The following is a 72089-nucleotide window of genomic DNA, read 5'->3' as shown; positions in this document are numbered from 1 at the left end:
TAGATTTTATTTTTGAAATTCGGATTTATTTTTAATAGGTTAATCAAAGATGTTAGATTTATTTTTTTGAATATGTGAAGGAATTTGATTTGTTTTGAATAGTTTAGATTTTATTTTTGAAATTCGGATTTATTTTTAATAGGTTAATGAAAGATGTTAGATTTATTTTTTTGAATATGTGAAGTAATTTGATTTGTTTTGAATAGGTTAGATTTTATTTTTGAAATTCGGATTTATTTTTAATAGGTTAATCAAAGATGTTAGATTTATTTTTTTGAATATGTGAAGTAATTTGATTTGTTTTGAATAGTTTAGATTTTATTTTTGAAATTCGGATTTATTTTTAATAGGTTAATGAAAGATGTTAGATTTATTTTTTTGAATATGTGAAGTAATTTGATTTGTTTTGAATAGTTTAGATTTTATTTTTGAAATTCGGATTTTATTTTAAATTATTCATTTTAACGAAAAATTACTAACAAAAAAAAAGTTAGAACTCTGCTTATGTTATTTACTTATTTTACATAGCCGGTCCCAAACCCGAAATAAAAGAGGAGGGTAACTTTTATTTTTTAATCTATTATTTTAAAATAAGAGCTTAATTATTTTTAAAATAATTGATTTAAGAAATTTTTTATTTATATTTTATTATAACAAAAATTATTGAGTTCAAATATACAACCATGTCAAATGAGTTTAAATTGGTATGAATTTGAATTTATAATTTATTGGTTTAAAAAAAAAACAGAAAAAAACAGCAAAATAAAACAGCAAAATAAAACAGAAAAAAAAACAGCAAAAAAAAACAGCAAAAAAAACAGAACAAAAAAAACAGAACAAAAAAACAACAGAACAAAAAAACAGAACAAAAAAACGAAAAAAAAACAGAACAAAAAAAACAGAACCGAAAAACCCAACAGAAAAACCAAAAAAAACCAGAAACAAAAAACAGAAAAAAAAAAACAGAAAAAAAAACAGAACCAAAAAAACAGAACCAAAAAAACAGAACAAAAAAACAGAACAAAAAAACCGAAAAAAAAACCAGAAGAAAAAAAACAGAACAGAAAAACAGAAACAAAAAACAGAAAAAAAAAAAAAAAAAACCGGTCCGGACCCGGACCGGACCGGACCACCCGGCCCCCGGTACCCGGACCGTCCTACCCCCGAACCCGTGACGGGCACGGGTATTAAACGGGCAGGGCAGGATTTTTGAAAAAAAAACCCGTGACGCCCGGCCCGTTGTACCCGTGTGCCCGTGACGCCCGTGACCGTGGCTACCCGTGCCCGGGTTTTGCCCGGACCGCCCGGCCCGGCCCGTTTACCAATCACTAGCCACGGGCGCCTCACTGTGTGTTTTGGGCCGCCCTGGGCCCAGGCGGTCAGGGCATATTTGATAAAAATTTGGAAAGAGGGACATTTTTAAAATTTTCTTTGTTTTTAGGGATATTAATAAAAATGGCCGCATTCCTGATTTCCCTTGAATCTGCCCATTTCTATGGCCTCTATATGTAAAAGAGAAGCAATTAATAAAGATAGTAACCAGACTTCATATCTGGTGCCAGAATTATGTTGATCTGGTAGTATTATTGTATATCGTACTATTTGATTAAACTCGACCAATGCGGATCCAAAAATAAGTCTGTTTCTTTTTAGGTAAGAATCGGAAACTTTTTATCTTTGTTTATTATCAAACCAATATTAGATTTTTTTTTAGGATAAACACCATTATAAAATCTAACAATTATTATTTGTAATCATCACAACGAAATACCAGTCAACCTTTGCCTAGTCAAATTCGTCTCAAATATATATTAATTTCAATTGGGCGTACATGATTTTTAATCCAACAATTTTTTTTTTGTTGGAAAATGACAACTGATCGAAAATTATTTAAGAGAAATCATCCGCTTGTATGCAATTCAACAACAAGAATGTACCCAAAAAAATTCAAACATGAAATTCATTTAGCGGTGTTTAATTTGGGTAAATATTGCCGAATTTTTGATTAATATCCAAATTTAATATTAAATTTCAAAAAATAACCGTATCAGCCATGTTTTTCGAAAATTACCCTTTCCGGAAAATTTTTTTCCGGAAATTCAGTCTCTTTCCGGAAAATTTTTTTACGGAAACTGGCTAAATCCGGAAATTTTTTTTCCGGAAATTTGTTTTCCGGAAATGCAGTTTATAAATTCACAGATTGTCGTCGCTTTCATTTCATCCGCTCTCTCACAGTAAGTTTTAATTTATTTATAATTTAAATTTTATTAATTTATTATTTATAATTTAATTTATTTATATTTTAAATTTAAGTAATATATAATTTTAATTTCATTAATTTATAATTTTAATTTCATTTATTTATAATTTATAATTTTAATTTCATTTATTTATAATTTATAATTTTAATTTCATTTATTTATAATTTAAATTTATTTTATTTATAATTTAAATTTAGAAGTATTTAATTTGTAATTATTTAAATATGTAACTATTTAATTTGAAATTATTTAAATTCTGAATATTGTCATATTAATTGAAAAAAAATTAAAAATGGTGCAGAATAATTTTAAAAGTTTTATTAATTCTAAAATAATTTTATTAATTCTGAAATAATTTTGATTAATTCTGAAATGATTTAGAATTGTTCTAGGAACTTTTTGCTTTTCGGATTCCTTACGGAGCTCTGACAGTCAGATCGACCGGTTTTCGATTGAGGTAATTTTATTTTCTTTATGTTATTTTTAATTTAATTTAATTTATAATTAATTACTTCATTCCAAAATATTTTTTATTTTTTATAATATTGTCCAGAAAATTTAGAATTGTTTACAACCTTCCAAAATGGTTTATAATAATTTTAAAAATTCCAATATAGTTTAGAATGTTGCCCTATTAATTTATGAAATTCCAAAATAGTGTAGAATAATTATTGAAAATTGTCCAGAATATTTTTACCAATGGCAACACAATTTTTAATTAATTATATGTTGTTATTTTTGAAATTGTCAGACCAATCGAAATTAAAAATGACAACTATTTGTGCGAAAATTTATACTGGAGGGGAAATTCAATATAATGATGAGGGGGTCTATTACAGTACCCGAGCTAAATACTCATTACCGATAACTGTGAACCACAATTTTGATTATCTTCAGAATGAGATTTATAAATTTGTTGGGTACAATGCTAGTCAAGCAAATCTGGAAATTCAAGCCAGGTTTAATATGTCCACCGATGGACAACGTGACTATCAATTAGTACCGGTAATGGACCAACAATCATTCGAAATGATTTTAGGAATTGTGTCGTCTTTTTCACAAAGGATCCAGATTATGGAGTTATATGTAGAATTGGAACCGAACTGTACTAGTCAGATTCCTGAACCTCGATCCCGACCCAGTACGAGTCAGAATCCTATGGAACCCGACCCAATACCAGTTAGATCCCGACCTAGCACCGGTCGGTACTCTGTGGATGTAAGAATGAGACCCGGACTCAGTATCGGTAGCAACTCTGTGGATCAACCAGTTATATCCCGACCCAGTAGCAGTCAGAATCATGTGGATCAAGACCCAATACCTGTTGTTCGTACAATAATCTTTTACGTCTATTTGACTAATTTGCAAAAACATACAATTATTGAATTTTACGATTTCTTCTATTTTTGAGAATATGTAGGTCCAAGAAGAGTAAGAACTGCTGTATAATATGCTTGGACTGAAGAAATCAGGAAGACTTTTATCAAGAATACTAATTGTAAAATCAAAAGCTTGGTAAAGTATATATGAGGTTGATTAAATTGAGATAAAACGTTATGAACGTTTTCAAAACGTTGGTAACGTTTTATAATGATCAGAAGCTTCAAAAGAATCAAGTTATAACGTTATAACGATTATACAACCGTTGTAACGTTTTTACAAACGTTATAACGGTTCACAAACGTTGTAACGTTTAACAGATACAGAACAACTGAAGAACTGCTGTTCAGTTCAAGTTATAACGTTATAACGATTATACAACCGTTGTAACGTTTAACAGATACAGAACAATTGAAGAACTGCTGTTCAGTACAAACTATAAACGTTGTAACGTTTATAAATCGTTATAACGTTTTGGAAACGTTGTAACGATTATAAAACGTTATGTAACGTTTTACTAAGCTGTCAGAGAATTAAAACCCTAAAACGCATTTGAATAAAACGTTAGTAACGTTTTACAAAACGTTGGTAACATTTTATATCAAACAGCTCATTTGAATAAAACGTTGGTAACGTTTTACAAAACGTTGGTAACGTTTTATATCAAACAACTCATTTTTGAGCTGCCACTATAAATAGACTGAGGGGATCACTTTTCAAACCAACTCAGCCGACCCTAATTAATTCAAAAGTGATTTTCTGAGAGCTTAGCATACTCCATTGTTGTGAGAGCCTAAAACTTCAAAATCTCTCAAGCAACCTCAAACCTACTTCACTAATCTTGATATAGATTAGGTTAGAGTGATCTATTGAGTGTTTCTCTTGTGTTCCTAGACAATCGAGACCTTGTTCTCACCTTTTTGAGTTGGCCGTTTGATTTCCCGCTTGGTGTGTAAGGGCTCAACGGTTCACAAGTTGTAATCCTTTCGTATTGGGTAATAGGAAGGCGCACCTCACAAGGTTGCGAAGCCCCGGAGACGTAGGCCTTTGTTTTGCCGAACTCCGTTATCACCCCGCGTGTCAAATTTCTCTAAACTCATCTCTTTACTTTCAATTGCAATTTAATTTCAGTTTTTGAGCAATTAAAGGTGCCCCTAAGTGCAACAAAGTGGTATCAGAGCAAGTTACTCGAATTAAGACACACTTAATTGGAGATTAGATCAACTTGACAAATGGCACCTTATAGATCCGTGAAAGAACCCCTAATTTTTGGTACTACTACCAAAAATTTCATGCATTGGAAGAAAACCATGATTAATTACTTGAATATCCTTGAGGTATGGTATGTGGTTGAAAAAAGGTATACACCAACATACTCAAGTGTAGCTACCGATAGTTCAACCGATGTCAAAATTGAGACCGTTGATTCCAAACAAACCAAGAAAGACAATGACCTAGCAACCAATGCCATATTCAATTTGGTTAGTGAATCGGTAGCCTCACTCTTTGGTAGTGCATCAAGTGCGAAAGAAATGTGGGATGCTCTTGTAAACCGGTATGAAGGCAATACCCAAATCAAACGAACCAAAATAACCGGTTTAGAAGCAAAATTTGAAACCTTTAAGGTTGAAGATGGTGAAAGCATTGAGGATATGTATAATAGACTTATGCATATCCAAAATGAGTTTACCGAATTGGGAGAACCACTTTCTAACAATAAACTTGTAGGAAAGCTATTGAGGGTGATGCTCATGAGGGATAAATGGTCCGGGTTGGTGAGTGCTCTAGAGGCAATCCAAGGCACGCACGACACATTCACACCGGATGATTTGAAGCAAAACTCAAAGTCCAAAACCGTAGCTTTTCCGGCACAAAACCGAAACTTTCCAAGCTCCTCAAACACCCGTCTTTCAAATGATCAATTTATCAACAAAATTGATCATGAAACATCCAAGGATGCCCTTCTCTTATCCAAAATGTTTCAAAGAATGCTTAACTTTGAAAGAAAATACAACAAAGAACGAGAAGAGAAGAACAAAAGGCTAATGTGTTTCGCTTGCCATAGAGAGGGGCATTCCATTCAAACATGCTTCAAGCTATTTCCACAATTGAAGAACACGGATGGGGAAGCACAACAAGATCGAAAACCAAGACAAAAGTATGATGGGTACAAGAAGAAGAAAGCCAAAGCTATGCAAGCTTTGTTCTCGGATAGTGAGACGGAACAATCCGATACGGAATCGGAGAATGAAGAGGAGATCAACCTTGCATTGATGGCAAGTGTAGATGAAGGTCCCTCGAAAATTGACATAGACTCAATTATAGCTAGCAAAAACATCACCGATGAAACAACCATCAACTTTCTCATGGAGCTTGTTAAATCAAGGAATGCCAATGAGAGAGATGATGGAATCAACACCTCAACAAACTTCGCTAGTGAGGTACACTCAACACTTAGTCTTGATGGTTATGAGACCGAACTTGAATGTATAAATGAAGGTGGTGAAGAATATAGTGGTGAAATTGATATTGAAAATTGCATAATCACAAATGAGACCAACAATGATTTGTGTACCAATAGATTAGACACCAATGATGCAAGCACTTTCAAAAATGAAATTCTAACGCATGATGATCATGAATCTAGGTTGAAATCACTCCTTGATGAGTCCAATAGAACCTTGGTTGAGAAGGAAGGTATCATTCAAAAATTAATTGCTAAAAATGACATGTTAGAACTTGAAAATAAAAAGGTAAAAGCATCACACTTAGGTGAAATAGGCATTTTAAAAGTTAAAGTTCAAACCTTAGAAACCGAAATTCGGGCATTGAGATCTCCTAGTGAATTATCAAAAGTCACTAGTCTAGATCCCTATTATGTGAGCAAGTTGATACACGATCAATCCTATTATAAAAATGATAGAGTTGGTCTTGGATTTGAGAAGGGTAAATCCTCACTTAAATCTAATCACATGCAAGGCCCTAAAGGAAAAGGGGAACATTCTCAAACTTCAAGTATTCCAAATGCCAAACTAAAGTTTAATTGTGAACAATATTCAACTTATCAATTTTTTACTAAAAAGGGTTTAACTCCTTTGAACAAGGAGTCATCTAAATTGAAGTCTTCTCATGTTTCAAATGCTAAACAAGATCAAAAGTCACCAAATTATGCATTTAGGTATAAGTACAATAAAAGAATATCTAAGAACAAAAATGCTTCTAAAGATAGTGATAGGAACACTCTTAATCCAAAAGGGTCAAACAAAATATATTTTAAAGGACCCGATGGATGGTTTTATGAATTCAAAAATAAAATTGCTTTACAAAACCAAACTCAAAGAAATGGTTTAGCTAGAGATGTTCCCCAACATCACAATAGATTTGATTCTAATAAAACCAAGAGCATTGCATCTAAAGTTGCAAATAGGTCACATGGTAGTCATAAGAGGAGTTTGCATGAAGTGAAGTACCAACCCATTCTCAAACAAGGCTCTACTACTCAAAAGCAATCAACTACAATATGCAACTATTGTTGCAAACTTGGCCACACTTCCTTAGAATGTAGCTTTAGGAATGTAAACAACAAACATAATGTTGTTTGGGTTCCTAAAGCTATACTAGCTTAGGTTCACACTTAATCTCCCCTAAAAAGAATTATAATTGCCAAACATAAAGGGGGAGATTAAAGACAAGGTATATGTTAGTTACTAACTCAATAATAACTAATATATACTTTGTAGGTATGTTTGATTTCATCTCAAAAGGAAAGTGCTTGGATCATTGATAGTGGATGCTCACACCATATGACCGGTGACAAATCTAATTTCAAACTCTTAGAACCATATGATGGAGGTACGGTTACCTTTGGAAATAATCAAAGAAAGAGCTATATTATTGGTATAGGCTCAATTGGTAACCAACACTTGACCATATCTAATGTATATCTTGTTGATGGATTGGATTATAACTTACTTAGTGTGAGTAAGCTATGTGATTCGGGATATTATACCAAATTTGATACTAATGCTTGTCACATAGTTAGGTCTTCGGATGATGCTCTAATTTATTCGGGTAAACGAAAGAAAAATGTTTATTACTTATATTTTACTCACTTTGATTCCGGTGAAACATGCCTAAGTGCCATATCTAATGGATCATGGTTATGGCATCGTAGATTAGGTCATGTTTCAATTGATACCATTAGGAAATTAGTGAAATTAGATCTTGTGCGTGGTTTACCAACACATAAACTAGAACTTGACGGATTATGTGAGGCATGTGTTCAAGGTAAACAAACCAAAAGTTGTTTTAAATCCAAGGATATGGTTTCAACCGATCAACCTTTGCAATTATTACATATGGACTTATTTGGACCAATAAGTGTACCAAGTTTAGCAAAGAAGAAATATGCATATGTAATTGTAGATGACTATAGTCGCTTTACTTGGGTTTTGTTCCTACAACACAAGGATGAAGCAATTAGCAACTTCATTGAATTTTGCAAACGTGTTGAAAATGAAAAGGGATCAAAAATCATTAGGATTAGAAGCGACCATGGGGGAGAATTTGAAAATGCAAAATTTGACCAACTATGCTCTAAAAGGGGATATAAACATGAGTATTCGGCTCCTCGCACACCTCAACAAAATGGGGTGGTTGAGAGAAAGAACCGAACCTTAGTTGAGCTTGCCCGAACCATGCTAAATGAATACTCCTTACCCAAACACTTGTGGGCCGAGGCGGTAAATACGGCATGCTACGTGGTAAATCGCGTAAGCATAAAGACCATATTGAATAAAACACCATATGAGCTATGGAAAGGGTACAAGCTTAAGATATCTCATTTTAAAGTATTTGGTTCAAAATGCTTTGTTCTTGATGAATCTCCCAAAGTAACCAAATTTGATTCTAAATCAATTGAGGGAATGTTTGTAGGATACTCAAACTCAAGTAAAGCCTATAGAATTTATATTCCATCTCAAAGAATCGTAATTGAATCCGTACATGTTAAATTTGATGAAAATGCTAATCAAAAGATCGAGAAAGGTATTGAAATTGTAGGTGTTGAAGTGCCAATTCTCGATCAAGATGAAGTTGAGACAAGAACCGACATAATTGAGAATCAACCCGAGCAAACTCAACCCGAAATGGATACAATCAAAAATATTGAGACGGATCAACAAATTGAAGATGAAACCAATAAGGAGATGGATCCAATAGTTGAAGGAATGCAAACCGAAGAGATACAACCTACAAGAATTGAGTACCAAATCCCTCAAGACCTAAGGGAAGTACCATCTCATCCTCTTTCTAATGTTATTGGTGATCCTAGGGAAAGAGTTAAAACAAGATCCAAATTAACTCAAATGATAGGTCATTGTGCGTTTGTATCTCATATCGAACCTAAAAATTGTTGGGGTTTTCACGGGGTGCTAACCGGAAACCGTTTAGGCTTAAGGTGCGGAATGACCGTAGAACAAAAATTTCTACGGCCAACTTAAGCTCAGGATTAAACGGGGTATGTCAGGAAACTTTCCAAGGCGGTCCACCTTCAGTATTCCTTTGGCATCAAAACCCAATTTAATCCTTTTACAGATCTACTCCATGATTGATTTCTAAAACTTTAATCTACTTACAAATTAAATAGATTAATATAACATATTTATACCTTGTTTCCAAATCACAGTTGGAATGCAGACCGAGCGAGTAGAGCCTCACCAGGGAAGGAATCGACTCGGAGTATCACACGTGTGATACCTCTATCGGTTATCCACCAGGACTAACCAGAGAGCGGTTTATTTCTTCTGCCAGAAATACCGTAAACCGCGGAATTCTGCAAAAACACTATTCACAGGAAAAAGACGAAAACCCGTAAACGCGAATTTTCGGTTGCTCAGTTTCATCAATATGCAAAACTGACATACCGCTAAATTCGGTAAAACACTATTCATCAATCCCGTAAATATACTCCACAACAACCCGCAAGATTATACGTCAAGTACGTATAACTTTCTTTTCTCAACCGAAACACTATTTGGGAGAGAAACCGAGAAAGAGATAAAATACCGATCCGTTTCGACACGAAACCGGTACGAATCAATTAGTTATTTAATCCTTTCATGCACCCCTCTATTTATAGCCTCTAAAATGGTGTGAAAAGACCAAAATACCCCTATGACAAGGCATGCCACCTAGGGGGTGAGGTGTCATGTGGATAAGATCGATGACGTGTCATCTGGATAGGATCGATGACATGTCATGCGGATAAGCACGAATCTGAAAAGACCCGAATGCCCTCGGCCCGAATACAAATAATATTCGTATAATTATTCTGAACAATTATATATATTTTTCTTCGGTAGTTTGTTTCGGTATCGATGACGTGTCATCTGGATAGGATCGATGACGTGTCATGCGGATAAGGACGAATCTGAAAAGACCCGAATGCCCTCGGCCCGAACACAAATAATATTCGTATAATTATTCTGAACAATTATATATATTTTTCTTGCGGTTGTTGTTTCGATAATTTATACAATGTGTCATGCACATTTATAAATTAACCGGTTAACTTTTATACAACGTGTCACACACGTTTATAAATTAACCAATGTTTTTGCTTGTTATTTTTACATAACATTTATAATTATAACACGTATAATTAATTATAACCATCTTATCATTGATCATAATCAATTTATAATCAATCAAAATAAGATTCTCCGATTAACTCCTATATGGTGTGACCCAATAGGATCTGTGTTATGTTGGTAAACAGAGTTAAAACTGTTTTAACTTCTGTTAGTCATGGGTGGCATCTGGCAACACATCATGACCATCCAATTACACAGATGATGCTGTACTGTACAATATCACGATCCAGTAAACAATTTACTTGTGTCTGTTCTTCTGTCTCATAGCTATCAGATTAGTTTCAAGGTAGATGTGTGTCATCCTTGCTAACTGAATCTTTTCTTGATCTTGAGCAGATTATCAAATATAATTACTCTTGTAATTATACCGCTAGCAGATAGTCTTACTCTATCAAGGGGCCCAGTGATGCTATTGCTCGTATAGAGATACGAGGGACAAATAGTATTCTTGGTAAACTATCACTTCCTCAGCTAAGCTATACATATGGAAAAGCTACCGTTATGACTGCTTTTTACGGACAGCGGTAGATAGCAATCACACATACATATTTCTTAGTGGGAACGATAAATACCTCATACTTTAGAACGTGACACTGAATGAAAAACATTAATGACACGAACACAATTCTATTTAATGTTTCATTCGGGGTCTGTCAAATACCATGTTCCTAGAACATGTATCTATGTGATTAAAATGACATCTCGTGTCAGGTGGTTTGTAAAACTTAACCATCTTTTAATCCACATACTAACCTTATAGCGGTAATTAGTGTTCCTGCTAATTACCTTGGTTAGTGACCTTTTAAGATTAAGAGTATATATCATCTATATTATGGAGTTTCACAATTTCAGTCATGAACTCGAAATGATCCATAAATTCAATAATACTCAAGGCAACAAAATGATATTAATCATCCAATTCATGAACAAAGCTTTATGATAAATTATCGTATTATTGACTTCTAGATTATTACAAACTAACAATCTCCCACTTAAGCTAGGAGTCAATCATCGTAGACCCTACTTATATACAAAACTCTATATTCTCTAAGATCTCGTAGATCCTGAGAAAATCTCACAGCCAATCTTCTATGCGTTCCAAACTCATAGAAGCATTAAGCATCTAGTGTTGGCTTGAGGAAGAGATTTTGTGAGTGGATCAGCTGTGTTGCTGACTGTGTCAACTCTACTTATCTTTACATCACCTTTATATTAATTATATCTTTTATAATCAATTATAAACATCTTATGATGTTTATGATCTTTCGTATTAGGTGATAACGTTGTAGATCGACGAGAAACATATCCTTAGTTCTCCTCAAGAACTTAAGGATATTCTTTACAGCATTCCAGTGCTTTATGCCTGGATTAGCCTGATATCTACTCGTCACACTCAAAGCGTACGAGACATCAGGGCGAGTGCACAACATGGCGTTTATGATAGAGCCAATAGCCGAAGCGTATGGTACTCTACTCATAGTGCTTTGCTCATCAGTTGTCGAAAGACACTGAGTCTTGCTAAGCTGTGTACCATGATTCATTGGCAGGAATTCTCTCTTAGAATCCTGCATGCTGAACCGATTCAGCACTTTGTCAATGTGCGTGCTTTGACTTAATCCTATAAGTCTCTTTGATCTACCTCAGTAGATCTCTATGCCTAGTATATATAGACATCCTCGCCCAAGTCCTTCATCGAGAAAAATTTTCTTTAATGAAGACTTGGCTAATTGCAATAGAGGAATATCGTTTCCTATTAAGAGTATGTTATCTACATATAAGATTTAAGAAAGGCGATGACACTCCCACTAGTTTTTCTGTACACATAAGATTCTTCTTCGCATCTGACGAAGTCAAGCTTTTGACTTCTTCGCCAAATCGAAGATTCCAACTCCGTGATGCATGCTTCAATCCATAAATGGATTCAAGAAGTTTGCATACCTTCCCAGCATTCTCTGGATCTTCAAAACCCGTAGGCTGTGTCATGTACACATCCTCTTCTTAAATTTCCATTTAAGAATGCGGTTTTGACATCCATTTGCCATATTTCATCATCATGAAATGCGGCAATTGCTAGGAGTATCCGAATTGACTTAAACATAGCCACGGGTGAAAAAGTTTCATCAATTCCCAGAATTTGTTTGAAACCTTTTCGCTACTAGCCGTGCTTTGTAAATAGTCATATTGTTATCCATGTCTGTTTTCCTTTTGAAAACCCACTTGTTAGCTATGGGTTTCACCCCATCAAGTGGTACAACTAGGTTCCAGACCGTGTTGTCATACATGGACTGTATTTCGGATCTCATGGCCTCCAGCCATTTATCAGAGTCAGGCCTATCCATTGCTTCCGCATAGGTCAGAGGATCTTCAGTGTCAAAAACTGAGACCTCGTGCAGTCCCAAGTACCTCTCGGGTGCATGGACTGTTCTTGTTGACCTACGTAGCACTTGTTCTTCGGGCTGTCGAACTTGATCCGCAACAGTGTGCGGATTTAGTTCTTCTTCAACTTGCGTTGAAGCACTTGAGCTCGGAACTAGAACCTCTTCCACAGCTACTTGTGGATTTGGTTCTTCCAGATGCTCATCAGCCGAAAAATCAAGAGGTGGGTTAATCTGATCTAGTTCAGATATTGTATTGTGTAATGCATCTTGAATTTCTTCAAGTATTACATTACTCCCACTACTTCCTTTTGCAAGAAACTCGTTCTCCAAAAGTATACCATGACGAGCAACAACTAATTTGTTCTCAGACTGGTAATAGAAGTAATATCCTTTCGTTTCCTTAGGATATTCTACGAAGAAGCACTTGTCAGATTTGGGACCAAGTTTGTCAGACGTCAGGCGTTTGACAAATACTTCGCAACCCCATTTTTAAGATAAGACATATTTGGGATTTCCCAAATCATAACTCGTATGGAGTCTTTTCAACTGACTTGGATAGAACCATATTTATCGTTAGTGCGGCAGTATCTAGTGCGTGTCCCCAAAATGATTTTGGAAGGGTGGCGTCACTCATCATGGAACGAATCATGTCCAGCATGGTTTGTTTCATTTTCTTGGCAACACTGTAACATTACGGTGTTCCTAGAGGTGTGAGTTGTGAGACTATCTCACATTCCTTTAAGTACGTTTTGAAAACCATAACTCAAGTATTCGCCTCCACGGTCCTACCGTAATGCCTTAATACTTTTGTTCAGTTGATTTTCTACTTTAGTCTTAAATTCCTTGAACTCGTCAAAGGATTCAGACTTATGTCTCATGTAAGTCAATACTTTCATGAAACGTTTTGAGTCTTTTGTTATTGATGTTAAACACGTGGTTTTCCATTTCTAGCATATAAAGATCATTTAACAAGTAAGATGATCCATAATATGTCTCATTTTATAAATAGAACATCTATTGTCCTTTATAACAAACGAGAAACCATTCATCTCTAAACACGAGATTGATATGATATTTCTAGAAATGGTAGGAACAAAATAAACATTTTCTAGTTCCAGAATAAACCCGCTAGGCAAGTACAATTTTATCCTACCGACTGTAACGGCTGCAACTTGTGCTTCGTTTCCAACTCGGAGTTGTACTTCCTTATTGCGTAACTTTCTTTTAGTGCGTGCATATTCGTGCAAATATGAGCACATGATCCGGTATCCAGTACCGAATCATTAAGAGAGGTCGCAACATTAATTTCAATAACATAAATACTTGAGACTGAGATTTTTGAGACATTCTCAAACTTCATATCTCCAAGATATTCCAGGCAGTTTCTCTTCCAGTGACCTTTGCTATTGCTAAAATAGCAGTCAAAGTTAGCAGAAACATTTATCTTGGGAGAGTTCGTTCCTGGAACCAACTTCCCTTTGCCTTTGTACTTAATGGCCATTTTTCCCTTTTGCTTTCTTGATCTTCCTCCCACCTTCTTGGATCATGAGGACATGAGAGCTATTCTCGATGTCTTTATCAGTGATCCTCAGCATCCCTTGGGGGCTCCTGCAAGCTCTTATCCAACTCTTGCTTATGGGAGTTCACAATGAACTCCGAATAGCTGAGAGGAAATGAGTTCAGGATAACTTCCGTGGCCAACTCGTGGCTCCACGGACAGTTAAGCTTCTCCAGTTTCTCATCATCGCTTGTCATACGAAGCGTGTGAGTACTGACAGAACTGCTCTCTACTATTTCAGCAGGGACCGGTGTATTTAGGGTATATTCCTTTTCTCTCACGTATGTCTACCTTTTCGAGTAGGGAGCGTAAAGAGAAAGACGTTTATTTAGCCATATTTCTACAACGTTTAATGTAAAGATTTTAGCTTTGTTCATGTAATGTTTTATTCCAATAATAAAACTCCCACTGCAAATTTGTTCTATTCCCGTTTGCAGTAGGACCAAGATCCATATTTTCACTAATAACCAAGGCAGTGTATGCATATCATGGCTATCAGTTATCTTAGGTAAGCAAACATGCTAATCACAACTCTTTGTGATTCTTAGTTTCGTTAAAACATCACGTGTATTTAACGAAGACTTTGCCCCGAGCCCAAAACTGTTTTGGAAATCATCGATAAGTAACCTCACTCTATTTGGTTTGATATGTCGGACATAACCCTCGACCACCAAAGGTAAAAGGCGATGTCTACTGAGTAGTTTACCCATCAACCAATGAACAATGGTTTGAGGAGGATAGAGTGGGAAGGGCATACTACTTAATATTTAATGGGTTGGTGTTTATGCTTAACCGTGCCAGCAATCTCCAAAGGGGTATGTGAGAAAGAACGACTAATGTGATTCTATTCGTATCTTTATAGCGACTTCTTTCATATGCTTCATTAAGCAATTATGGAAAGGAAGTCTTGAATACGGAATGTGATCTCCATTTCTTTTCTTATCTTATGTCAGAAAGAACGATTAATGTGATTCTATTCGTATCTTTATAGCGACCTCTTTCATATGCTTCATTAAGCAGTCGTGGAAAGGAAGTCTAAAATATCGAATGTGATCCCCATTACTTTCTTTTCTCAGCATATGTAAGAATGACTAAATGTGATTCTATTCGTATCTTTATAACGACCTCTTTCATATGCTTCATTAAGCAGTCGTGGAAAGGAAGTCTTGAATACGAAATGTGATCTCCATTAGTTTATGTTCTTATCAGTACCTCTTTGATACGCTTAGCTTTGTTAAGCAGTCAGTTCTTGTAACTGACTTTAGCTATTCTTTCGGACACGTGAAAGTCGTCTGCCAGAAAGACAAAGGTGAGTTCCTTCACAAATCTTTCTTTGACATCACGTTCTTTCACGGTTCCTTTTAAAGCAATAAATCTAATTTATTCAGTTCACATCAAAGCAGTAAATCTAATTTACTTATATGCTGTAAATCTAATTTACTTATATACAGGACCAAGTCGGGTATATAATCTATCAGTTACCAATTCTTTATTTTGCAGCTATGCTCAATTCTTATTTATACCATTTAAAGCACATAAACAATTTATATGTTTTAAAATCAGATATTCTTTTCGGTCCATAAAGCAATTTGGTAACGTGACAAAGTTCCTTTTGGGCCAGCCATTAGGACACGTGAAAGGGGCTCCCAGGAAAGATTGGGGTCACGAGGACCGCTTAGACTCAATCTTTCCTAGACAGAACCATCTCTTTCTTGTGTGGAAATGACAGCTCTTACTCAGGTACTTTATTGCTTCATCACATTCTTCGATGAACTTTACTTATCCGAAGGTTTTCGAAAAGGCAAAAACTTACACTAAATTTTGCCATTTCAAAAGCGTTAAAGCAATTTGGTAACGTGACAAAGTCCCCTTTGGGCCAGCTATCAGGACACGTAAAAGAGGGTTAGACGAAAAACCGAGACTTTTCTTGTCATTAACCTTGTCTTTTACGGGTGGAGATTAACAGCTCTTACTCAGGTACTTTATTGCTTCATCACATTCTTAGATGAACTTTAACGCAATCAAAAGTTTTGAAAACGAAAACATAAAGAAAGCATAAAATCCTATTTTATCTTTCTCGGTCGGAAAACCGATCCAAGAAATGTAAAAGTTTACATTTCATAAGAAAGCATAAAGAAAGCTTAAATCTAATTTAACTTTCTTAGTCGGTAGAACCGATCCAAGAAAATCTCATTTCTAATCGGTTTTGGACTTAAGCTGCAAATGTAAGAATTAAACTGATATGCGGTATATGCACCTAATTTGCATAAGTTATAACTTTTAGAAAATCAATCAGCGGGAGAGCCTTGTGCTCTGATACCACTGTTGGGTTTTGCGCGGGGTGCTAACCGGAAACCGTTTAGGCTTAAGGTGCGGAATGACCGTAGAACAAAAATTTCTACGGCCAACTTAAGCTCAGGATTAAACGGGGTATGTCAGGAAACTTTCCAAGGCGGTCCACCTTCAGTATTCCTTTGGCATCAAAACCCAATTTAATCCTTTTACAGATCTACTCCATGATTGATTTCTAAAACTTTAATCTACTTACAAATTAAATAGATTAATATAACATATTTATACCTTGTTTCCAAATCACAGTTGGAATGCAGACCGAGCGAGTAGAGCCTCACCAGGGAAGGAATCGACTCGGAGTATCACACGTGTGATACCTCTATCGGTTATCCACCAGGACTAACCAGAGAGCGGTTTATTTCTTCTGCCAGAAATACCGTAAACCGCGGAATTCTGCAAAAACACTATTCACAGGAAAAAGACGAAAACCCGTAAACGCGAATTTTCGGTTGCTCAGTTTCATCAATATGCAAAACTGACATACCGCTAAATTCGGTAAAACACTATTCATCAATCCCGTAAATATACTCCACAACAACCCGCAAGATTATACGTCAAGTACGTATAACTTTCTTTTCTCAACCGAAACACTATTTGGGAGAGAAACCGAGAAAGAGATAAAATACCGATCCGTTTCGACACGAAACCGGTACGAATCAATTAGTTATTTAATCCTTTCATGCACCCCTCTATTTATAGCCTCTAAAATGGTGTGAAAAGACCAAAATACCCCTATGACAAGGCATGCCACCTAGGGGGTGAGGTGTCATGTGGATAAGATCGATGACGTGTCATCTGGATAGGATCGATGACATGTCATGCGGATAAGCACGAATCTGAAAAGACCCGAATGCCCTCGGCCCGAATACAAATAATATTCGTATAATTATTCTGAACAATTATATATATTTTTCTTCGGTAGTTTGTTTCGGTATCGATGACGTGTCATCTGGATAGGATCGATGACGTGTCATGCGGATAAGGACGAATCTGAAAAGACCCGAATGCCCTCGGCCCGAACACAAATAATATTCGTATAATTATTCTGAACAATTATATATATTTTTCTTGCGGTTGTTGTTTCGATAATTTATACAATGTGTCATGCACATTTATAAATTAACCGGTTAACTTTTATACAACGTGTCACACACGTTTATAAATTAACCAATGTTTTTGCTTGTTATTTTTACATAACATTTATAATTATAACACGTATAATTAATTATAACCATCTTATCATTGATCATAATCAATTTATAATCAATCAAAATAAGATTCTCCGATTAACTCCTATATGGTGTGACCCAATAGGATCTGTGTTATGTTGGTAAACAGAGTTAAAACTGTTTTAACTTCTGTTAGTCATGGGTGGCATCTGGCAACACATCATGACCATCCAATTACACAGATGATGCTGTACTGTACAATATCACGATCCAGTAAACAATTTACTTGTGTCTGTTCTTCTGTCTCATAGCTATCAGATTAGTTTCAAGGTAGATGTGTGTCATCCTTGCTAACTGAATCTTTTCTTGATCTTGAGCAGATTATCAAATATAATTACTCTTGTAATTATACCGCTAGCAGATAGTCTTACTCTATCAAGGGGCCCAGTGATGCTATTGCTCGTATAGAGATACGAGGGACAAATAGTATTCTTGGTAAACTATCACTTCCTCAGCTAAGCTATACATATGGAAAAGCTACCGTTATGACTGCTTTTTACGGACAGCGGTAGATAGCAATCACACATACATATTTCTTAGTGGGAACGATAAATACCTCATACTTTAGAACGTGACACTGAATGAAAAACATTAATGACACGAACACAATTCTATTTAATGTTTCATTCGGGGTCTGTCAAATACCATGTTCCTAGAACATGTATCTATGTGATTAAAATGACATCTCGTGTCAGGTGGTTTGTAAAACTTAACCATCTTTTAATCCACATACTAACCTTATAGCGGTAATTAGTGTTCCTGCTAATTACCTTGGTTAGTGACCTTTTAAGATTAAGAGTATATATCATCTATATTATGGAGTTTCACAATTTCAGTCATGAACTCGAAATGATCCATAAATTCAATAATACTCAAGGCAACAAAATGATATTAATCATCCAATTCATGAACAAAGCTTTATGATAAATTATCGTATTATTGACTTCTAGATTATTACAAACTAACAAAAATTTCAAAGATGCAAATGTAGATCCTAATTGGATTTGTGCCATGCAAGAAGAACTTGCTCAATTTGAAAGGAACAAAGTTTGGGAACTCGTACCTAAGCCAAATGATAGAATGATTATTGGAACCAAATGGGTCTTTAGAAATAAAAAGGATGAAGTTGGAAATGTAATTCGCAACAAAGCTAGGTTGGTAGCTCAAGGGTACAAACAACAAGAAGGTATTGACTTTGAAGAAACCTTTGCACCCGTAGCTCATCTTGAATCCATTATAATGCTTTTAGCATATGCCTCAAACAAAAATTTCAAATTATTTCAAATGGATGTTAAAAGTGCATTTTTGAATGGATTCATAGATGAGGAGGTGTATGTCAATCAACCTCAAGGCTTTGTTGATCCAACATTTCCTAATCATGTGTATAGACTCACCAAAGCACTCTATGGACTCAAACAAGCCCCTAGGGCATGGTATGGTAGATTAAGTTCATTTCTAATTGACAATGAATTCATTAGAGGCAATAATGATACAACTCTTTTCACCAAGAAGAGAGATGGATCACTTTTGGTGGTGCAAATTTATGTAGATGATATAATTTTTGGTTCACCTAATGCGGCACTTGCCGAAGAATTTTCTTCTCTTATGAGTAGTGAATTCGAGATGAGCATGATGGGTGAATTGAATTTCTTCTTGGGACTCCAAATCAAGCAACTCATGGATGGCACCTTCGTTAGTCAAACCAAGTATGCGAAGGAGTTGATCAAGAAATTTGGAATGACCGAAAGCAATACAAGCAAGACACCAATGGCTACGAATGCAAATCTTGACTCAGATCCAAATGGCACATCGGTGGACATCACTCAATACCGAGCTATGATAGGTAGCCTACTCTATTTAACTGCTAGTAGACCCAATATAATGTTTGCGGTATGTCTATGTGCTAGGTATCAAGCAAATCCCAAAGAATTGCACTTGAAAGCCGTTAAAAGAATTCTTAAATATGTCAAGGGTAGTTTAAATTTGGGATTATGGTATGGCAAACAATCGGATTTAGACTTGATAGGATATGCCGATGCCGATTTTGCCGGAGACCGTATGGATAGAAAAAGCACAAGTGGTACATGCCAATTTCTTGGTGGTTCACTTGTATCTTGGTCAAGTCGCAAACAAACCTCGGTTGCCCTTTCCACAACGGAAGCCGAGTATGTAGCGGCCGGTAGTTGTTGCACACAAATTCTTTGGATGATTCAATCCCTAAATGATTATGAAATTCGCTTCCGCAACGTACCAATTATGTGTGACAATACTAGTGCCATTATGATATCCAAAAATCCGGTTCTTCATTCTAGAACCAAGCACATAGAGATAAGGCATCATTTTATTAGGGATCATATAGAAAAAGGTGAAATTGAGCTCATACATATCGATACCAAAGAACAAATTGCCGATATATTCACAAAACCCCTAAATACTCAACAACACAATGAATTGAGATTTAAATTAGGCATGCTTGTACTTAGAGAATAAACATATTCATAACTCATTTCAAAATAAACCTTTGCAATCAAAATAATTCATTCAATGAGTGTTTTACAGAAATAAAACGTTATAACGTTTTTGAAAACGTTGGTAACGTTTTAGGAAACTTCAAAAAGTCCGAAAGGAGAATTAAAACGTTGGACAAACGTTATAAAAACGTCATAACGTTTGAGAAACGTCACAACATTTTTACAAACGTTGCAACGCTTGTCTGACAAGGGGCTAACATTGTAAAAGTTCCATTCAAAACGTTGGTAACGTTTGTAAAGCGTTATAACGGTTACCTGACAAGGGACCAAAACTGCAAAAATTACCTGTGAAAACGTTGTAACGTTTTCCAAACGTTGGTAACGCTTTGTGAGATTTCAAAAGTCCGAAAGGAGAATTAAAACGTTGGACAAACGTTACAAAAACGTCATAACGTTTTAAGTAAAAACCATGTATTTTTAACAAACGTTGGTAACGTTTATAAATCGTTGGTAACGGTTTATAGCGAAAAGGTGTTATATTGGCTCTAAACCCGTCCCTTCCTCTTACCTTCTTCATTCTCTCTTCATTTCTTTTCCTTCTTCCTCTATTCCGCCTCTTTCTCTCTCTCTCTCTCTCTCTACCCATTCTAGTCATTTTCTTCACCAAATCAAGAGATTCTTCTTGATTTCTCTTCTCCTCTCCTCTCTACTCTATTCACCTCTCCAAATCTCATTTCTCTCTCTCTATCTCTCTCTCTCAAAACCCTAGCCAAAACCCTAGGCGCAAATCCGGCGATCCGACTGTTAGATTGACGATCCGTCTTCACCACTGCACTTCTACGATCCTCCTCTTCTCGGTTTAGCGCTTCACTTCTTAATCGGTAAACTTTCTCTCTAAACCTAATCTAATGGCTCCAAAGAAAGATGCGGTGGCTAAGGGTAGTAAGAAAAGACGTATGGAATCGGAAACTGGTCAAGGAAGTGGGGTGAATCTAGAACCAAATTGGACCATTCACTGGTCAAATAGATACCTATTCCGGGATATTGTGGCCTATGAGAACTATGTGGGTTCTTTCATGAATAGGAAGATAACCGAATGCTACCGGTTTGACAAATCCGTAGTCACCTTCTCACAACCCGAGGATGACAAGGTAATTGCTTATGTGAATCATTGGGGTTGGGAACCTATTATGACATGTTTTGAACCCTACACTCAACTTCTTACCCGCACGTTTTATGCAAACATCAAAACTAGTGATGAACCATTCATGATTACCTCTTGGGTTGGCGGGAAAGAAATCGTGCTTTCTCTGAATAATGTGGCTCAATGGCTTGGGGTTGAGAATGACGGGGAGGAAACCTACCCCTTGAGGAGTTGGCATCTTTATGCCGATGGAACCTCAAATGATTATAAGAAATGGTTTGACCGAAATTACATATCCGGGTCTTCAATCTATGTTTCTCACCTTCCGTCTCTACATCGGTTGCTTTTTCTTTTCATCAACAACATCCTCATGCCCAAAGCCACAATCAAAACCAATCTTGAGTGGGGACCCATGTACTTTCTTCGTCATCTCATTCAAATGGATGGAAAAAGGATCAACATACCCTACTTCTTCCTTCGACACATTAATGGTGCATTTTCAACCACAAACCACTCTCTACCTTATGCCCATCTCATTCACAAAATCATCCGCCTCAACGGTATCCAATTACCTGAAGATGCAGAAGTAACCTTCCCGACCAATTTGGTTGACCACTTGACAAGGATAGGGTGGGTTTATGGTCATTCAGACTCGGGTCTGAGGCGCTACGTACCCGATGCAAGACCCATCAACCAATGGATAAACTATCAAGAGGCCCTACCCAATCAATATTGGGATCCGGAAGAAGAAGTGGCACCGGCTCAACCTCAACCACAACCTCAACCACAATACGTGCCACAAGCGGGTGAGTTTGTTCCTCCTCAAGGCCAAGAAGCGCAAATGATGTGGCTTTGTCAACAAATGTATGCTCAAAGTCTTGAGATTCAACGGAATCATCAAGCCACGCAAAAGAGGTTCGATAATTTGGAAAATGGGCAAATGAGTATAAGGAAACAAATGCGAGCACATGCTCGAGCTCTCAATGTGCTTGATGAAGCACAATCCAGTCTCTCAAATCGCTTCATTAAGCAATATGGTCCCTCGGGAAGCCCGGCACGAGCACGTGAGAATCTGGTTGAGGAAGAGGATCTAGATGATGTGGAAGAGGAGCTTGAAGGTAATGGAGGAGAAGAAGTGCCCGACGCACCAAACGACCCCATGAATGACGAATAGACTGCACTAGTTTCAAAATTAAAAACTTGCTAATTTAAAATTGTGTGTTAATTGCATGAATTGTTTGTTGATTACATGTTTAATTTTAATTGTTTGAATTGGTTCTAATTTAGTTGTATTAGTTGAATTGTTGCTTTGAAATGGTTTAAAATTGTTTTGAATTGTTAAATTGGTGAATTTCAACTAGTTTAATTTGTTTGAATTGCATGACTTGATTGAATTGTGTTATTTGGAATTTGGTGTGGATATGTATGAGATGTAGATGTTCTTAATTGTGATATATGAATTGCTAACTTGTTAGGGGGTATATTGCAAAATTGCAAAATTGGTTGAATATGTCCAATTGGATATATTGGAGCCTTGACAAGTTGTATTAAATTGCTTGGATTGTATGAATCGAAATGTCTTATATGCATGGTTTATGCATATTGATATATATAAGTTGATATGGTGAATTGAAATTGAATTGTATTGCATGTTAAAGCTATGCCCTCAACTTTATTTTTTATTTTTTATTTTCTAAATTATTGTTGCTATATTACTAAATTAAGGGGGAGTGCATAATTTGAGGGGGAGCACTTAAAATTAGTGCTAATTTTTCACCCTTTCGTCGATTTCCAAAAGGGGGAGAAATTGGTACAAATGGATTGAAATGCAAAATCAAAATTGGATTAACTAATCTTTGAAAATTTTCGATTTATGCACTTACTCACATTGTATGTTTTTGCAAATCGCCAAAAGGGGGAGATTGTTGTTCGTACAATAATCTTTTACGTCTATTTGACTAATTTGCAAAAACATACAATTATTGAATTTTACGATTTCTTCTATTTTTGAGAATATGTAGGTCCAAGAAGAGTAAGAACTGCTGTATAATATGCTTGGACTGAAGAAATCAGGAAGACTTTTATCAAGAATACTAATTGTAAAATCAAAAGCTTGGTAAAGTATATATGAGGTTGATTAAATTGAGATAAAACGTTATGAACGTTTTCAAAACGTTGGTAACGTTTTATAATGATCAGAAGCTTCAAAAGAATCAAGTTATAACGTTATAACGATTATACAACCGTTGTAACGTTTTTACAAACGTTATAACGGTTCACAAACGTTGTAACGTTTAACAGATACAGAACAACTGAAGAACTGCTGTTCAGTTCAAGTTATAACGTTATAACGATTATACAACCGTTGTAACGTTTTAAAAACGTTATAACGGTTCACAAACGTTGTAACGTTTAACAGATACAGAACAACTGAAGAACTGCTGTTCAGTACAAACTATAAACATTGTAACGTTTATAAATCGTTATAACGTTTTGGAAACGTTGTAACGATTATAAAACGTTATGTAACGTTTTACTAAGCTGTCAGAGAATTAAAACCCTAAAACGCATTTGAATAAAACGTTAGTAACGTTTTACAAAACGTTGGTAACGTTTTATATCAAACAGCTCATTTGAATAAAACGTTGGTAACGTTTTACAAAACGTTGGTAACGTTTTATATCAAACAACTCATTTTTGAGCTGCCACTATAAATAGACTGAGGGGATCACTTTTCAAACCAACTCAGCCGACCCTAATTAATTCAAAAGTGATTTTCTGAGAGCTTAGCATACTCCATTGTTGTGAGAGCCTAAAACTTCAAAATCTCTCAAGCAACCTCAAACCTACTTCACTAATCTTGATATAGATTAGGTTAGAGTGATCTATTGAGTGTTTCTCTTGTGTTCCTAGACAATCGAGACCTTGTTCTCACCTTTTTGAGTTGGCCGTTTGATTTCCCGCTTGGTGAGTAAGGGCTCAACGGTTCACAAGTTGTAATCCTTTCGTATTGGGTAATAGGAAGGCGCACCTCACAAGGTTGCGAAGCCCCGGAGACGTAGGCCTTTGTTTTGCCGAACTCCATTATCACCCCGCGTGTCAAATTTCTCTAAACTCATCTCTTTACTTTCAATTGCAATTTAATTTCAGTTTTTGAGCAATTAAAGGTGCCCCTAAGTGCAACAATACCAGTTAGATCCCGACCTAGTACCGGTCGGCACTCTGTGGATATACCAATGAGATCCCGACGCAGTTCCAGTGCGGTCCGCAGACATGTACGCGATTATTCGCATGTACCTGTGGGTGCAATTGATTCTGATAGTTTGGCGAGTGGAGATGAGATGCTCTCCGGTGAGCCGTGGGGTTCCAATGATGATATCGGACAGCCCAATCAGTCACAACCACAGTCCCGTCAATCACAGTACCCGATTACTGGTCGGGAAAATATGACACATCCGGTTGACAGTTTCAATGACATATCTGGTTTTCGGCCTGCGGATGTCGATTTTTTCGGCAGCTAAAAAAAATGACAGATAATCCATTAGCTAAAGGTGTATTTTTTGAGTCGAAAACGGCTCTAAAGATAGCAATCAATGAGTTTCATCTTGAAAATAATTGTGAGTGCAGGGTTATTAGGAGCGAACCTAGACGTTACGAAGTGGGGTGCAGAGATGTTTTTTTGTAAATTTAAGGTGTCCGCAAAGCAGAACGGTCTTTCAGAATCTTGGATTATTACCAAACAAGCACTTCCCCATACGTGCACAGTATCGGCAACACGTACTGATCATTGTCAGCTTACAGCAAAGATGGTTGCCCTTGCGATTGATAAGACCATTAGAAGGGACGTGTGTTCTTCTATAAATCATATTCGAGATATCGTCATGATGAAATATGATAAGGTAACCCCCAAGTACAACAAATTATGGAGAGGTCGTGAGCTTGCTATTGCAAATCTATTTGGGAGTTGGGAGAACTCGTACAACTTGCTTATTCCACTATTGGAAGCCATCAAGAGAAACAATCCAGGAACTAAGTATTGTGTGATCTCGAAACCGATTGAGAAAGAAATTGATAGGCACTTCCACAGAGCGGCATGGACATTTGGAGCGTGTATTGCAGCGATACCGTTCCTCAGACCAGTGATTAGTATCGATGCATGTTTCATGTCGGGACGGTACCAAGGTAGGCTGCTAATGGCATGTATGTACGATGCTAAAAACCAATAGCTTCCAGTGGCTTTTGCAATTGTGGAGAAAGAAAGCGCTGACAACTGGGGTTTTTTATGAGATGGTTAAGGTTGGAAGTAATTGGAGATAATCGATTCTTTTGTGTTATATCGGATAGACATTTGGGAATTAAAGCCGTGTTTCAGGATCCAAATCTCGGATGGGATGAGTCTACCGATCAATGTGTGCATCGGTACTGCTCCCAACATGTTGCCGAAAATCTCTACAAGCACGTGGGCCGTAAGAGAGAGGTTAGTGACAGGTTCATAGCTGGAGTGAACAAATGCAAACCTAGGAGGTTGCAGGAGATGTTACAAGACTTTGAAATTGGTTGTCCGAAGGCTATCGACTACCTTAACAAGGTGGGTAAGAGGGACCCTAACGATGAAGACGAGTTTCCATGTCCAGAGAAGTTGTATAAAGCTTTGGACGGAGGCCACCGATGGGGGATAATGACAACAAATGGGTCAGAGTCACTGAACGCCGTGTTCAAAATTAGTCGGGGATTACCGGTTGTAGCGGTCGTGGAGGATACGTTCTATAAATTAAATAAATAGTTTTTTGAACGATCGAACAAAGCTCAAATGGCATTTCAGCATGGTCAGGTGTGGTCCGACAGGGTAACTAAGTTATTGCAAAAGCGTATTGGAAAAGGAAGGGACATGACTGTGATTCCTTATCGTGGAAGTCATGGGCTTTTTGAGGTCCTAGTTAAGGGTGAAAAAATTCCAGCAAGGCGTAATCAGCCGAGACTTGAGTATACTCGTAGGGATTTCGGGTATAGGGTTGTTGTTAAGGACAACAATGTTGGGTTTCGTGGAACGGTTCAAACCCATTTAATTAGCTTAAGCTGAGGAAAGAGTAAAACAAAAATTTTTACATCTAACTTAAGCTACGGATTAAATGAATCAAGAAGATTCGTTTAATCCTATTTACAGATCTACTCCATAATTGATTTCCTAAAGCATTAAATCTATTTACAAATTAAATAGATTAATATAACAATTTATACCTTGATTCCAAATCTCAGTTGGAATGCAGACCGAGCGAGTAGAGCCTCACCAGGGATGGAATCGACTCGCAGTATCACACGTGTGATACCTCTATTGGTTATCCACCAGGACTAACCGGAGAGCAATTTACTTCTTCTGCCAGAAATACCGTAAACCGCGGAATTCTGCAGAAACACTATTCACCAAAATAGGGACAGATTAAATATATTTAAGACTCCAAGTTATTCAGTTTCACTTAAAAAGCAAAACACGAAATACCGCAGAGTTTGCAAAAATATATTTTTCCGAATCTCGTAATAACCGAAATCAGGGAAGAGAGAAAAACCGATTAACAAAGTAATCAGATTAACATGTGAATTAGCGAATTTTCTCTCTACCCTCACCCCTCTATTTATAGTGTTTTGAGGAGGTTCGCAAAAGACCAAAATACCCCTCAAAACAAATCTATTTACCAAAAGCCCTTGACACCTCATCCTTTAATATGTGAAAAGACCAAAATACCCCTTCCACACTCTTCTCCATGTTTCTACACCCCTAAGGTGTCATGCAAGGTGGCATAGGTGTGAAATGACCATTTTGCCCTTGGCCCATTAAGGCATGAATAGTAAAAGGCTTTGATTTTGGGCTTTGACTTTGGGCCTTTAATTTTAATTAAGGCTTTGATTATTTTGGGCTTTTAAACCCATAATTCAAATCCATAATTAACAATTAAAATTCCAAATCATATATATATAATTGTCATGTACAATTATATTTCTTTTCGGTTATTGTTCGGTAACTTTTATACAACGTAACGTGTACGTTTATAAATTAACCGTTGTTTCTGCTTGTCATTCTAAATGACATTTATAATTTAATTATATCACGTATAATTAATTATAACCATCTTAATATTAATTATAATCAATTTATAATTAATCAGTAAGATTCTCCGAGTAGCTCCTATATGGTGTGACCCAATAGGATCTGTGTTATGTTGGTAAACAGAGTTAAAACTGTTTTAACTTCTGTTAGTCATGGGTGGCATCTGGCAACACATCATGACCATCCAATTACACAGATGATGCTGTACTGTACAATATCACGATCCAGTAAACAATTTACTTGTGTCAGTTCTTCTGTCTCATAGCTATCAGATCAGTTTTAAGGTAGATATGTGTCATCCTTGTTAACTGTATCTTTTCTTGATCTTGAGTAGATTATCAAATATAATTACTCTTGTAATTATATCGCATGCAGATAATCTAACTCTATCAAGGGGCCCAGTGATGCTATAGCTCGTATAGAGATACGAGGGACAAGTAGTATTCTTGGCAGACTATCACTTCCTCGGCTAAGTTATATATATGGAAATGCTACCGTTATGGCTGCTTTTTACGGACAGCGTTAGATAACACTTACTCACAATCTAATGCATGCTCTACACTACATGTAGAGGAGGCAGCAAGACAGGCTAGCATGCTCTACACTACATCTAATTTTTTTAACTAAATATCTGATGATGATTTTGTAGATAAAAAGCCTGGCTAGCACGTTGTCTGGGGGAGATAAAAAAGTCTGGCTAGCATTTGTATGTGTTGAGACTTATTTTATTTGTATGTGTTGAGAACTATTTTATTATGTATTTGCTGAGAACTATTTTATTAAGTACGTGTCGACAATTATTTTATTTGTATGTGTTGAGAACTATTTTATTTTGTTAGGTTATAGGATATGATTTCGATGCAACACACAAGACAAGATAAATCAAAAATAACAAAATATAACACAAATATATAAATAAAAAATATACGAGGAGTCCTACAAGATAATAAAAATAACAACATATAACGCAAATAACAAGATAAAATCCATAAATCCTATTGGCGACGCTGTGCATGTACATGGTGGTCCGGATACTGTGAATGTGAGAAGCGAGAAGCGTCAACCCTAGCACGCTGTGAACGTCGCGGTGCGTCAGTGGGATCCACTGCATGTGGTGTCTGAGACGGATCCTCTGCAGGAGGTGGATAAGAAGACGACACCCCAGGATCACCTGCATCATAAGAAGACGACACCCCAGGATCACCGAATGCGTGGTCGAAGAATGGAGTCGGAGGCGCCTCCATATGAGCCATCATTGATTCGTGCCTTGCCTGGTCAAATTGTATTTGCTTCATCTCGTTCGCCTGCTCCTGAGACAGTCCTTGATAGTAATAATAACCCGCTTGATCCTGAGACATCTGCATTTCATAAGAAAATTTTTATTACTTGTTGATTGTAAATTAAAAAACAAAATTACCTCAATTAAAGTATTGCATACTGGGTCGCCTTCATCGCCGAATAGTACATTCATCCATTCAGCATGACTCATATCCTGCTCCTGCCCCTGCTCATGCGTCTGCTCATACGCCTGCTCATGAGTCTGCTCCTGAGTATGCTCATGAGTCTGCTCCTGCAATTCATACATAGTTTTTCTTAGCTACAAATTAAATTTTAAATCAGCTTGTAAGTTGAATTCATACCTGGCGCGCATTGGCACGTGATGATAGAGTATGCCCTGCGAACTCTCCCGGACGGATGTAATCCCTCCATTGTGAGCCATCATATAACCAGCCCGTCATTGGATCTGGGCCTTCAAATACAGGGCCTGATGGCATCGGCTCCGTTCCCAAAGGATAAGAATCGTCGGATGGAAGCGGTGGTGCTCGACTGCATCCTGGGGAAGCGGTGGCTCTATCTGTTGCCATCTTCCGAACTGTCGCATGCAGCGATCAGGATTGTGATGCTCAACAATCCAATAAAAAATAAGAGGACCGCGGTACAAGTAGAACGGCTGACAAATTTAGAGTTGCAATGTTAGGTACAAATTATAAATGTGATGACATAAATGAAAGAAATAATATGACTTTACTACAATGTACCTGATCCGCCCGGGTTGTTCTCGAAAGGTTGTGGTAAACAGATGCGTATGGCTGCCAGTTGACCATGTTATCCGTCAGTTTCTGAATCTGGTCGCGAGGGATACTTGGACCGGAGGTTGCACCATGAGACGAGTTTTCCCAATTGTGTGGGCCTTTCCACATGTCAGCAAATGATGGACATGTATCTTCTGTTTCTGCGCCCCAATTCGGTTGAGATCCCGGTAACGGCCGGTGAATTTGAAATCGGGTCCACGACCAGTGTTGCAGAAGCATGGTGGGACCATTCATGCTTTTGCATGAAGGACTGGATGCGAGGCATAGATTTCTATATAAATAAGCGAGAACAGCTCCGCCCCAGTTGTACTTTCTCGGCTCGTCCAAGTTTTCAATCATGCCGAGATACCACAGCGGTATTCCGTCCCCGCTACTGTCAGCAAACATTGTATTCCCTAGCATGTCGAGGAGAAATCCACGGACATACCTAACCGTCAATTTTAAAATGTGAGTACATTATTAAAAAATATCAAATACGAATAAAGTTGTAAATAAAAAAATACTAACCATTTCAATTGTTCTTCGTTCGCATCTGTTGGTAATGTTCTGAAGCGCTCACGGACAGCTTTTTTGGCAATAAGCATGTCGTACGTATCATTTCCCCTCTTCTTCATGAACCCCTTCACTTCATCATCTTTCACCCCCAGCAACTCATACAGTCGGCCTTGAAAACTCGCCGAGTTTGTAAATCCCGTTATCGGCTCCCCCGTAATAGGCAAACCCCAGAGACAACTCACATCCTCCAGAGAAACTGTAATATATTTGACTTGTCAGTAAGGAATAAAAAAAAATATATATTTAAATTAGTTAATACCTGTCATCTCTCCGAAAGGAAGATGAAAAGTGTGCGTCTCCGGACGCCACTGCTCGACAAGTCTATGAATGAGGGCCGCATCGAGGGCGATATCGGGCAATGTCGCGAGCTGATATAAGCCCATTCGAATTAAAAATGGTGCGTACCTCTCATTATACTCGCATTTGTGCCGATAATGTCTCACGTTTAAAATCTCTTTACTCTAAAATAAGAAAAAAAATTAATTACAATATTTATTTGATTACTTACAGAGTTATGAAAAACGAAATAAGTAAATGTTTACCTCCTTAGACGCCTCAGATATCCTGTGATTACCGTGAACTATCCACAACAGGGGGCTAAATCTATGCTTAAGTACTGGGTCTGCCATACTACAAAATTCGAACAATATTGTAAATCACCTTAAATTTTTTCAAATTATTCTACATCATTTTGGTATTTTTGTAAATTATTGTACATCATTTTGGTATTTTCTAAATTAATCAGACAATATTCTAAACCATTAAAATGAACTCATTAATTATATTTTAAATTAAAATAAAAAAAATTCAAATGTAAAAACCTGAATCGCAGATCCGATCGATCAGACAATCAGAGCTCCGAAAGGGACCCGAAAGGAAAAGAGATTCCTAAACAAAATTTAAATTAATCGAACAATTTTCTATATTACTAAGGTAATTTTCTACACCATTTGGTATTTTCTAAATTATTCTAGACTATGTTGGTATTTTTTAAATTATTCTACACCATTTCGGTATTTTCTAAACAATTCTAGACTATTTCGGTATTTTCTAAATTATTCTACACTATTTTGGTATTTCTCAAAATTATTCTACACTATTTGGGTATTTTTCTAAATTATTCTACACCATTTTGGTATTTTTTTTTAAATTATTCTACACCATTTCGGTATTTTCTAAACAATTCTAGACTATTTTGGTATTTTCTAAATTATTCTACACTATTTTGGTATTTCTCAAAATTATTCTACACTATTTGGGTATTTTTCTAAATTATTCTACACCATTTTTGTATTTTTTGAAATTATTCTACAACATTTTGGTAATTTCTAAACAATTCTAGACTATTTCGGTATTTTCTAAATTATTCTAAATCATTTTGGTATTTTCTAAATTTTTCTAGACCATTCGGTATTTCCTAAATTATTTGGACATTATTTTAAACCATTTAAAATTAAATAAATTAAATAAATTAAATAAATAAATAAAAAATACCTTAAAAACGCTGCTGATGGGGTATGATGGGGACGGGTGGAGCCAGCGCCCTTTGTAGTCAGCCGCTGTTTCCGGAAAAAAAATTTTCGGAAAGAGCTTGTTTCCGTAAAATTTTTTTCCGGAAATAGCCCGTTTCCGTAAAAAAATTTTCCGGAAATAGCCCGTTTCCGGAAAAAAAATTTCAGGAAGTAGCCTCTGTTTCCGGAAAAAAAATTTCCGGAAAGGGTATATTTCGATAAACGTGGCTGATGCGGTTATTTTTTGAAATTTATTATTAAATTTGGATATTAATAAAAAATTCGGTAAATATTGTAACAGAGCACTTTTGGTTTCATGCTGCGCAAAGACTACAGAATCAATACAGTACTGTACATAGTTCGTGTTGCATTAAGCTAAAAATGCTCTTTTAATATCTTTACCCTATAATTTCGTATCAATTTATTCCGGCTGTCATCAGTCATGTAATTAATTGGGTTCCTTAGGTAAACAATTTGCCCACAAGATTAGTTAGATAACACAAAATACATTTTATTTCACATGTATGTATGTACTTTAGGAAATGGACAAATGGTAAGCATGTTAAAAATTCAAATTGTGTCAACATCAACTCCATAGCTAAGGTTTCAATTCTCGGAACTAAATCTTCCCTAACGGACAAGTAACAAGTTCCATTAGATATTTCCAAAAAAAAAAAAGTTGACTTCTATTCTGGTTGGATGAATCACAAGTATCATTACTGGCCTATCATAATTTTAGTTAGATGTAATTATATATTGATATGAAGAGTACAACCAGGGTGCTCTTAAGTTTACTAAGTCTCTTTGTAAACTTAATTTTAAAATCTATCGGATTGATTTTAAATGATGACTTCAAAATATTGAAATTTATTTACCTTGCGAGTAATGCATCCACAAGCAAAAAATTTTAACTTTCGAATTAATTTAGTATAAATTCAAGCGGTCAATACTAAAAGGTTTATATATTAATTTTAATGCATTCTTTTCTTTTACGTTTTTTTGACTATTTGACTCTATATAAAATTAATTTAAAAATTAAAAAATTTTGTATGTAGTTGCATTACTCATAAGCTAGATAGGTTTTAACGGTTCGAATTCGTCATTTGAAATCAATTCGATAAATTTTAGAGTTGAGTTTACAAAGATATTTAATGAACTTAGGAACATCCAAGTTCTACTTCGATATGAATTCAAATAGAATAAATTGTAAAATTATATTGTACATGGTATGTTTAGACTTGCTGTGAAACATTTGCTATTATTAGTAATATTCAATTTGGTAATTTAAAATGTATGAAATAGAATTGTAAGTAAAAATATATAATAAAAGGTAAATTTTGACCGAGGTTTATAAACTTTGTTCTTTGTTACGGATCGATTATTCAAGTTTGATTTATTTCTTTATAGTTATTGAAATTTTATTTATTCCAATCAAATTACTCTTTCATTGTATTCATCGAAGGTACTAACATAATAATAACGGAGTAACTTGATAACAAACTAACAACAAATGGAATGTTCGATGACTACAGTAATCGACAGAACAAATTAAATCTGAATGACTAATTTATAATTAAGGGTGCACAAAAAGCTCACGACTCGAAATCCAGTTTGAAATTAAATTGGATTCAACTTACTAATAACTCGAGTTGAAACTGACTCGAGTCAAAATTGACTCGAGTTTGCTGACTCAATTGATGAATTGAATCCAAGTTACCTCCAACTCGGTTGGACTCACACCAAACTCTAATCCATATATTCCTAATTTTTGCGTCTCTAAATCTTATACTAGTTTGTAGTATTTGATAATTTGATAAACTATGTACTATTTCTTTTATTTTGTTAATTTATTACACTCTAAACTGTTTTGTTAGACTTAATCTATTTCCGTAATTTTTACTTATGTATGTCTTTAATTGTGTATTATTTTAGTAAGCTATGTATTATTTTTTCTATTGGAATTATATTAGATTGTCTCACTATGTACTATATTATGAGTCACGAGTCGACACACTTCGACTTGAGCTGCTCGCGAGTTGATTCCAAATTGAAATTTTCTGACTAAAAACTGAATTAGCAACTCGGACTCAATTCGACTCATGAGTCGCAAGTTGAATCCAAGTTATTTTCAACTCAGACTCTACTCGGCTCATAAGCAGTCCTATTTGTGATAGAGGACAAAATTTATTTATTAACATCGGACGAAATTTACTCTGTAACAAATGGTTCGTCATATTTTAATTGACCCTGTTATATTTTTTGTCCCTGGCAAAATTTCATGCACCCCTCCTAAAAGTATACAGATTTCACCTATTTCTTCTTCCGAAATCATTAATAGTATATTTTTCCTTCTAAAACGTGTAAAATCTCACGGTTATTCTTTTTAAACTTCAATACTACATTTCTTTCTCCAAAATTAACAAAATATATTACCCTCTAAATTTGAAGATACTCGCTTTTAACCTTATAAAATCTAAAACTATATATTGTTCCCTTGTAAAAAAAATAATAAACTCCATCTTAATACTTTAAACATAAAATGTTTCATATCAGATTATCTTTTTACTTTCACTCTCATCCTAAATGAAAATAAAAAAAATACCATACCTCTATCCCCTCCCTCGCTCATTCTTTCTCTTTCATTTGACAATGTTATGCACAATAAAACTGCATTAAACCAGGTACAAAATAATACCCCGCCTTCATACTTTTATCAATCTTGAACACAAAATTTGAAAATTAAGCATTGCAAGTTCTATTTTTAATTTATTTACTATTTGGTCTTTACATTTCTTTATTGTTTAGCAATACTAGATGAAAAACAGATGGAAAGTTTTGGAGTAGAAATATATATATATTTTTTTAATTTTTTTTAGAGCATAGTTTATTGGTTTTAAAAGGCTACATACAATATGTTTTATGTTTAAGAAGTATAATCATATTTAAATGTTTGGGGAGAAAATCATGTACTGTCACTGTTTTAGAATGGTACACATTTTTTTTTGGAAGCATTAAGTATGATATTTGTACATTTAGTGTGAGAACTATGTAATTTTGAGATTTTAGAAAGGTCTATACGATTTTCTACCTTTTGTCTATGATGTACAAGTACAATATATGTCCAGTTCTCACTTCTCAAGCATAGAACTAATAGTTCGGTGTAGGGGTGGCAACGAATCGAACCGAACCGAACCGAACTTACCCTAGGTTTGAGTTTCGTTTGAATTAATTTCGAACTGAACCTGGTTTGATTCGTTTCGAACCGAACCCATTTCGAATCGAATTAATTGCGAACTACACATTTTTCGAATCGAACCCGAATCGAATCACGAACTAAATTATTTTTTAGCAGCCCTAGTTATACTGGTAGTTTATACATTAATTTTTTCTCGCGGGACAAAATTCACATAGCTTCCTTTTACCGATATGAACTATAAAATGAGTGTTTTTAAGTTGAAAAATTGTTCATGAAAAAATACATCAGAGACGGCTTTCCTGGTATGAACTATGAGAGACGACCGGAGGAGAGACATCTAGGCCGGAGAGAGGAGTGACAGCCAGTCGCCGAGAGCGTCGGCTAGATTTTAGAGTTAGAGGGAGTTAGAGAGAGGTGGAGAGAGAACTAGGTTATTGAGATTTGAGAGCGAGGAAGTGTCGGCTAAGTTAAATTATGACTCTCTATCTTGGATTTTAATTTTATCAGGTAAATGGACGGCCGATGTTATTATGAGATTCGAACCATAAAAGTAACCGAACCCATTTCGATCGAACCAGGCTAGGTTTGAGTTTGGATTGAATTAATTTCGAACCGAACCTGGTTTGGTTCATTTCAATTTGAACCCATTTCGAATCGAATTAAACTCGAATCAAACCCGAATCGAATCACGAACTACGAATTTTTTTGCCAGCCCTAGTTCAGTGTATCTCAATTTTAATTATTAAAACCACAAATTTAAACTTTTCATTATTTAAACACAAAAAAATTAAATATGTTAATTTTTCTTTCTTCTATTTCATTTCCTTCTATATTTCTTCACCTCTCCTCTCTTCCTCCACTCTCCGTCCAAACAAAGTTTTAGTAAATATAATTATTTGTCTAAAAGATAATAAAAAAAATTAATAGCTGGAAAGGTGAGAAATAAGTTTCTAATTCGAACAAAAAAAAATTCCTACGCAAGACCAAATTTTGGACCTTTATAAATTAAATTTCTACACTTGGTTTATTTTTCATTTCTTATTTTATTCAACTAAAAATTCAATCAAATTTTTTTTGCCAAATTTTCGAAATTCATTCAATATTTTTCTGAAAATTAGATTTTAACTTTCTACATTTATTAAATACAAAAAACTAATTAAAGGAAAAATAATAAACTGGTAACGCTTCATCTTTTCACAGCTTCCCAATTCCTTCGGTTCTTCTCCTCTAATCCCTCTCTGTACTATCAATTATGGCCTCCGCCGCCGCAATCACCGGCGGCGCCACCGTTCGACCGCTTCTCCTTGCTCTCTCCTCTAAGGTCAACCGACCTACTCCTCTCTCTTCTCCTTTCGCAAGGATTCCTTCGTTCCTTTCACAATATCCATCTGTTGCTTTGCATTCCTCGAGGACAATTCGCTCTCCTGTCGTCGCTGCCCAATCCAACTTCGTCAAAGGTCTCTCTCTTAACCAATGGCACACCAACTGTTTGATAAATTTCCCCTACTGAGAAAATTATGCTGTGAATTACCTCTAGCAAAGATGATACCTGTTCTTATTTGTGAAATTAAGCTCTAGGAAAAGGTGCCCATCTGAATTAATAGATTGAGCTGAAATATTACTTTATTCTTTGTTTGTTAAATGTAATATCAGTTGTTCAGAAGGCATACACAATTGGAAAGGATGTGATCGAGACAGGAACTAACTTCGTACCAGTATGTGCAGTTCTTTACTATTTCCCTTTCACTGTGCTCATAACCTCTGTTACAGAATTTTTTCTATTAGTAATGCAATGGATGTGGTTGATTTCAGGAATCGGTTCCGAGACCAATTGCCAGAATAGGTGTGGCTGTCCTTGCTGTCTTTTCAACTGTTTTTCTTCTCAAATCCTTCCTTTCCACAGCATTTTTTGTGTTGGTAAGAGACCATATACCTTCTATATTTCTTGACAGCACTTATTAAGAGGCTTTTTACATGAAAATTCACTGTTATTGAAATAATAATGTCATTTCTGCTCCAAGCTTATGATCAGTTGAGCAGTTGAGCCAATTTGCATGATAGTCGTGACATGTACAATTGTTTTTTTCTTTTTTGTGCATGTACCATGTATAAAATAAATTCTCATGAATTGTTCTTTTTGTTTGTTTTGAGCAGGGTATGATGGCGGTAATATATTTCGTATTCATTGCATTTAATTCTGACGATGGCTCAGGAGGCAGCGGCGGTAGCAAAACCGCGTCAAGTGAAGATCCGGCAGAAGAAGCCAGGCGTATAATGGAGAAATACAAATGAAGCTGTCAGTATGATATTTGTGCCTAAGTTTTTGACATAACTGTGATGATAGAATTTGTTTTCTTAAGATTTGAGGAGGTTTAAATTGAGATTAGGTGATAGCCATCTACCTAGATGTGACTTGGGAGTTGGGAATGAGGCCTAAAATGCATTGGCAAAATTGTTTACCTTCTTGATATTTCATTGATTCATACCCTCTGATCGAAATGATTTTGATGAGAATCCAGTACATTTCAGTAGAATGAATTAAAAAATATTTGAAAATTACATTTTCATGATCAGAGAACATTTTTTCTCAATGAGAATTCATCTAAGAAAGATCATAAAAAATCAAATTGTTCTTCTAATTTACAAAACTTTGCCACTTAGAACCCTAATTAGGATTTGATATATTTTGAACTCAAAGATTTGAAATGCCAAAAACAAAATACAGATATTGAAAGCGAACAACCTTTTGCTTTTGTCAGAAGCTAACTATTATAAGGCACAGCTGTTATTTTTTTTAGTTATCTTGCCCGTAGGCGGGTTTTATTTTCTCAGGCGCAGATGAGCAATATAGTAAAAGAGTCATGTTACTGTGGCAATTAAAATCTTGCCAAGCATGTACTATCCATGTGAAATCTGGCGACGCAATTCAACCCCTTGAAATCTCATTATTAATTTACTCTTTTCCTCTCCTTCTCTGCTTCCAATAAGACTTGCGTGTGAATTAACTCTGATCTTATTTCATGGTTGAGGTTTTAAGGAGAGCTTAAGATGAGGCCATGAAGGCGTTACTATCTCATGCCTTTTTATTTCAATTGGTTAATATTATTTATGGTAATAAAGGAAAAAACCTTTCAGTGAGGAATTTGCAATACTGTGAATTCCGTCGTCTGAATCATTTCTTAAGAAAGGTACATGGACACATGGTCCCTTGCCAACACAAAAAACAACCCTTTCGTTGCTTCTGGGATTGAAAGAAAAACAAAAGAACAAAAAAGCAAGAAAACTATGTGTAATGCGAACTGTGACATACAAAAGAGCTCCTGACTCTGTGCAATAGGAAAAACAACATTGAGCTTTAGCGCTCTCAAGAGCTACTAAAACAATCGGAGAATTTTCACAAAGAAAAAAAAATGATAATGATAATCTGTACTCAAAATAACAAAGAGGCTGGGTAACAACTAACAAGTACCAGAAAATAAAAGAAAAAACAAAGCACGTCAACAAAAGATAAAGTCTGAAGGTTAATGCACAATAAATTTGAATAATGATATGATACTTTCTGTGGCTCCAGATTTTAATTATGATTTTTCTCTTGGCCGAAATAAAATAAAAAGACATAAGACGCTGATGAAACAATGCAATGATTTGATAATATACAACTAAAGCACATAAAACTTGACTATCACTAAATATATTTATATGATCCCATCACCAAATTGGTTCATAGTTTGACCGTACATAGATCCAGTAGACATTTCTTTTAAGCCTAAAAAACATATTCAACCAATTAAATTGATACACAGAAGCCACCAGTAAAACATCACCTAGTCTTTTGAAAAAGAGATGAAAATGAAACCATCATTGACTTGTCCTTTACCTAGATAGCTAATTTTGGAGACAAGTACCATCCAAACCTGCATCCATACAAAGAAATGAGTTAGGAAACTGAGTACCAACCGAGCTAATATAAAATCAATGTATCTGATCATATTTTTAAATATTCAAACAAGATGATACCACCACAGTATAATTAAATGGAATGATTTTTATTTAAAAACTGTTCCTCGTTATTTCTTTGGTACATTCAGGCATTTTCTTACATTTTTACACTTAAAGCTTTTCCTTAGAGCTGTGAAACCACAAAATAGGAACCTGCCTGCAGCAAGGTCTTAGGATAAACAACCATATAAGCAATTACAAATAGATAGTTTTGAAATTGCAACTATAAATCTATTCTTGCAGAACTCCTAACTTTTCAGCATTTAAGAATTTGAAAACTGAATTAATTATTATCAACATTTCTGACTTTGCAAGGACACACCCGTTTAAGGTATGAAACCTAATCTGAGAAAGAAGGAAAGAATTAAACTGGACTTATGTCAGCAAGCAGTCGTACTAGAATTCCACAAAAAAGGCACATGTGACAATATGAAAAAAAGAAGCAAGACTGCCTATAACATAACCACAAATCAAAATGATTATATTGTGGACACTTCTAAAATTTCAACAAACTATCTCAGAGGACAATTGAACGATCTTGACAGGAACTATATCAAAAGACAACAGAGTCACTTCTATTTTTAAATCACAACAAATGTTTAGAAATTCAAATCTTATACGGTTCAACGGAAAAATCAGTACACCTATCCAAAGTAGGATTCCACAAGAAGGCACTCTTGTACATCAGCACAGCTTAAAATCCAAAATTTTCATATCTCGGTAGGACACAAACAAATATTTGCCTCAAAAGAGGACTAAAGTTAATACAAGCTACACCCGAATATCATGACAAACATGAAACTCTAACTTCAGCACAGTCAAATAATCAGACAAAACAAGCGTAATTTATCAGTAGTGGGTAAAATTTTGTGTTTTATAATGCTAATTTCCCAATTCTACAAATTACAAACATGAAAAGCTTACTCAAAAAGCTCTGTTGACACCTGTATGAAAGGACCAATTTGCTAGTTCCTTGCATTTACAGCCTAATAGGTCATTTATGTTGGTAACAGAGACAGACCTACTGATGTCAGTGTAAACACTGATATATAAACAATCTCTCAAGACCCATTAAATATAATCTTCCTGCCAAAAATAATACTAAAAGCTAGAGAATTATGTAATTTTCAAGATTAAGTAAAATCAAACTCAACAATAGTTGTTTATTTTACTAAGCATGCGACCAAAACCCTAGAACTAACCAGCTTAATTTATTTATCCTACTATTCTTTTTTCTCTTTATTAATCCTACGAATAAATCACTGAAAACTAGCAGAAACGAAAGATAAATTTTAAAGAATACACCAGAAATGATAGCTTACCTTCAGGAGAGGTCGGTGTCGTCGAAATCGTCAGCGAAGGAGTTGAAGAAGTCGGAGTCGACGGGATGGAGATGTTTATCAAGATCGAGGAGAACATCAACAGGGTCGTCTCTATCGTCGACCTCCATCATCTCGGCACTGAATCCGGAGTTAACCACGCCAGGGATGTCCTCATCCTCCCCCTCTATCTCGACGAAAGCCATATCGCGGTGTTGGCGAATCAGCCTCTCATCCTCGTCGCCGAACGGATGCTCCAGCTGAGGAAGCGCATCTCCTACCTGTTGCTTCATTTGCGCTCTCTTCCTCTCTTCCTCTCTTCCTCTCGATCTCCAGTTGTCGGGCGTTTCGATTTGGAATGTACTCTGCTCGGCTGTTGCGCCCGAGTGTCTTGGGCTTCATTCTTTTCTTTCTCGAGATCTTTCTTTTCTTGATCCATAGCAAATGGGCTGTGAAAGAGGCGCGTGTCAGTGTTTTAACCCTCTAGCCCATGGAAGATTAGAATTAATAGGCCTTGAGCAATGTGAAGTTCGTAGTGTAAATGAATTCCAAGGTGACTACGAAGGTTGTGAAAAAACATATTTAATACTGAGGAGGGTTCAAATGCCTCCATTTTTTGTGCTCCATTATGTCTTTATTTTTAAAAACTTAAATAATTTAAAGTTTAAAACTTAAACTTTAAAATAAAACCGTTAGACGTAATCTATGTTATTTTCTCTATATGCCCATAAAAAATTATCACATTTTGATTTTGCTTTTATATGAATCAATAAGTTGAAAAATCAACGTCTAGAAATTATCCACATTTGTATACATTTTTACAAGCTCAAGATGACAATCAAAACAAAGTTGAAATGCCATAATTTTTTACATGTGTATAGATCAAATGATATAGTTCATATCCAACGGTTTTATTTTGTATTTTAAGATTTAACTTTTAAGTTATTAAAGTTTTTAAAAATGGAGGCATGATGGAGGCACAAAAAATGGAGGCATTTGAACCCTCCTCTTTAATATTAGATTTATTTTGTTTGTAAAAATGAGCATTTTACAAAACAGCAGGCATTCCACGTAGGGCTGGCAATGAGCCGGCTTGATCCGAACTAGACTAAGTCCATGATTCGCTTGTTTTAGCAATAAGCAAGTCATGAGCGAGCCAACATTTGAATCCGAGATAAAAAAGTGATTCGTGGCTCACTTGTTTTGACAACAAACGAACCGAACCAGCTCGTAGGCTAAAAGCCTAAATATATTAGATAATGTATTATAAAGTCAACTATCATAAATTATAAGTTTGTAACTAAATTTATACATACTAAAATACTAAATTTTCAAATTCATACAAACATAGTTTACAAAATAAATTCATACATACTAAATTCACACAATTAATACAACAAAAACTCTCTCTCTCTCAAATATTATAAAGAGATATATATTATCCACTAAAATAATTTTTGGTTTCAAATCACACTGAATTAAACCATGTTTATATATATTCCCTGATGGAGATAATTTAACTCGTGTAAAATATCCAATGCAATATCTATTTTTTTTTTCTTTCACTATAGTAGAGGATGTACATCTTTGAGTAGAACTAGGGTGTTCTTAAATTCACCAAGTTCCTTGGTGAATTTAAGTTTAAAACACATCAAATCAACTTCAAATGACAAATTTAAATCGTTGAAACCCGCCTAATCTTACAAGTGATGTGTCTACATGTGAAAATTTTAAACATTTGAATTAAATTAGTAAAAGTCAAGCGGTCAAAATTAGAAGGTTGATAAATTAATTTTTGGAACGTTTTTTTGGACCACTTGACTCTATGAAAAATTAAATTAATTTCAAGATTAATTTGTTTTACATGTAGACGCATCACTCGTAAGGTAGATGGGTTTCAACGGTTTGAATTTGTCATTTGAAGCCGTTTTGACAGATTTTAGACTTGAGTTCACCAAGGAACATGGTGAACTTAAGAACACCCGAGTATGGCTAATATAACATTAATGTCATTTCAGTCTATATAACACTAACTCTAAAACCTATCAAATCGAGTTCAAATGGTGAATCCAAACAGTTCAAACTAATTTACTTTATGAGTGATGCGTTTATATGCAAACTTTTTATATTTTCAAGTTATTTTAGTATCAAATCAAGCGACAAAAAAATTGAAAAATGAATGTATTAAAATTAATTTAAAAACTCAAACATTTGACTGCTTAACTTGATATCAAATAAACTCAAAAACTTATAAATTTTACATGTAAACGCACACCTAATGAAATAGATCAGTTTGGATTCACCATTTGAACTTGATTTGATAGGTTTGAAGTTGATGTTATATAGACTGAAATGACACTAATGTCATATTAGCCATACTCCACCCTAGTTCTACTCTACATCTTTTCTCTCTATATATATGATTTTTTTAGTATCATAATTTTGTAGCAATGTATGTCAAGTTTTAAAGAATTTAAATTTAATTTCAAATAATCAAGCATCGAGACTCTCTTGTATTATTTATTGTATGAAATCGAATTTAATACGATGTCTATCACGTTGCTTTTGCTTTTCTTGATGTTATACTTATTAGAAACTTTTGTATTTAAAACTTGTACACACGAGTTACATTTAAAATTATAACAATAGAACGCAATAAAATAACAAAATGATATAATTTGATTTTCTAGGCACTGATTTACATATTTCATCCTAATATAATTACGTGTTTTTTATTTATTTATATGCAACTATCTTGTTATGGAAACAAAAGAGAAAATTATTATTTTTCATCTGTCCTCTGCATTGTCTTTAAAATAAGAAATTAAACAACATTTTCACTGTTGCGGGTGATCGATTGTCAGAAATTTAACAACAAAAATAATGTTGCTGGGGCAAAGAATTAATTATAAAATTTCTCATTTCTCATCGGAATTTTCCATATTAAATATTTGTCCATGGAAACAATAAAATTTGTTATTTATCACCAAAACTTTGTTAATATGTCCTCGTTTCTCGCTTTAATAAACATAAATTACCAATTAAGGAAGAAAATTACTAATATCTTTTGTAAATAATTATAGTAGCATAAATTGGGACACAATAACAACTAGTGTGGAAAAAACGTGTCGTGCCGTGACTAACACGCCATGACTTTGGTCTCATGCCGTGACATGATCAAGTAAACAGTGATCCGTGCCGTGCCGTGACCAAAATGTCAAAGGTTGGTCACGGCACGCGAGTCACGCCGTGACTATTTGCATGCCTTGTCCAAACGTAACCGATCACGCTTCTCACATTTAACTATTTTTCATAATTTAAGTAAGTTTATTCATGTTTCACCATTTGATTAAGACCTAATGGTTCTAATTATACGTGACTCGCGTGATTACGTGCCGTGCCGTGTCGTGACTGGATCTTTCGCGTGCTATGCCATGACCAAAATGACAAGGGATGGTCACGGCATACAAATGATCACAGTACGAAACAGTAACACGTGCCGTACCGTTCCGTAACGGAGCTGGCTCCGCAGTGCCATTTTTCCCACACTAATAACAACGCAGATAAAACAAGCTAAGTCAAAATAAAAGAATCAAGTGCACACTATAAACAATTTTAGTTGTGAGGTATCAGTTAATTATAGATTCAATTTTAAATTAATTTGAACATGGCACCAACAGATAAAGAATTTTTCTTTTACCGTTTTCGTTGAAGACAAAAAAATAATAGTCATTTTTTTATCGGAGATTTAAATTTATCTAATTGAGACTTGGGGATATTAATTGGGCATTTAGTCTGAATCGAAAATTATCGTACTATTTTTTCATGCTAGAAGTTATCATGACATCTTTTCCGATTTAAATTAAACGATGGTTTTGAAATACTAATCTTATTTTTCTACAGGAGATTCATTTATATAAAATTTTATAAATTTTTTGAGTCAGTGACGCAATCTCGGTCCCGGATCTCAACTCCGCTAGTGACGGGTCTCGAACTCGGTTTAGTGAAATAGTAACAAAGAAATGCTAAATAACAAAAGGCGAGTATAAACTCTCTTAATAAGAAAATATATTAATCCCCAAAAGTTATCTTTCTCTTACAAAATGGTCTCCTTTTATAGCCATAAGGAGGGATTGATTTGTAACTTAGGAATTAAGAAAACTTAAATGACACTTAGGAAATATAAATTTAGGAAATGTAAACAAATATTAAGAGATATCTAGGAAATGTAAACAACCATTAATATTTCTAGAAAATATAATTGGTCAATTCTCAAAATATGATCCTCTTAAATAGTTGCTGCACGCTTCTTAAAGCGAGTCTGAATCCGAATTCGAGTCTGACTCGGGTTGGTCCCCGTCAGTCAGTTTAAAAAAAAAATCAAGAGTCCAAAAAGAATTAACATGTATCAAGATAACTGTTTTCAATATTTTGGTGTTTTTATTTTTTAGACTTAATTTTATACAAAGTAAACTCATAGAGTCATATAAATTTATGCGAACCACATTATTTTTTTTTTAACAAAAAGGACCAAATAATCTAGATTCATCATTTAGTCTGAAACTTAAAGACTAATTAAAATATGATTTTGCGGTAACTTGCAGCACTAATAAATAAATATATGGCATCGGAGTCCTTATTAATATTATTTTTGGAGATAAACCTTTTACTGCAAGGTATTAATAAAAGTCTGAAATCTTTCTTTTGAACCAAAGGAACAAAATAATCAAACTCAGTTAATTTATGAAATAATTTTAACGCAAGTATACATGAAGAAAATCACCAAAAACGGGTGATGACCATGAAATATGTATACTTTTGTCTATGGTTTCATATCAATAACTTGAAAAATTGTCATGTATTTAGGTTAATTTAGTTTAATTTAGTTTATAATTATACCAAGAATCAAGTTACTGCCGAAGTCTATTTAAATTACAGGAAATAAAGCAAATTATAAATATTCTCGTAAGCTTTTTGAAAAGTAGTAGAACACTGAAAACGGATATGCTCATTTGAAGTTTGGCTCACAGCATAAACAAAGGCAGGACGCAGGCCGCGCAGACTCGAAGCGGGTCGCGTCAGTTGTGATGCGGGTTGCGCAGAAAGCCGACAGAGCAAATATGAAAATTTAAGCTTTTGACATATTTTCGTATTTTGACCACATCTTGGTCATACAAACTCCGTTTTAGGCAAATAAAAGCTTGCTGGAAAGAGGACAACGAGATCTACAATTCTAAGAAGGTTATAAATCAGAATTTATAGTGTGCAAATCACAGAAATCATTTTAGAGAGTTATCACCTGAATTTATTGTCATATCTCATGAGATCTTGATTGATTCACCTTCCATCCTTGGTTGCTTGCTCCCCAAGTCACAAAATAGCTATAAATAAGGGGGGAGACAGCAGGAGGAGATATCTCTCATTTTGGGAAGCAATCTTTGGAGAGGAGGCTCGGCTTGGAACTTGTCTTCTTCGGGTTTTATCATGATTTCTTATTCTTTCACTTGTTTTATTTGTTTTTTGATCATGTCTGAGTAGTTTGTTTAGTTTCTAGGGTTATGTTGTAGTCTGAAACTCTATTTTAATATGCATGTTATTTGGATCTGAGTTGATATTTGTATTTATTTGTTTGAGTATTATTTCTATTGCTTGGTTGAAATTGATTGAATGATTCTTGATTGTCTACTGTTAGATGTCTATAGCATCTCTTCTAGTAATTTGGTCTTGATGTTTCTTTCAACCAGACCAAGTATTTGAGATAGGTTTTCAAAAGCCAAATAGTAACTGTGAGGCGAACCTTTCCATTTATCGTGAAATAATGAGTGCCTTTAGTAAACCTGACAAATAACTTAGGTTGAATACCAATAAACGAAAGTTTAGGGTTGGAAACCTATGAAGGTGAAATTGCATTTCTGTTACCAAATTTATTAAGTCAACATACCAGAGTTGAGGTTTAGGAACATTAGGTACGGTTAGTAGATCCTTACACAAAGAAACAATGCAGAAATAGATGTTTGATGTATTAACCCGAGGCCCATGCGCCCTGCGTCAGAAATGACGCGGCCCGCGTTTGGTGCTGAGAGGCAGAGTTGAAGATGCCTGAAAACGCCTTTCTTTTAATTGATAAAACTAAATTTTACTTTCTGTCATTTAATTCTTAAAATTGAATTTAGGAACTTAAACAAATCAAACCAATATTTTCTCATTTATAGTACCTAACTAATTTAAGTAGAGTTCAGTTTAAATTTGAACCGTTCTATGAATCGATACCTAACGATATACTACTCGATAGGATTGTACATTTGCAATCTGAACCGAAGAGCGTATTTAAGATTAAAAGGTACAGCTTGCTGTACTGAAACTTTATAATACACTTCTGTGCGAACAACGGGAACATAACTCAAATTAAAATTGTCAAAGAAGCTAATTTTATTTTGAAAAAGTGCAAGAAAACAAAGTTGAGGTACAATTTTTTTTTCATCAAATCCTTGTTGGATGTGGCAATGTAGACTTCCTAATGAAAAAAAGGAAATTTTAAGTTCAGCAATAGAGACGTTCCTATTTTTTTAGCTTTTCGTTCTTAAATTTTAAAAGACGACGCAAAGTATATACCAAATTTGGAGGATCACAGTAATTTAATTAATAGGTTCTGATCTGTGATCCCAATAGGAGCGGAAACATTTCGATCCAATATCAGACCGAAACCGTTTCGTTTAATTTGCATCAATATTCGTGCGCACCCGATTGACACTGTCCACTTGTCCTCGTTAATCTTGATACGGATCGCCTCCCAATTCCATACCAACGATATACAATCAGGTTTACAGTGCAATCTGACTTCCGACACCGATACATGGCCGTATAATTAGTTTTTTCCTTACCATATCTGCATAGAATCACCATCACGGTTAGGTCGGATAGAAAGACGAAAAGCTGTCCGGTATGGTGCCAACGCAAGTAGCCTTATCTGCTGCCGTAATCTTTATTTGACCTGTGTGTGCAATGTGTACGCAACAGTTGCAGCTACGGGATAAACCAACTAATGTTTATGTAGTAAGCTTGCTGGATCCACCGTCCGATTTTAAGAGCTTCATGATCGGACGGTAGATCGGCTCGTACCTTAACAAACAGTGCCGCCGGGGCTTTGGAGTTTGGATAACGATAATGAAGTTGTTCTTTTACCGAGGCGTACAGACTTACGGGAGTACGGTGGCCGTTGGATCTTAGATGTGACGTGGACTAATTGTCCTTTTATTTCGCCTATATTTAATTTTCTAAGAAGATATAAATGAGTCCCCACTTCCCAAGGAATCGTAGCGTGTAATCTTCTCTTTTCTGATTAATATCTCCCAACTGCGACACACTTCAGAATTCTGAAAATAGGGGTGAGAGAGAGAGAAGACGACTTGAAAGAAAATGGAGAAAGCGATCAACCGACAGAGAATTCTCCATCAGCACCTGAGCCCATCTTCCTCGATTTCTCCGAGCAGTTCGTCGATCTTATCGGTACCGGATCTCTCCACTTTTTTTTTTTTTATGGCTCTAACGAGGTAAATTAGAATTTGTTTTTGGCTAATTGCAGTCCTTAATTTGTAGGCGTCGATTTGTGCTGCTGGAGACAGTGCTCCTTACCAGAGGAGCGCTTCGTTTGGTGATGATGTTGTTATTGTGGCGTGAGTGCTCTTGTTTTTTATATTAATTTCATAACTTTTGTTAACTAAGCTCTAACGAGAAGTCAAATCTATCTATATATACAAAAGACATTGGGACTACATAGTTTGGTGCAAAAAATGATGATTTTTTGGATCTAAGGTGTAAGACTTTACTCTCATGATTTCAATAGTGAGTTTGGCTAATATAACATCAGTGTCATTTCAGCTTATATAATACTAACTCTAAAACCTATCAAATCGACTTCGAATGACTAATCTAAACCATTCAAACCGATTTATATTATGAGTGATGCGTTTACATACAAATTTTTTATATTTTTGAGTTATTTTAGTATCAAATCAAGCGGCAAAAATATTGAAAAATTAATGTATTAAAATTAACTTAAAAACTCACACATTTGACTGCTTGACTTAATACTAAATAAATTCGAAAACTTATAAATTTTGCATGTAAACGCACAACTAATGAAGTAGATCGGTTTGAACGGTTTAGATTAGTCGTTCGAAGTTGATTTGATAAGTTTTAGAGTTGGTGTTATATAGGTTGAAATGACACTGAGCCAAACTTTTCAATAGTTCAAAGTCATCTAGAGATATATTATAGAGGTGGGATTTATAAGCCTTCCTTGATTAAATCAAACAATTTTGCAAAAAATAGATAAATATAAAATCTTTTCAGGTAATTAGTGTGGGAGAACTGAGGTAAATATAAAAGGCACATAACATGCCCATTTCAATGAGAAACCATAGATAATATTACAAAAGAAAAATTAGAACCAAAATATTCAGACTAAAGCCCCCTAAAACAACTGTTTGGATTTACACTACTGATTATGTGTGTGTCAATTGTTAAATACGAAAAGAGTTGGTCCTTTTCATATTCAGTTAAGATTGGTAAGAGCTGTTCTGCACTATGGAAATTCCAAATCAATTGATGACAAATACTGAAAACTATATCTAATTTTTGTATTGGTTAGCTTCTCTACTATTTTGGTGTACATTGCACTCTTTTGTTATTTTACAAAGTTAATTCTTTTCCACCATGGCAGTGCTTACCGCACTCCAATTTGCAAATCTAAGAGAGGAGGATTCAAGGACACATATCCAGAGGACCTCCTAGCTACTGTTCTCAAGGTATAATCTCTGAACCTCTTCTCAGCACTATTTATTAGCAATAGCATGTAGTATTAAATATGACCCCCCCCTCGTTTTGATAAAACAATAACTTAACTGGCAAATTTAAGGTACAGCAAATGCAAGAAAAGGTGAATTGCACACGAATTTTTCATACTATTATTGGTTTATAGAAATTTGGAAGAAAGAGTAGGATTTTACTTGCTTTATTTTTTGTTTAAATTTACTTACAAAAAACAAGTCATCAGTTGGCACACCTAATTGCATGCTTGAGCAATTAATCTCAGATGTTAGAATCTCAACAATTACTATACGGTGAAGCATTGTTGAATTATTTGTGGAAGATTTTCCTTTAGAGACTAGAAGAAGCACCTATCCTAATTCAAACTTTGGTATCAATCTGAGACATTGTTTTATTTTAGGCCCTCTTAGACAACACCAAAATAAACCCCAGTGAGGTCGGAGATATTGTGGTTGGTTCCGTTCTTGCACCAGGAGCCCAAAGAGCAAATGAATGCAGAATGGCAGCTTTCTATGCTGGTTTTCCCGGTACGTTTTGATCTTTTTTGTTAATCTATTTATAGTAACTATTATATTCCCTGCATACTTAAGGAGACTGAAATTTCTATTTTTCTACGACCAGAAACTGTTCCCATCAGAACAGTGAATCGTCAATGCTCATCTGGTCTCCAGGCAGTTGCTGATGTGGCAGCTGCAATTAAAGCCGGCTTCTATGACATTGGTGAGTTATTCTAATTCCTGTAGCAGTCATACTGCTCAATTCATTCCAATTTCTTGGTTTTGCATATTATTAGTTCGATAATAGTTCTAGGAAATAATAAGGACATCAATTAAGCATCAACACCCTTGTCTTGATACTTGTACTAACACGTTTAGTCCAATAAGTGTGTTCTTTCATGTGATTATGCGAAGAGTAATTTTCCTGATTAAGATTTTCAACTGCTGTAGGAATCGGAGCCGGATTGGAATCCATGAGTGCTAATTCGGTTGCCTGGGAGGGCTCAATAAACCCAAAAGTGAACACAAATCAAAAGGCACAGGATTGCCTCCTTCCCATGGGAATCACATCCGAGAATGTAGCACAGCGTTTTGGTGTGACCCGACAGGAACAAGACCAGGCTGCTGTGAGTTAAATGCATACATATAGCTAATATTAGGTTTATTTTACCTGCTCTTTTTTCCTAGGAGGAAGCTTTCTAAGTTCTTTGTTTATAATTTGAAAAAATGGCCTACTTTACTAGAGGAATAACACTTGTCATCTCCAATAGTTGGTCCTGAAAACATTCTTGTGTTAAGAGAAGTAACTAGTGTTCTTAGTTACATGCAACTTGTACTTCTATTTTGAAAGATGCAACTGGATGCTGGGAGAATAATATATAACTCTTTTCAGTAAAAAGAAAAGCATTTTCTGCAACTTGGTGCTAAGCCTTTATGATTTTTCTTGTTTCTTTTTCCTCATAGCTTCTTTATTTGTTTGCGATGGCATCTCACTTGTGCCCTTTTATTTTATGTGATCAGGTGGAATCACATAGGCGGGCTGCTGCAGCAAGGGCCTCAGGCAAATTTAAGGATGAAATTGTCCCAGTCATGACAAAGGTACAAAATAAGGCTTCATATAGATCTGTTAAATAATGCAATATGACAGTTACCTTGGTCATATAGGATTTATCTTGCTAGTTTGATAAGAATCCAATCAGTTGTTATAACTCAATAATTGACTAAAAGTTTAGCATCCTAGCTTTTGGCTTTTGTGCCGTTTGTCTTTGTGCATTTTAACAATTTTATTGACAGAACAGGTACTGGAATCCAATGATCTTATTGTATTGTTGGGTCTATTAATTACTCAAACTTGCTAATACTGTTACATCATTTTTCTTAAAGATTGTTAACCCAAAAACCGGTGATGAGACACCAGTGACAATATCTGAAGATGATGGAATAAGGCCCGAAACTACACTTGCTGGTCTTGCCAAGCTGAAGACAGTTTTTAAGAAGGATGGAACCACTACTGCCGGTAAATAATATTCTCTTTTCTGTATTAGTGTACTGGATGCATAAGTCAGCAAGTGCAGTAAATGATCTTGGTGGAATTTGGCAAGGATGATACTTTGCAAAGTGAGCATATGTATTTCACTATAAAAAATAGTAGAGCAATTGGTTTGTACAAGGGGGCATTTGGGGGACTGAGAAATGATGGGAGCACCAGATAAAATCTAATGAGCATATGCTTCTATGTTCTTTCTCATAACTTACAGAATCATTAAAGTTGCCAAATTTAGATTATCTATATATAATGTTTTAAAAATGTAACAGGCAATTCTAGCCAAGTCAGTGATGGTGCTGGTGCAGTGCTGCTTATGAGGAGGGATGTAGCTTTGAAGAAAGGCCTTCCAATTCTAGGTGTTTTCAGGTGTGTGAGTCTGTTGCATTATTTTTTATTCTCCTAATGTTTTTTCAAGGGTTTAAATTTGTCTGTAGAGTTAGGAGTTTTCCAAATTCCTCATAAATATTTTCTTAGGGCTCGAGTGAATTTGTCACTTCTCTGGTACTTGTAAACCATTTTTTTGTGTATTTTTATCTCTTCTTTTTTATTTTTTAAAATTATTCCTCTTTTTGGTGCTTGTAGGAGCTTTTCTGCTGTTGGTGTTGACCCAGCAGTCATGGGCATTGGCCCTGCTGTTGCAATTCCTGCTGCTGTAAATGCTGCTGGTCTTCAGATTGAAGATATTGATCTTTTTGAATTGAATGAGGTAAATAGTAAGCATCACTAAGTCCATGGAGCATATGATTAACTGTTTTATTTTCCACATGAATGAGATAAATAGTAAACATCACTAAGTCCATAGAGCATATGATTAACTGTTTTATTTTCCACATGAAGAAAACTTAGTCCTATAGACTTACTGATGTTTCTTATTATTTGGTTGTCTTGAAACTGTATGTAGGCTTTTGCCTCGCAATTTGTTTACAGTTGCAAGAAGTTGGAACTGGATACATCCAAGGTTAACGTCAATGGAGGTGCAATGGCACTTGGCCACCCATTGGGTGCTACAGGTACTTAATTTTGTAAACAAATGGTTATTTTGATTATTTTCTATAAATGAAGTTGAGCAGCACTCTAGTGTCCAAATTTGCTAATATTGGTGCAGTGCAATGTACAATAGATAAATGTATAAATGGGAGAAGGTTGAAGAATAAGAGAATGCTTTCCAGGTAATGCAATATAATTTTTGGCATATTCTCATGTAGGTGCGCGTTGTGTGGCCACTCTGTTGAATGAGATGAAGCGTCGTGGGAAAGACTGCCGATTTGGAGTGGTTACTATGTGCATTGGTTAGTCCTCTTGTGTGTGATATTCTAATGAAATAAGATTGATATGGTTTCTCAAGGCTTGTTTGACATATGAACCCCTACATGTTGACCAGTGTCCAGTGTATACCTTTAGTTTTACCGACCTATTTAGGCCAGTTTGATAAAACCAGAGGACAGTAAAAAGGGTCCATACATGAAATAGAGCCCAACCGGAGTTGGTATCAGTATCATCTAGTATAGCAATGACTGCCAGTACAGACAATTTCTTTAATTGTGCATTTGCTTGGTTAATTTCATGAGTAACTTGTGCAAATTCATGAACATGCAACCTAGACAAAACTTCAAAAAATACTGGCCCATATCTCCTGTTTTATGCACAGAGCTGAATTTTATTTCTTGAATTTACAAATTGCAGGATCAGGAATGGGAGCGGCAGCTGTATTTGAAAGAGGTGATGGAGTAGATCCACTATCAAATGCACGCAAGATAGAATCTCACAATTCGTTGTCCAAGGATGCCCTGCTTTAAGCTTTGTTTTTCTAAAATGGAACTTAAATTAAGTTGCGAATAAAAGCATAGAAAAGGCACGGCTTGGTAGTTAATAAATATATATATATATATATCTATATTTTGCATGCTTTGCTGTTACCCTGAATAAAATATTATATTCGGAAAAGAAACAATGTCATTAGTGTACAATTACTAACCTTTTTCATAATATATATTTTTATTTTTTATAATTCATCGGGTACTCGTCGGCCTTTCTTGAGCCACTTTGTAATTCCTTAGTGTTGTCTTATGTCTTTTTATTAAAACTCATTTTAAATTTATAAAATAGTAAATACCTATTTAACCCTATATGAAATGGTTAAAAAAATATGCAGTATGTGTAAAAAAATTAATTGGTCAGTGAGAGCTAATGGTTTATTTTTTATTTGTGATGAGCACTAGCATATATCTAAACAACATATACAAATATCATTGTGTATTTGTCAGAAATAGAGATAAATTATGTCCCACAAACTAGTTAATTACATTTTTTTTACATATGCTACATATTTTTAATTTTTTAATAAAAGATAAAATAAATATATTATTAATTTAAAAATGGGTTTTAATAATAAAATAAAAAATTAGATAAATCTGTGAGTTTTTAGATTTAATAGAGGAAATAAGATGTTATAAATTTTAGAGGATTAAACACGTAATTTAAATGTTTTTGAGAAATATACATGAAATTCTCCATTTAAATATTATTAAATAGAGAACGTAAAAAGTATAATAACCCGATTCCATAATTTGTCTATATTTGATATTATAGTGAAGTATCGTGCATTCCCCCTTAATATATAATTGTTTAGATATTTGGTGATCATATATTTATGATGATAAATATATTGAACTATTTTAGTGGAAATAGATTTAAATTGAATATCATGTGTATTTTTCAGTCCGGACTTTTCTTGAAACAACTTTCAAAAAGATTTCTATGAAAAATATGACATCAAACTTATTTTCAAAATTAAGCAGTAGACAAGAAAGAAAATTTGGAAAGTACATATCCACAATGTTCAAGAATAGGCAGGTGGAGATTAGTCTGGTAATAGCTACGTGGCAGGGAGCCAATCGATAGAAAATGTTCAATAGATTTAAATTGAATATCATGTTTATTTTTCAGTCCGGACTTTTCTTGAAACAACTTTCAAAAAGATTTCTATGAAAAATATGACATCAAACTTATTTTCAAAATTAAGCAGTAGACAAGAAAGAACATTTGGAAAGTACATATCCACAATGTTCAAGAATAGGCAGGTGGAGATTAGTTTGGTAATAGCTACGTGGCAGGGAGCCAATCGATAGAAAATGACTTCGACGGAAAATTGCTACGTTGTGTAGAAGAGATTATTCTGGTAAAAGCGTACATGCTTAGCATATAAATATTCAAATTTTACATTATAACAAAAATATCAGTTGTGAAATTTTGTTTTATTTCTAGTAATTCAATAACATTATAAATTAAAAAAAATATATATATATACATAATCAAGAAGCTAGAAAATAAACAATTCTCAAGATGCACCCTCTAGTGCTACCAAGTGTGGGCATTGAAAGGGTTTCAGTCGGTATAGCGTTAAAATTGTCTGTACCTTATCCTCATCGAAAATATAACACTGGTATTGTGTAGCTGCGAACACGTGTAATAATGGGTTGACAATATAACACTGGTCAGAGCAGCTACTGTGTAGCTGTGAACACGTGTAATAATGGGTTGACACGTGCCATGGACAGCGTTCAAGAAACCCATATAAATAAAAGACGATGAAAGGACAAAGCAGTAACACACCATACGTAGGTTTGCTTCGGCATTGGATGCAAGAGCGATACAGATCTATATATTAGATATACACCAACAACTAATCAAAGTTAACGCTACTGAGGTATAAGCATGAATATGAAAGGAAAGAGTTATAGAGTGTTGATGTTCCCATGGCTTGCCCATGGCCACATATTGCCCTTCTTCGAGCTAGCCAGGCGGCTTTGTGGCGAGTGCAAGGACATGGTGGTCTATATCTGCTCAACCCCTATCAACCTCCTGCCTGTCAGAAACCTCCTCCACCTCCCTCCTCGTCAAGGCGACCGAGATGACGATGACAATGATCGATCGAGAATAGAACTGGTGGAGTTACACCTGCCTTCGCTTTCTGACCTGCCGCCTCATCTGCACACCACCAAGTACCTCCCTCCTGATCTCATGCCCTCTCTCAAGCGTGCTTTCGATCTTTCTGAGCCATCTTTCTCTGGCCTGCTTGATACCATCCAACCCGACCTCCTCATTTACGATTTTCTTCAGCCGTGGGCTTGTTTGGCTGCACAACGTCGCGGCATCCCGGGTTTCACCTTCATGGCTAGCGGTGCCGCTCAAACTTCCTTTTTCTGCCATTATAGCTACTTAGCAGAAGAGGAATTCCCTTTTTCTGCAATTAGGCTCGGTACAGAAAGTAGGAGATACACAGAAATGCTCGACAAGTCTGCCAATGGCATGTCTGATAGAGACCGACTTTTAAATAGCATCAAACTCTCCTCCAACTTCGTTGCCATCAAATCTTTCAGGGATATTGAGTCGAAATATATCGAGTATTTGTCCTTCCTGGCAGGGAAGGAGGTGGTCCCGGTGGGGCCGCTAGTCCCTGACAACTACGATCATTTAGTGGATGCTGACCAATTGAAGCGAGTGATGGAATGGCTCGGCAAGAAAGGAAGGAGGTCGGTGGTGTTTGTGTCTTTCGGTACCGAGTATTTCTTGTCAGAGGAACAGATGGAGCAGATGGCTTCTGGCTTAGAGCACAGCGGGGCCAACTTCATCTGGGTTGTACGGTTCCTAAAGGAGGAGGCAGCGGCGGCCGGCAGGAGAAATTCAAAAGCAACCCAGGCTATGAAGCTACCACCTGGATTCATGGATCGAATTGGGCCAGAAAGAGGACTGGTAGTGGATGGCTGGGCCCCGCAACGCAGCATATTGACACATCCTAGCTTAGGTGCCTTCCTGACACATTGCGGGTGGAGCTCTCTAATGGAAGCGATGCAGTCTGGTGTTCCCATGATAGCTCTTCCTTTGCACCTTGATCAGCCATTGAATGCCAAGTTGATGGTTGAACTCGGTGTCGCACTCGAGATACCGCAACAGGGCTTCGGAAATTTTAAAGGGAAGGATGTAGCCAGAGGCATGAGGGAGGTGCTTCGTTCGGAGATTGGTCATAGTGTAAGAAAGAAAGTTGAGGAGATGGCTGAGGCAATGCGGCGCAAGGGCGATCGTCATGAGATTCAAGAATTGGTCGAGAAAATGTTACAACTCTGCAATAAGGATGAACAAGGTGAATCAAATATGCCGAGAGAAATGGTGGCAAATTGACATGTAATAAGTGAATCTGTAGATGTCATATGATTTATGTATTTAGCTATATAACACGTTTAGGTTGCATGATCTGTGTGGTGCATTGCATGAAAGGATAAATTGTGCAGTATCCTTGGTTTCTAAAGTTGTTCTTTCCATGTACAACCTACTAAATAATTCACGTTTCATTTTCTTGGGAAAGACCTCAGCATACCAGTATATTTTGGGCGAAGTTGATAATGTAATATCAATTTTTCTTATAGTGTTTCTATTTTATTTTGGCTTGTCCTGTGATTTATGTTTGCTTGCGACCATCTATTGTTGATCACACATCAGTGCACAACCAAGTTGTAGTTCATTAGCTCCTGAGACCCAAAAAAAAAAGGTTTGCAGTTCAATTTATTAGATCCTCATCAGCATCACAATTGAGCCTGTATCATTAGCAATTAGTGTTGTTATTATTATTATCTATGGGCTTTTGATTTTATTCTCCGCTCTGATTTGTATAAGATTCTAAATTGGGACCCATCAGTCAACAGCTGGATTTATTTCTACTGGTAGACAACTGTGGCTACATAAGCATCTACTGGTACTGTAACAACTATGCATATTGGCACTGAAACAAATCATTTCATAATTATGCCTCAACAGAATAACAGAATGACATAGTGGAGCTACAACAAGATACACAAAATAAGGATTTTGTTAGCCTTTTCTGGGCAATACATAAATGGTACCGTTTTAATTTGTAACAAATTAGTCCTTTTCATCGTGGACCTTCCTTTTATTTTGAGAAGGATCAGACAAAACCAGAAAAATAAAAAAAACCACATCATTCATGTTATGTTTACAGAGAGAAAATGTAAAGAACAACTAATAACTAAACAATCAACTGAAAAATAGAAAACAAAAGACATGTCTTTTTAGCAATGTTAGTATTTTCGAGTTGATCTGGGTAAAGGGGCAATCAGTCATGAACTAGGGGTAATTATCAGAATTACAAGTAAACGAGAGGAAATTGTGTGAGGATGCTCCTCAAGGAAGAAGAAATGAAAAACAACGGCGAAAATGAACAGAGAGCAAAATGGAAATGTAAGGTTTGGAGAAGGTCGGAAGGATGAGAGAGAAGTGGGTGGGTTTGGGGAATTTGTATCCTCTCTATTACCCTAGCATGTACATTGGGCTGCCCGAAACAAATAATCACCTGACCGATCAGTAGTCCGACTTTTTCCTTGGCGAAAAGAGAAGACGAGTGAAATTAGCGATATTTCTCTTGCACATCTATTTTCATTCCTCCTCTCCTGCTCGCTGCTTGTCCAGGCCGTCAACACCCACGTCCTCTGCCCTCTGTCTTGTGATTTTGCTCGCTCTAGCGGTTCTCTCAACGGATTTCGCCTCCTCCCCTCTCTCTCCGTCCCCCTTACACAAAATCGAAGGTCAAATCATTAGCTCTTTCTCATTCTCGAATGTGAACCGAATGTGATTTTACTTGTTCCACTGGTTCTTTGATTTTATTTATGAAATGCTAGATTCTACTTCTATTTTATTTCATCTATATTGCATCTTTAGGTGTCTGATTTCCGTTTCTTGTGAATCTTTGAAATTTGATCAATAATTCAATGTGCAGAATTCAGATTTCAAGGAGAACACAGATTCATATTTCAAAAAAATTACATTGACCCCTTTTTAGTGGAGAGACATAGGTTATTATTGCATAATTTTATTTGGTTAAAGGTTAATGCAAACTTGGTGTTTTGTTCTAGTCTAATGCAAAGACTTTATATACTAGACTTGTGTTTTTTTTTTCTGGTCTAATGCAAAGTTGTATAATTGCTTTATTAATCAGTAAAAATGCTTCTAATATTCTTTATATGCTGTGAAAAATGAAAGGGCTTAGATGGAAGGGCTTGGAAGGGCTTAAATGTGATTGTATTATGGTAGTGTCAACCCTGATAATCTATGGAAGGGCTTGTTGTTTTACACGTTTCTTATTTTTTTATTGTACAATTGTTTCTGGTAAATAAGAGAAATTTTGCTATATGCTATTCTGGAATGCTTAATTTAGTGTATATCCATATTTTTTATAATGTGAGAATCATATTTTGTGTAATTTTTATGTATCTTAATCTATTTTTGAAGAAAAAAAGAATGAGGGTCTAGCACCAAAATTTTATTAATTTGACATCATAAGTGTAAATTTACAAGAGTTTAAGTCTAAAAAAATAAAGTTAATACATGACATTAATTCAGAAACAAAATACAATTTGACAGTACATCTTGTGAAATATGGAAAGAGAACAAAAAACAAAAAAGAGAGAACAAAAAGTAAAACAAAAAAAATGAAAAATGAAAGACTAACTATACTACATCTTGTGTAATATCATCCTGCATTTAGAATTCTTCATTGTTGGCTCCATTGTGCTTTACACAAATAACAAAAATTTGGCAAGTTGTATACTTTTTTTATTAAATTCTCCGCTGTCAGAAATACCTCGCGAAGAAAAAAAGAGACGGAGAGAGCTGGTCAGTGGTCGGTCAGCTTGTATAATAGCCTCGGGCAGCGTTTTTTAATAATATAAAATATCATATCCGCTGGATTAGATGGACGGTCCAGATATCTGCCCAATGTACATGCTAGGGTAACAGAGAGGATACGGATTCGCTAGGAACCGCCACCACCACCGTCACCGTCACCCCCTCCGCCTCATCCTCTGCGACCGCCTTATCCTTGGACGACTCTGGTTCGGAGGAAGAAGCCGATGAGCTCCGCATCCAAGCCCTCGAACAAGCATTGCGCAGTCAACCCATGGACTATGATTCGCATCTCCAGGTATTTCTGATGCTTTCTCTCCCGCTCTTTCACTACCTCTCTGGTCACTGGAAAAATAAATAAATGTACATGATTGCAATTTTGAAAATTGGGTTAATGTGACTTCCCTCCTAGAACAATCTAACATATATATGTTAAACGTAAAGTAAATGTTCTTCTGATGTTAGATTTTAGGTGCTAAATTAGACATTTACTTTATCACAGAATCAGCTAATCAATTAAATAATATCTTAATTCTTACAAAATATCTTGTTTCCCTCTAAATCCGGGATGGATAGTTTGCAATCTTGCTTATGCGAGTAATACAAGTGATTTAAAACAATATCCTTTCTATCAAGCACTAGCAGATTTGCACTGTTTCCCCTTGATTGTTTCTCACGTTTTAATTCAGTCAGAATCCAAGCTCGCATTGATGTCCACTATGCCCTTGCTGCTGGTTGGTCGGCTTAGGACTGTGTATTTGTGGAGCAAACCTGGCTGATACAAATATTCCTATTTTCATTCCATTTTGATCTTTTCAAACCTTGACTTCTGATATATTGTTCTTTTTTGTTAGTACGTAACCTTCTTGAGGAAATCAGGAGAGATTGAGAAGCTTAGAAATGCTAGAGGAGATGAATAGGCTATTCCCGCAAAGTCCTAAACTATGGCAGGATTGGATTGGTGATGAAATATCTTTGAATCAAGGGTAATTTTGCATTTCCTCTTATATGTCATTTGCTTGCCAACTTCCTACGTTATGGTGCTAGAGAGCTACACTTGTATATCATTATTTTCTATTACTATGGCTGATTGTCTTGTATGAAAAATTTGAGGGTGTTACTTGCATGCCGGCATTGATTTGGCATATTTAATTATGGATTTCAGTTCCACTCTGATATGACTTCTACTTTTTCTTACTGACTAGTGATGAAGCATTTGCTGAGATTGATAAACTTTATGAACGAGCTGTGCAGGAATATTTGGTATATCTTTTTGTTACCTTATAATATTTACCTAGTCCTGGGAGCTAAGCTAAGATTAAGTTCTGAATTTATGACAGTTTATTTGCAAAACAGGAAATATTATTTGTGCTAATACTGCTTTATGCTTTATGCATTATGATCACTTATGAGGGTTCATTTCTCAAAACTGCCTTAAATAAATAGTGGTTGGTTTGATAGTGATTACACATTACGAGCAAATGAAAAGTTTTCTTGGGCATATATGCAAAAGCTTCCCATGACTCATGTTACTATTTATGGATTCTTATCTTGCTCTACTTTTTTGTGATCAGTCAGTTCCACTGGGTCATGACTACATAAACTTTGTGCAAGAGCATGATGAGTCAGTGTTGCAGTGTTCACCTAGTGGTGCCACTAAAATGCGTGAATTGCTCAAGCGGGCAATTATTGTGGCTGGTTTTCATGTAACTGAGGAGAGTAAAATATGGGAAGCCTACAAGGACTATGATCAATTGCTTCATCTCACTATTGATGAAAAAAACACTGAGGTTCATCTCTCATTTAGCTTCATTTATTTATGTACTGATTTGTACTAGTTTCTTGAAATTTCGACTCATACAGGTGATGACATTTAGAACTCTCAGATCACATATTAAATACTAAGTTCAATTCATACCTGAAAAGTGAAAACTAAATGTGTAAACTCATGAGTACCAGTCAGGATAATTTTTTATGGTACGCACAAGAGTTCATGCAAAATCCTCGTACCAGACTACTCAAATTATAGTAACCTGATACATTTTTTTCCTAAAAAATTTGGATGCATTTCTCAATACAAATATTATTTTTCCAACTTTTTTTTGGGTCTATTAGGAAAAAGCGAAACAAAACCAGCGGATACGCAGTTTGTTCCACTGCCAGCTGGCGGTACCTTTAACAAATATCAAGGCAACTCTGACGAATTACAAAGCTTGGGAGGCTGATCAAGGGAACAGCAATGACACAGATAATGAGTTGGATGGAGTTCCTCCTAATATTGCATTGAATTACCAAAATGCCTCTGCACCTTACAAAGCGAGGAGACGATACGAGGACCAACTGTCAAGCCCGGTACAAAGTGAGGCTGATAAACTTCAGCATTTCAGGGTACTTTATACAATTTCAGCTTTTTATAGAATTTGCCTGCATTGTTGCAATTATGATATGTGATCAATAGAGTCATCTCCTTATCTGCCCAGTGTGGTTTGTAGAAAGAAAGCGTTTGGACATATGTGCCCTTTTGGATTGAAAGGTCTTGCTAGTCAAACATATGTTCTTCAAATAGACCTTATAAATAATTTTGTTTAACAATTTTTTTTTTTTTGTGAAATATCATAACAAGTGACAAAATGGTTTGTCATATAACATTGAACCAAGATTTAGTTCCTTAAAATCCTTTTTTTTTAATATTATAGATTACATTTTAATATCATGATTAGTGATTGATGTCATAATTTGTTGGTACAGAATTATATTAAATTTGAGTCTAGCGGTGATCATACGCGAGTGCAGATCCTTTATGAGAGGGCAATTTCGGAATTTGCTGGTTCAAGTGACTTGTGGCTTGCATACACAAACTACCTTGACAGAACACTGAAGGTTTGCGCATCTTTCTTTCTAATATTTGTACTGATAATTCATTTGACTTAATTGAAAGAACCTCCTACACCTCTCTCCCTTTCTTTAGGTTGCATCAATTTTGAAGAGTGTGTACTACAGAGCAACAAGAAACTGTTCCTGGATCAGCAAATTGTGGATCCGCTACTTGCTTTCCTTGGAGCAGACGAACTCATATGAGGAGGAGATTAAAAGTGTATGTTTAATTTGATAATCAATTTTTTTCCCTTTGAAAATGGACCCTGTGGGGTCTGTTTTCATCCTACCCTTTGCTTTGTAATCTAACAAGCATGGATCTCACTGTTTTGTATATTTCCTTCCGAGATATTTTGTTCTAAAAAATAATACACATTTCCTTTTCCAAGGTGTTTGAGCAGTCTCTTCAATGTGCCTTTCAGACAGCAAAAGAGTTAGGACAACAAAATAGCGATGATCTGGCACTACAATTTTCTGATTTTGACTTTCAACTTGTACACCAAACATTTATGGTTAGATAACTCTGCCAATTTACTGGATCTTCAAACTTTCATAAACTTTGAGCGATAATGTGATATGTAAAATATTTTTCTAGGATGCATCAGATTCATTGTTGGTGCAAATATGTCCCAAAGTACTGCTGAGTTTGCTCAAATATTGGGCAAAACTAGAGATAAATCTTGGTAAAGACATAATTTCTGCACGTGGAGTTTGGGACAACTTAATTAAAAAAAGGTACAAAACTCTGCAATTCTGTACTTTTACTTCTATGTAAATTACACCCAGCATTGACCTTATTTGCCAATAGACCCAACATTGCTTGAGATTTGTAAACAACACCCAATTGTGCAATATTTCAAAATCAAGGAAACAAATTTGGTTGTTAGTTACGGTTTGTGTAAACTTCTTTTAATTGTTTTCTTGAGATGGGATGCAAGTTTGTTCTTGGTATTTTTGAAGTGGACCTATCAGTTAGGTGTCATGGGATTATCTGGGGATTATCCAAAATTCTGCATGCTATGTGTAACATGAGAAATGTTAAGAGTTTCTTGCAAATACAGAAAAAATTTGGTTGAAAGTTTCAAATTAATCTTCTTATGTGAGTTTTCACAATAATTTTTTTGTATTGACTCTTTGTTAGTGGGTCCACACTGGAATCGTACGAAGGGTACATAGCCATGGAGGTGGCAATGGGTAATTTAAATGATGCCAGAGCAATTTACAAGGGATGCTATGACAAAATGTTGGCTGGCACTGGTTCCGAGGTAAATTCATGCTCTATTTGTTTCAATTTACACTGCTTTTAATAAGCTCAACATTGCTCCTGTATTTACTCTTGTAACATATGAGACTAAGGAGCCACCAATTCAGCTTCCAGACCGGATAGTCATCTTTCGTTTTTCTTGTTTTTTTTTCTTAAATGGATACTTCCTGTCAGTTAGGGCTGTTAATGGACTGAGTTTGAGCGAGTTGGGGTATGCTTTTGCTCGGTTCATTAAGTTGATGAGCGATTCAACTCGAGTTGAGAAGACAATATCGAGTTGACAACTCAACTCGTTACCAACTCGAGTTGACTGTAACTCGTTAAGACTTAAGACCAATTGATGTTTGAATTTTAAGCAAATTGAATTTCTTAAACCCGAAAATCCTAAATAATACATAATAGAAAACAAATTTAACCAAAAACAAAAACACTAAATCTTTGAATTTAACATAAGCAAACAACCAAGCAGTACATAATTTAATATAAGCAAATAGCCAAACAGTACAACATAATTTAACAAAAAATGGTCCATAAGAAAATTTAACAAAATCATACAGCTATCTTCTTGTCGGTTCTCACGAAGAAGGAAAGGGATAAAGTTTTTCCACTGTTATTGGTACACTGATAAAAAAAAGGAAGAGAAAAGAGCTATTTGATATCTTCTAAGGAAATTGGAAGAGGGGGAGGGTGTAATATTAATATGATACATGCCTTATGTGGTATGTTAGGCATTTTCTTGGCTTCTCATCAGTCAGTGGGAGAATTGAATGATAGTTATGTGTTTTTGATGATTCAATATAGCAGGCATGAATTAGCTTTTGATCTCTTATTTATTTAGCAATCTATTATAATTGACAAGGTAACAACACGGCTTAATGATGTAATGCTGTTCAAGGCACAGCAGGAGTCTAAAGGTAAAATTGACCATTCTTCAGTTTCAGTAAAGGAAATTTCTCGTTCTCCTCTCAAAAGGAAAACCAAACAGAAGTCTAGTGCAAAGGCACAACCTCCTCCTAAGAAAAGAAAACCGAATGCACCGAAAATTGAGGAGAAGCCCCAGCCTGATCATGGCCGAGTGGAAGTAGATAGTGGAAAACAACTTGAAAAAGAAGAGGAAAGCAAAGAAATTGAGAAACCAAAACCTGAGTCCTACAATGACCAGTGCATGGCATTTGTTTCTAGCCTAAATCTTCGGGTAAGTGTCTATGCATTAATAAACTCTTCTGAAAATCTGTTTTGTCATTATACTTCCTAGTTTAGATACATGCACAAAATAAATGTATACCAGTTTTTTGCCAACTGAACTTGACAACTCAGCGAAATTTATAGAAAATTATTACGATTGGACACATTTATGTGTTCTTTTTTTACTTTCTTTTCTTAATTATTTTTTTGATCAATGTAACACTAGCAACAACTATAACGGTACAGTATCAAAACTAGTATGGTAATGCAGCTTCAGTCAGTAGGGTAGATAGTTCATGTTTCATACTCATATTCACTAAGAATTGGTAAACCTGTACCTATTGAGGACCTTACCCATACCTATTACTATCATCAGGTTCATTTGATAATTTTTAATTAATTTTTTTAAAATAACTCAAACTAGTTAGAAGCAAAATAAGTTCCACTAACATCCAATTAGAAAATATTTAGGGGTGGTACTTAAACACAACAAAAATAGTACTGTGTGATGGTATTCTGTTACACAATACGATGTAACATTCTATAGTCTATTATTGTTACAGTTTGATTCTAAGTGCTTGGGTATTTAACAACTTGCCCCATTAGCTGATAATCTGCAGGCACAAAACCCTTAATAATATGCATACAGCATAGCTGTACCATAACTAAATAAAAATAGGGCCGATTTACAATTCACGGACTGGATTGATCCGATTTACAATTCACGGGGCCTTTTATATGAATTTGATTTAGAATAGTAGGATCGAACTTTTCTTTAAAAAAAATGTGGGGGATACCAACTCTTAACTACAATTGCTATGCTAAAAGTATGAAGGTTTTAGACCAGAGACTTTGACTAAGCAACTGGACAACACAAGGATAAAGGTTTGAATAAAATTAATTATAGCATAGGCTGGTACATACAGGTGCCCTAAATATGTTAATTCTAACCGTTGTGAAAAATACCTTGGATCCTAACCTTTTTTTTTGTTTTGCTTAGCCATTGTCCACCATCCAGTTGTTTTGACTATGTTTCATTTCTTTCTGGCAGAGAAATAATGCAATTAGATAAATCTTATTTGTTATAATAATGCAGACTAAAGAGGAAGACTTGAAGTCTTTCTTTAGCGACCGTGGGAGTGTTACAGCTGTTCAATTGGTCAGAGACAAAGTCATAGGAAAATCTCGGGTTAGCTCTTCCAGAAGGCACATAGATTTTCCTGACCACCTACTTCACAAAAAAATCCTGCCACGTCTCCCTTTTAAATACCTCAACAGATTGAAATGTATTTCCAAGGGATTGCATTCACTAATAAGCACTGATGCAAAATTTGCTGCTGATCAGTCTCGCTCAGCGGATACTTCATCAAGTGGCTTTGTATACATGTCGCTAGATGGTGTCTTATCATTCTTCCCTGACCCAACATTGATAGGTGTCCCTGATCCGTCCCTAAATTTCCTCAAACCAACCTCTTCTGATGATGAGATCTATCTACTCTCCTGCACAAATGGCCTCCTCCTCCTTGATGGTGAATTCAGTCACAAGGCATCCCTCTGCGTTTGTAATCCTGCTACCAAAGAGATGGTGTTTGTACCAAAAAGTGTTGGTTGGACTAAACCTTTGATCTATAAAACAGGTCTTGCTTATGATCCTTGTGATTTGCCAGATCGGTTCACCATCGTTCACCCTCACTACAATATAAACGTGTACCAGTTTAATGTCTTTTCTTCAGACACTGGCAAATGGACCCGTTCGAGCATGAGTGTATGTGTAGGCGAATATTCGCCAACACTTAAAGCAGTATGTGCGAAGGGGGTGATATATTGGAATTGTAGAGAGTACCTTTTATGGTATGATACAAAAAGAGATTTAGCAGGGTCTCTAATGCGGCCTTTAATGAAGCCATTGATAGAAAAGTTTCATATAGGAGTATATGCTGGTGAAATCACGTGTTGCCTTACTTGGGTTGGTGGGATCAAGGTGTGGAAACTGACTGGAGGGTCCTGCTGGGATAGGTTGCATGCGACTAGTTGGGACGGTATGTTGGATGCACTTAACTTTTGTGAAGGCATGCAGTTGTGTCGCGAAAGTCAGTATGAAATGTTCTTCAGGCAACACATCATATTCCCAGTAGGGTTTGATGGGCAGTTTGTTTACATCACGGTGCGGCTGAGGAAGGATAAAATGGACAAATCGAGGTTGTTTCGTTGGGAAACAGAGACAGGACGAATTGAAGAGAGAAGTCCGATCACTATAGGGGAACCATGGTACAGCAATAAAATCTTCAAATATGCCAACAGCATGGCTAGAGTGCCGCAAATTTTGAAAGAGATTTCTTAGGAAATTGACGTATGATTTTATGTATGATTTTATGTATTATTTTATGTATGATTTTATGTATCGAGTTGTAATGAAAAAAAAAATGTATTTTGGTCTGGCTTGCCAGAGTTGTTTACTTATTTATATATTTATGTTTTGTTTAGGATTCTAAAATATATTGTGTAGAGTGGGTAAATAACTTTGGAAGTTCAAGCGCAGAGGTCTTCTTACGGAGTTGATTATGTTGTGATCTCTACTGAATTTCAATGAAATGGGATGTGCATAATGATATTGACTGTGAGAATATTTCTTAGTTTTGTTTTAGAGAGCCTGGTTTTACTTGGTTATTCTTCAATAGTTGTGTTTTATATAGTTGTGTGGCATATTTTTATTTCTTTTACTTTCTAAAATGATTATTAAGCCAAGCAAAATAAATATATATATATATATATATAGAGAGAGAGAGAGATAGGCTAATATACAATCGAATGCACCACGCCTCTCGTGCAACCAAGTGGTTTTCCGATTTTTAAAGTCCAAATGATCGATCCGAACCGTTAGATGTGTTCTCCATATCAAAATTTGCTTGGAGACCAAATTTTACATTTTTTGGAATTTTTTTACTATTTATTAAGCCACTTTGAAAATCGCTGATCCAACGGTGGCTTGCCAAACAGTAAAAATCAGAAGCTACCGTTGGATCAGCGATTTTCAAAAGTGGCTTAATAAATAGTAAAAAAATTCCAAAAAATGTAAAATTTGGTCTCTAAGCAGATTTTAATATGGAGAACACATCTAACGGTTCGGATCGATCATTTGGACTTTAAAAATCGGAAAACCACTTGGTTGCACGAGAGGCGTGGTGCAATCGATTGTATATTAGCCTATCTCTCTCTCTCTCTCTCTCTCTATATATATATATAGAGTTAGGCTGGGGTGCTATGGATAGCATAGTGGCCTCTATGCTACGGCTCAATATTCGAGTTTTCAAAATTCAAACGGTCGATCCGAACCGTTCATCTTATTCTCCATATTAATATCTGCTTGGAGACCAAATTTTCTGAATTTTTTTACTATTTATTAAGCCACTTTGAAAATCGCTAATCCAACGGTTTTACTGTTTTGTGCAGCCACCGTTGGATCAACAATTTTGTAAAATACTTAATAAATAGTAAAAAAATTCAGAAAAATGTAAAATTTGGTCTCCAAGCAGATATTAATATGGAGAATAAGATGAACGGTTCGGATCGACCGTTTGGATTTTGAAAACTCGAATATTGAGCCGTAGCATAGAGGCCACTATGCTATCCATAGCACCCCAGCCTAACTCTATATATATATAGGTTGGCTAAGATAAAAGTGGTAGTTCTTGAGTTTTGGTGCTACTAATTTGTTTTTCAATTTTTAAAGTTCAAAACATCGATTCGAACCGTTCAAGTTGTTCACCATATTAAATTGTGCTTGGAGACCAAATTTTATATTTTTCTAAATTTTTTTACTATTTATTAAGACACTTTGAAAACAGCTAATCCAACGGTGGCTTTTGATTTTACTATTTTGTTAAGGCACCGTTGGATCAGCGATTTTCAAAGTGGCTTAATAAATAGTAAAAAAATTCAGAAAAATGTAAAATTTGGTCTCCAAGCACAATTTAATATGGAGAACAACTTAAACGGTTTGGATCGACGTTTTGAACTTTGAAAATTGAAAAACAAATTGGTAGCACCAAAGAGGAACTACCACTTTGATCTTAGCCAACCTCTCTCTCTCTCTCTCTCTCTCTCTCTCTCTCTATATATATATATATATAGAGTACGGCTAACGCGCTTCCTCTAGCATATGGGCCGAAATGCTTCCGGTGGAAATTTGAAATTTCAAAATCCAAAAAGTCGATCTGAACCGTTCATCTTCTTCTCCATATTAATATCTGCTTGGAGACCAAATTTTACATTTTTCTGAATTTTTTTACTATTTATTAAGCCATTTTGAAAATCGCTGATCCAACGGTAGCTTCTGATTTTTACTGTTTGGTAAGCCACCGTTGGATCAGCAATTTTCAAAGTGGCTTAATAAATAGTAAAAAATTTCAGAAAAATGTAAAATTTGATCTCCAAGCAGATATTAATATGGAGAAGAAGATGAACGGTTCAGATCGACTTTTTGGATTTTGAAATTTCAAATTTCCACCGGAAGCATTTCGGCCCATATGCTAGAGGAAGCGCGTTAGCCGTACTCTATATATATATATATATATGAGGAGGGATCCAATTACACCCTTTTTTTGTGACACCGAATTACATTCTCTATTTTCAAAGTTTTCAAATTTCAAACAGTCGATCCAAACCGTTCAACATAATGGATATGTTTAAATGTGCTTGCATATCAAATTTTACATTTTTTGAAATTTTTTTACTAGTTATTAAGTATTTAACAAAATCACTATATTCATACCATTGAATTTTTGTATCTATCTTAATAAATAGTAAAAAAATTCAGAAAAATGTAAAATTTGATCTGCAAGCACATTTTAACATATTCATCATATTGAATGGTTTGGATCGGCTGTTTGGACTTTGAAAATATATGGTATAATCCGGTGTCACCAAAAAGGGTGTAATTGGATCCCTCCTATATATATATATATATATATATAGGATTTGGCTAATATGCTATGGGTTGCATAGAGACCTCCTGTGCTACGGTTCAATATTTGAGTTTTCAAAATCCTAATGGTCGATCCAAACCGTTTATCTTGTTCTTCATATTAATATGTGTTTGGAGATCAAATTTTACATTTTTGGAAATTTTGTACTATTTTTTTAGATTTATTGAATATCGTTGTTTTTTATGGTTCAGATTTTTCTGAAAAACAACGATTTTCAATAAATCTAAACAAATAGTAAACAATTTCTAAAAAATGTAAAATTTGGTCTTCAAACACATATTAATATGGAGAACAAGATGAACGGTTCGGATCGACCGTTAGGATTTTAAAAACTCAAATATTGAGCCGTAGCACAGGAGGCCTCTATGCAACCCATAGCACCATAGCCAAGTCTTATATATATATATATATATATATATATATATATATATATAGATGGGTTACGGTGAGTTGCGAAGTAAAACGACTATTTTACTTCACGTTCATATTTTGTGATTTTAAAGTTCAAAACATCAATCCGAACCATTCATCTTGTTCTCCATATTAAAATGTACTTGGAAACCAAATTTTACATTTTTTGAAATTTTTTTACTATTTATTAAGCAATTTTGAAAGTCGTTGATCGGATGGTCCAGAAAATTTTACTGTTTTTACTGTTCACAACAAAATAGTAATTTTCAAAAATGCTTAATAAATAGAAAAAAGTTTTCAAAAAAATGTAAAATTTGGTCCCCAAGCACATTTCAATATGGATTAAACATTTAACGGTTCGGATCGGTCGTTTGGACTTTCAAAATGAAAATACGGCGTGAAGTAGAAACGCGTTTTACTGCGCAACTCACCGTAGCCCATCTCATATACATATATAGTAAGGCTACGCTACTTCGCGACTTAAACGAGCTGTTTTAATTTGCGTTTCTAATCCTCCGATCTGCTTCAAAAATAGTGCTAATCAGATCTAAAAACAGCGGAATAGCACACGTCCAGTTGAGCCCCTTTACATATCCTTATCTAATTATCGAAAATGAAGATCTCCAATTAAACCCCAGACATCCCGATCCCTCTCCTTCTCTCTCACGTGAAAAAGAAAAGAGGCGATCAGCGCCTCTCTAAACCCTAGACGCGACCTGACCCCTCTCCTTCTCTTTCTCCTGGCGAACTCCTAGCGAAAACTTAAGGCGAGAGAGAGGCGATCCTCTCTTCCTCACGCCAAAACCCAAAGCTCAGGTTAGTTTTGTTAGATTTCAAAATTTTAAATTCCTGCCTTTCCTTCAGTTTATGATATCACAAAAAAAGGACACCCAGCATGATATTTTTCGATCTTGTCTAAGATTCTATCACTTGTTATTGTTAGAGTATAGCTTGGTTTGACATATGATACTTTTTAAGGGAGCCTTTTCATGTGTGGGTTTTCTTTTTAAAATTCTCATGATTATTCAGGTGATCAGCTTTAAAATTAACTAAAAATTGCTTCAATGTTACTTACTCAGACACTGATATGCACTGTTTGCACTGCACCGGTAAATGCTGACTTCTTGAATTCTGTTGTAAAACAATATAACAAAATTTGAAGATGATTCATTTCTCTCTTAAGTCTTGGTTTCCACAAAATTAGAGGGTTTATGATAAATTGCTAATTCTTTATTGAGTATCCTTAACTGTTAGAAGTTGTTATTATAAGTATTACTTTTCTCTGTTAATTTCTCTATTGCAAAAACATATTTTTAATCAGAAAAAAAATACTGACATTATCCTTGCCCAATTCTGAGAATTATTGAGATGCAAATATCTATTGTTAATAAAAATTGACATCTTGGACTGCCGACCTCAAATTCAAATGTTTAGAAGACATAATGAAAAATTGGAAGTTCGAGCACAAAGCAGGATAAATTGACACTGACACAAAATATTGATGCAATTTTTTATTTTATTGATGCTTATTTTCTGAGTATTCAAGAACTTATATTGTAGATTTCTGAAATAGAGACTATCTGCAGCATAGGGATGTCTTAGAGCTGCTACCAGGTGCTGGTATTGATGTAGTCTGATGTCTACGTACTGGTGTAGCAGAGGTTGCATTGTTTTGGAGGGGCATGAGGAGGTCATATGGAGCATATAAAAAGCATTGACTTACATCAATTTATAGAGATGTGTAAAGGGATAGAATACGGAGATAAAAAGGGAATTACAAGATATCTGTGCTGTAACTAGTTTAGGTCGTATAATTACTTGTTTCGATAAGATGAAATACTTGGTATGCTTATTACAAGATGATTAACAGTGTTTGTCATTTTCTTGTAATTTTTTGTTATCATGAATGAACATGCATGTTCATGCAGTTGCCAAAGTTAACAAGAATCAACTTTTGTATAAATTGCTAATTAAGTGAAACTAGAATTATATCAGTGAAAGACTTGTTCATGTAGTTGTATAAATTTAAGTGTTTTTAATGTTTTGTATAAATTTTAGAAAGAAATTTAAAAGGGATAGAGAGATTAATTTTTAACTAATCTGGAAAATTTTGCCCTGTACTGAACAGAACCTATTATGATGATTTTTGTGAAAACACTGCTTATTTTTTACCAGTAGGCTATAATAGAACATAAACCAAACCACTAACTTTGAAGCTTTACATGTAACGGTGACCAAATTTCTTTACCACAATTGAAACTGCATGTTTTTGAGATTAAGAACATGTTTTAGTTCTTTTATTTTGAAACTTTCCATGTTCTTATTTCAACATTTTATTAGGAGGAACTTAATCTTTTATTTATGGTTTTATAATTAGGAGCAACATTTGTATAATATACTCAGTAATTGACGAAGATAAGCAGTGAAGATATTGTGATGTTGGTTTTTGTATAAATTTCAATCTTTAAAAATGCACTGTTAAAATGGTAGAAAACATTTTTAATGCATCGATTACCCCTCAAATGCTAGAAAGCAACAAAAACAAATGCAAAATTTGAGCCAACAAATGAATCCGCTTAGATATTTTTTGAGTATTTTGTATAT

General features: G+C 35.3%; 4 protein-coding genes and 1 long non-coding RNA gene across 5 annotated transcripts; 4 read left to right on the top strand and 1 right to left on the bottom strand.

Moving 5' to 3' along the window:
- The first annotated feature begins 36042 nt into the window (after positions 1–36042).
- LOC144543848 (uncharacterized) lies at positions 36043–37379 on the top strand. Its single transcript, XM_078292290.1, has 4 exons — positions 36043–36341; positions 36538–36599; positions 36697–36801; positions 37039–37379. Exons 1-4 carry the CDS (start codon positions 36137–36139, stop codon positions 37174–37176), a joined length of 510 nt encoding a protein of 169 aa, XP_078148416.1. The 5' UTR covers positions 36043–36136; the 3' UTR covers positions 37177–37379.
- A 1162-nt stretch (positions 37380–38541) lies between these two features.
- Positions 38542–40650, bottom strand: LOC144543760 (uncharacterized). Its single transcript, XR_013508060.1, has 2 exons — positions 40206–40650; positions 38542–38798 (listed from the first exon to the last, which is right to left on the bottom strand). It is a non-coding gene; the product is annotated as an uncharacterized LOC144543760 (long non-coding RNA).
- A 6850-nt stretch (positions 40651–47500) lies between these two features.
- Positions 47501–53082, top strand: LOC144543758 (3-ketoacyl-CoA thiolase 2, peroxisomal-like). The gene is made up of 13 exons (XM_078292151.1): positions 47501–47708; positions 47799–47875; positions 48925–49009; positions 49432–49558; positions 49653–49751; positions 49979–50154; positions 50549–50626; positions 50912–51044; positions 51344–51440; positions 51657–51780; positions 51976–52084; positions 52280–52363; positions 52758–53082. Exons 1-13 carry the CDS (start codon positions 47619–47621, stop codon positions 52868–52870), a joined length of 1392 nt encoding a protein of 463 aa, XP_078148277.1. The 5' UTR covers positions 47501–47618; the 3' UTR covers positions 52871–53082.
- A 1698-nt stretch (positions 53083–54780) lies between these two features.
- On the top strand, positions 54781–56432 carry LOC144543782 (UDP-glucosyltransferase 29-like). The gene has a single exon (XM_078292177.1). It carries the CDS (start codon positions 54789–54791, stop codon positions 56250–56252), a length of 1464 nt encoding a protein of 487 aa, XP_078148303.1. The 5' UTR covers positions 54781–54788; the 3' UTR covers positions 56253–56432.
- A 2423-nt stretch (positions 56433–58855) lies between these two features.
- Positions 58856–66620, top strand: LOC144543849 (uncharacterized). Its single transcript, XM_078292291.1, has 12 exons — positions 58856–59064; positions 59621–59752; positions 59972–60029; positions 60341–60556; positions 60882–61154; positions 61515–61646; positions 61735–61860; positions 62030–62152; positions 62236–62375; positions 62782–62905; positions 63764–64099; positions 65186–66620. Exons 2-12 carry the CDS (start codon positions 59667–59669, stop codon positions 66428–66430), a joined length of 2859 nt encoding a protein of 952 aa, XP_078148417.1. The 5' UTR covers positions 58856–59064; positions 59621–59666; the 3' UTR covers positions 66431–66620.
- Positions 66621–72089: the final 5469 nt, after the last annotated feature.

The sequence above is a fragment of the Carex rostrata genome, chromosome 25 (genome assembly GCF_964058835.1).
Source record: "Carex rostrata chromosome 25, lpCarRost1.2, whole genome shotgun sequence".
In the NCBI taxonomy this organism is placed as follows: domain Eukaryota; kingdom Viridiplantae; phylum Streptophyta; class Magnoliopsida; order Poales; family Cyperaceae; genus Carex; species Carex rostrata.
Note: the sequence above shows the minus strand (reverse complement) of the source record. Positions and strands in the feature narration are given on the sequence as shown.

Coding starts and splice junctions, on each gene's coding strand:
- LOC144543848 (XM_078292290.1), top strand. CDS start 36,137: ATGGCCTCCGCCGCCGCAATCACCGGCGGCGCCACCGTTCGACCGCTT. Junction 36,342..36,537: donor CCAATCCAACTTCGTCAAAG/GTCTCTCTCTTA, acceptor ATGTAATATCAG/TTGTTCAGAAGGCATACACA. Junction 36,600..36,696: donor CAGGAACTAACTTCGTACCA/GTATGTGCAGTT, acceptor GGTTGATTTCAG/GAATCGGTTCCGAGACCAAT.
- LOC144543758 (XM_078292151.1), top strand. CDS start 47,619: ATGGAGAAAGCGATCAACCGACAGAGAATTCTCCATCAGCACCTGAGC. Junction 47,709..47,798: donor GCAGTTCGTCGATCTTATCG/GTACCGGATCTC, acceptor CTTAATTTGTAG/GCGTCGATTTGTGCTGCTGG. Junction 51,781..51,975: donor ATCTTTTTGAATTGAATGAG/GTAAATAGTAAG, acceptor AACTGTATGTAG/GCTTTTGCCTCGCAATTTGT.
- LOC144543782 (XM_078292177.1), top strand. CDS start 54,789: ATGAATATGAAAGGAAAGAGTTATAGAGTGTTGATGTTCCCATGGCTT.
- LOC144543849 (XM_078292291.1), top strand. CDS start 59,667: ATGCTAGAGGAGATGAATAGGCTATTCCCGCAAAGTCCTAAACTATGG. Junction 60,030..60,340: donor GAGCTGTGCAGGAATATTTG/GTATATCTTTTT, acceptor TTTTGTGATCAG/TCAGTTCCACTGGGTCATGA. Junction 62,906..63,763: donor TGGCTGGCACTGGTTCCGAG/GTAAATTCATGC, acceptor ATAATTGACAAG/GTAACAACACGGCTTAATGA.